At 46.0% G+C, this 70899-nt stretch overlaps 3 protein-coding genes across 3 annotated transcripts in view; 2 read left to right on the top strand and 1 right to left on the bottom strand.

Moving 5' to 3' along the window:
* TTLL12 (tubulin tyrosine ligase like 12) overlaps positions 1–28255 on the top strand; it is a 34627-nt gene extending 6372 nt beyond the window's left edge. The window contains exons 3-14 of the mRNA XM_055000353.1: positions 3521–3719; positions 7913–8072; positions 14367–14500; positions 16915–16991; positions 19497–19613; positions 19714–19908; positions 22587–22698; positions 24417–24568; positions 24663–24744; positions 25717–25785; positions 26635–26773; positions 27507–28255. Coding sequence (XP_054856328.1) covers positions 3521–3719; positions 7913–8072; positions 14367–14500; positions 16915–16991; positions 19497–19613; positions 19714–19908; positions 22587–22698; positions 24417–24568; positions 24663–24744; positions 25717–25785; positions 26635–26773; positions 27507–27658 — 1588 coding nt within the window. The 3' untranslated portion in view covers positions 27659–28255. The remainder of the gene's footprint in view (positions 1–3520; positions 3720–7912; positions 8073–14366; positions 14501–16914; positions 16992–19496; positions 19614–19713; positions 19909–22586; positions 22699–24416; positions 24569–24662; positions 24745–25716; positions 25786–26634; positions 26774–27506) is intronic.
* Positions 28256–31290: 3035 nt separating this feature from the next.
* TSPO (translocator protein) lies at positions 31291–49972 on the bottom strand. The gene is made up of 4 exons (XM_055000174.1): positions 49863–49972; positions 46385–46580; positions 35039–35177; positions 31291–31739 (listed from the first exon to the last, which is right to left on the bottom strand). Exons 2-4 carry the CDS (start codon positions 46570–46572, stop codon positions 31566–31568), a joined length of 501 nt encoding a protein of 166 aa, XP_054856149.1. The 5' UTR covers positions 46573–46580; positions 49863–49972; the 3' UTR covers positions 31291–31565.
* Positions 49973–63604: 13632 nt separating this feature from the next.
* Positions 63605–69528, top strand: MCAT (malonyl-CoA-acyl carrier protein transacylase). The gene is made up of 4 exons (XM_055000801.1): positions 63605–63934; positions 64620–64707; positions 68202–68419; positions 68764–69528. Exons 1-4 carry the CDS (start codon positions 63605–63607, stop codon positions 69184–69186), a joined length of 1059 nt encoding a protein of 352 aa, XP_054856776.1. The 3' UTR covers positions 69187–69528.
* Positions 69529–70899: the final 1371 nt, after the last annotated feature.

The following is a 70899-nucleotide window of genomic DNA, read 5'->3' as shown; positions in this document are numbered from 1 at the left end:
GACCATGTTCCCTCTAAGCAGTGCAGTGCTGTGAGCCAGAAATCCAGTTTGTGAGCAGCAACTTGCAAGTTGTGAGCGTGCCTTTTCCAAAACCAGAATCTATTTGATTAAAAGACTTTTGAATTAGATTGCCTGAGGCATTGGTATTGGGTGCCATCACCCACTTATTCAGATGTAATCTCCACATTGGGCCACCGCATGGTAACTGGCCAAGAGAGAGAGGGAAAACAAGGGGAAACTGAATCCAGACAAGGCAAAGGTGATGTTGGTTAGAGAGGTTGATATATTGGAGGAGCCTGCATTTACCCTGCACTGAATGGAGGTGGATCTGTTTTGACATACTCCATTAAATGTTTCAGAGTTTTATTAGCTTCTAGCCGTCGGATGAAAATGCATGTCTGTATGCATTTATCTGCATGTCAGATGAATTTCTCTGAATTTTGCCATATCTTTCAATGTGGCCATTTTTGCTGCAGTAGTCAAGCTTAACACCAATTTCATAGCTGAAGAGAAATATATATCTCTTTTAAACAAATCTAGTAGAATCACTTTTGGATCTAAAGGAATGCGACTTCCTGGCATCTTATTAATGAATTGAACCACGTACTACCGGAAATACAGACATGCATTGTTACCAGAAAGCCGGGATCTAATAGAAGTCACAAACGTTTAATGGAGTATGTCAAAACAGATCCACCCCCATTCAATGCAGGTAAATGCAGGCTCCTCCAATATATCAGCCTCTTTAACCATATATTAAAGACTGCATCTTTAATTTATGGAATTCACTGCTGCATGTTGTGGCAACTTCTAGAGGATATTGGGGACTTTAAAAATGATTTGAGAAATGTGTGGATGAAAGGTCTGTTCACAGTGTTTTCACGTAAGGGCCAACTGGATACTCCACTTTTAGGGGTCGTATACCACCTGAGCCCAGACCGGGAGAGCCTGATCGATCTTAGATCTCCGAAGCTGAGTAGGTGGGCCCTCCAGCGTCGCTTTGCAGAAGCAGGCAATAGCAAACCACCTCTGCCCATCTCTTGCCTTAAAAACCTTGCAGGGCTGCTATTTATTTTATTTTGTTTGGTGTGTTTATTTGTTTGCCTTTCTCACTGAGACTCCAGGCAGATTTCGCGGTGCGAGTCAATACAATCAACAGAATGGGGCAGTCAGTGAACAATGCAGTAGGGAATGGGCTGAAGAAATTTGAAGGCAACCAGCAGTTGGATGCAGGGCTGAAAGTGTTAAGAAACGAGACCCTAATTTCCCAAATATTTATACCAGGGTAACACTGTGGGGCAGACTTGATGCGGGGCCCAGGTTTGACCCCCAGCATCTCCAGTTAAAGGAGGTGAACCAAGGCGGGTCTGACATGGCAGGTTCGCATGCGAGTTCTCTGAGCAATGGGATTGAGGTCCTTTTCGTAACAGCAGTGTCCTTGTATACTCTAACCGATCGGTTATGGTGCCTGCAGGTTGTAGGTCAGGTGCAACCCATTTCTGTATGATCGGGGACTCCACCATAAGAACATTTTTTATGCTCCTCTAAACCTTGAAAGTTGCCCTGAAACATTATATGTACGTCAAAAGCAGCAGGGAAACTCATATTTCAGCACCAATACAAAAAATGAAGACAGAACACAGGTCAATCGCAATTCAAACACTGGGCACACAGCAAGGAGATCTCATTAAGAAAGGCAGAGACTAGGACAACCGTAGCTGTAGCAGGGATCCGCGACTGCCTGCCTGCACTCTACATTGGCAGCGAAATCCTATGGAAAGTTTCTCAAGTATAAGTTCATTGACTTTAATGGGCCTAGACTGGAGTAACTCTCCATAGGATTGCACTGTAAGTGACCCAAATAATTTTTATCTACTTGCCACCCCAGCGTCACTGCCAACATCACGGAAAGTACAATAAAAGTTTACCCAACAACGAGCAGCTCTAAAAAGGGCAACCTAAATCGTCATGATTTGGCACACCTTCCCTAGGTGGCAAGACCAAAACATCCAAGGCCTTTTCATGTCAAAATCAGCAATAGGGGCGAATCCCTAATCTGCCACAAAATTCTGCTGGGTGATCTTGGGTCAGTCAGTCACTCTTTCCCAGCCTGACCTACTTCACAGGGTTGTTGCGATTTACTTACTTCATTTAAGTAAGGCCACCACTGGTCTGGGCCAGTTTGGTGTAGTGTTAAGAGCAGCTGGACTCTAATCTGGAGAGCCGGGTGTGATTCCCCGCTCCTCCCCTTGAAGCTGGATCAGAGCCTGTATCTATTCAGGCCATTATTTCTATAAGGATATACGCTTCCCCTGCCACTAGGCCGCCTCCTGTCGTCTCTGGAGCAGAAACACTTAAAATTATTTTATTTATTTTATTTATTATATTACATTTCTAAACCACCCTCCCCGTCAGAGGTGCTCCCACACAAGCTCAAAAGAGAAAATTGGGTCCACTTATCAAACCATAGAAAGCGATGAGAACCCTGAATGTAAGATTTTTAAGTTCAGAGCGGGGGAGCAATAGACGAATTTCACCCCTGTATTTCACAATATCAATGATCTTCAAATACGCGAAAGCCACTCACCAAACATTGCATTAAAAAGTTTTAATTCAGTCTCAGCTTTTCAGTTTTAATTCAGTCTCCAGGAGCCGGAGGCAGCAGCGGCATGGTGTGGTTGGCCTTGGGGACTCTCCGCCACATGCGTGCAGCCCTGGGAGCCGCTCTGCCGCACCCCCGCAGCTCCAGGAGGCGGCGGCGGCGTGCAGTGTGCGGCCTCGAGGTCTTTCCGGCTCCCGGCGCTGTGGGCGTGCAGCAGAGAGGCCACCCATCCCACGACAACGCTACCTTCCCCTTCCTCTGTGCCATAGCTAGGGCCACACCAGGCCCTTCCGGTAGGAAACAGGGGTGCCAGGGGTGGGGCCAGGGCTGTACCAGGCACACCAGGCCAGGGCTGCACCAAGGCAGGGTGATACAAGCAGGCCCTCGGGGCAGGAAACAGGGAAGGTGGGGGCCAGGGCATCCCTCTGTGCGCTGGGCTTCTCAGTTGTGCGCTGGGGGGTAAAAATTAGTGTGCGATTACACACGAGCGCATGTTAGTGGGAACAGTGGTGCCCGAAGGTGAGAACTGCACTTGCAGCTGGAGATTTTCCCTGAGCATTTTGTGTCAGTGCTGCTCTCGGTGTTTAAAAAGGGAGTGTCTCTTCAAGCCCTGATAGTGTTTTGACAAAAAAGTCAGAGTTCTGTTTGTATACATATTAAATGATAATCTGTTGCCCTCTTGCAAACAGAATGATCAAAAATGCAAGGGAAAATAGAAAGGGAGGTACATTTGAAAATGAGCATCTCAACCTGTAACGGATGGGGGGAGAGGTGGGTGCGCGTGTTCCCTGCGGCTGCTGATGCCCCCAGTGCAGAGTTGCAGGACTTCACTCCGTATGTGGAAAGCACAATGGACGGCTGTGCATCACCTTCTGAACATTTTTACTTGAGTATCATATTTTGTTCTTGCCTTCAAAGCATTTTCCTTATCGACCATGCGTGGACATACCGAATTGAACATGCCAGCCAGCAGCTGCGGCAGATCCCGGGGCTGCTTCACAGAATGGCCAGTTTGATGGGCCTAGACTTCCACGGAGAAGTGCCAGAGGAGAGAGTTGTCGAACAGGTGTTGGAGGACATGTGGAAATACAACCAGACCTATCAGCTGTCTCATGGGGTAGGGGCATCATAGGAATGCTAAAATTGTTAACTGTTGTCTAAGAGTATTTTGTTCTTGTATAGTAATGACACTGACACCTTAGCAGAGGTTTCTCTGGGACTAGGATCTGGGTGATTCAGGTTCGATTCCCTGCTCTGCCGTGGAAGTTCGCTGCGTACCTTTGGGCCAATCACACCATCTCAGCCTAACTCACCTCACAGGGTTGTTGTGGGGGTAGATGGAGGAGAGGAGAGTGATGCAGGCCCCATTTTGGGTCCTCCTTGTGGAGGAAGGCAGGGTATAAACCAATTTTTTATACTTGTATATATATATATAGGTGTGAAGTGGAAAAGGCCCCGTGGGGTGGGGAAGGCAGGTATTCTCTCTGTCCGGAGGCTGGAGGGGAATCTGCCAGTACCCCTTAGTCAGGTCTAACGTGGGCAGGACCTCAGCTTGGGCTAGCCAGTCCAAGAGGTCATCTGCCTGGGGCATGGGCTGGCCATTGAATTTGGAGATGCTGTTTAGCTGGCAACAATCAAAATGGAACCACACAGACCCATCCGGCTTGGGGGGTTCTGCCAATGGACTCTGGGATTCCTCAGTAACTCCTAACCCCTTTATTTCCTCGACTTCCTGCCCTATGGCTTATTCTAGGCCACGGTCGGGCCACCCAGGGCCACGGACGGTGATCCACCCAGACCACTTCCCCCAGGATGGTCTCTCTTGAGTGCTGCACCCAGGCTGTGCGGATAGGACATGGGATCCTAGGGTTGGAAGGTACCTCTAAGGTCATCTAGTCCAACCCCCTGCACAATGCAGGAAATTCACAAATACCTCCCCCCCCCGCACGCACACACCCAATGACCCTTACTCCATGCCTGTCTCTAAAGGCCCTCTCTAAGTCCCTTACCTGCTCGCTCTGGGAAGGAGACAGAGCAGGGTCCAGCACCAGTGGTCCAGAGCTGGCATCCAAAAAACACTCATGCCCAAGGTACTTTTCCAGGCCTCCATTGCATCTTTGCTAATCATATCAGCCAGGCAACCCTCCCATTCTTGCCGGGCCTTTCAAAATATCCGTATCCTAGATGTGTAATGGGGCCGGCATGTTGGGCCGCTGGACCTCATAGTAGCTGATGGGGCCCACTCTGCAGGTGACCTCAGAGGATCCCTGCCATTGGGTGCGGAGCTGGGAGGCTTGACTTGGCGGCAGCACCAAGATCCGATCCCCAGGCTGAAATGCACAGGGCCGCTCGGTGCAGTTGTAGAGCTGCTTCCTGCCCTTCCTGGACCCTGCCCAGGTGCACCCTCACCCGCTGTGCCAGTCCCTCTGATGGCTGTCTTAATTGGAGCAGGGAGGGAACCACCCCCTTGGCCTGAGCCCCGGACTCTTCCCATTACTCTCTCACCAAGTCCAGGATGCCTCAGGGTGTCTTTCATAGAGGAACTTGGATGAGGAAAACCCTTCGGGGGACTGGGGAAGACATTAGGGGTCCCAAGCGCCACTGCCGGGCGTCCTCCTGCATGAACTTCCGTAGCATTCGCTTCAGGGTTCCACTGACCCGTCGGTCTGAGGGTGGTACACTGTCATTTGGATTGGGGTTATTGTCAGAACTGTCCGTAGCTTCTGTCTTTTATGGCCAGGCCAGGCTCGTGTCCTCGCCCGTGGCCTCTGCAGCCTAGCCCCGTCCCTGCCCGCCAGCTCTCCCGCGCTGCCCACGACAGCAGTGTTCCTGCCTTGCCGCCTTCTGCTTGTCTCCAGCCTCGGCACGGACGGGCTCTTCCGCCTGACCAGAGCACCTATCCCTGGCCTTGCCGCCTCGGCCCAAAACCCAGCACCCTTCAAACTATCTTTTTAAGTTATACCAAAAAAAGGAACAAAGAAAACTTTTCTTAGGTGTGGGCTGTGTGCTTAGGGTGCAACACACAACTTTACAAGATTGTTCAGCCTCCAGGGGAACAGGCTTAGCCTATATCATCTTAGTTTGGGGCTAGAAGCATAAACCATAAAATCCTGCCAGCTTTGCCTTAAGTTTCCAAAACAAGCCAAATGTAGTCGTGATAATAAACTAGAGACTCTGTTATGGGAGAAGGCTCTTACTTTAAACCAAATGGCTGCATCCCTTTTAGTAATCCAGTCTAAAATCAGAAAAATTGTGTGATTGGAGTGAGATTCCTTTATCACTATTATTGGTAATAGTAGTACTAGTATTTTTTGTTGTTGTTGTTAATGCGGGATCAGGCTTAAGGCTATGGCGAAAAGAGCTGTACCAGGAAAGCAAATGGCTGCATCCTTGACAACGCCAGCACTGACAACGTAAAATTGCAAAGTATCAATATCAAGCAGTCAGAAGTAATCAAAATACGGGGAGCCACATGCATTTGCCAACACTTCAGTGAATCCTCAGAAATCAGTGCCAATATAGGGCACAGAGGTTGTCATGCCAGTCCTGGAAGTCTTCCAAAGGGATTAGGGAATGAGCAGTCAGTTGCCAGAGAAGACATTAAGATTGCCAGTGGCGTCCCTTTCAGAGGGGCAGATTGAGGGTATGTCAGTAGATGTGCCTGCAGACTGGAATGCAAGACATCAGCCTCGGGGGGCTGGAAAAAGCCAAGTCCTGGTATCACAACCAATACCGTGACATACAGCAGGGCAGCAGCTGCACCTCTTTTTGGTGTTCGGAGTTCTCCCTGGTGAGAGGGTCTCTCAGTAAGGAGATCTCCACGATTGCAGTTGTCATGGCTTTGATAGGTCCAGTTCTTGCAGAGAGAGAGAGAGAGATGGAAGGTCTTCTAGATGTAGGAGCGAATCCCTCTGTCCTAATTGCCATGTTCATGACCCAGAATATTACTGTTCAAGGAGGAGATACAGAGGCTGCTATGATGTTGCAGTGAGTTGCATTCTTGGGATTGCGAGAGAAGGCATCCCGCTCGTTGGCCTTGAGAGGGCGACAGCTCTCGAGATCAAAAGCAGGATTTTTCTGGAGCATGACATGGACAGCGTAGTGTTTATGCTGCTTCTGAGACAAGGCAAAATAAAAATGTGGAAGTTTAACCACTGGAACAAACTTTCTGTCAGTCTACAGAACACCAGGACAGGTTACACTCTGTTGAACAAACTGACTGTGTACACGAAGGGAGAGGAGTCCTTAATTCTGACATACACCATCTTGACTCCCTGCCTGCTCTCAGAATTATCATCCTCGGAAGGCGAGCAAGATTTATCTTCAGATTCTGACTCATGTGGCAAAGCTTTTCTGATTCCTCACGTACTTTTCTGTTCTTACCTGCCAGATAGTACAAAAGCAAGGTGGGAAACGGGCTGTTTTTATAGTGGTACTGTGGGCTCTCCTCACCCCATCCAGACTCTTTCTTTCTGGCTGATGATACAAGGAAAGAGAGTGCTTCTGAGAAACAAAAGGCTCCACTGGATATTAAAAGTACACTTTTTATAAACAAAGTGCTATACAACTAAACAATTAAATACAGTCTTTCAGGCTACCCAGCAGACAAAAGCAGGAAAAAAAACAATAGGAAGAGAAAATTTGAGTTCCAGAGAGATTGAGAGCTTTTTATGTGGTCCTTTCCCCATTATCTTACAGTGACACAATCTTGGTCTCCTGTCCACACGTAGTAACTTTGAGGGTCCCAATATCCAGGGAGACGGAGATAGAAGTTGTTGTTTTTTTTTAATTTAAGTTCTTGGATGTTTGCTCTCAAGGTGGTGAGGAGTGCCCAGGGAGCATAGGACAAGAACAAGCCATGAGGTGTATCGTCTTGGAGCCCCTCGTCATATTCCACATGGCAATAACCAACGCAAGTTGCAGGCATTTTATCATAGCCAGAATGCTGGAACAGCGTGACTTTTCTTCTTCAGAGGTTTCTTGGAGCCTGCCCTGAGAGTTGGGCTGAGGATATCTATAACTCAGACCTTCCTAGAAAGAAAATATGTGCGGTTTGCGTACATCAAATGGGGCAGGTGGGAAATATACATCTGCTGAGTAAAAAAAAAAAAAGGTTGTTCAGAAAGGTCCTTAAAATGGCTGTAAAGGCTCTTTTTAGCATTCATGGTAACTTTGTTAAGAGAACCTATCCGAATAGCATCTTGATTGGCTGTGAGGAGGTCTTCCAAACCGTTCTCCCCCCTTTTTGATATTATGTGACGTAGCAGTTCTTTTTCTTTGTTTCCTTCTTTCTTTCTTTTTTTTGTACAGACTGCAGAAGAAAAGGTTCCTGTCTGGTACATTATGGATGAATTTGGATCCAGAATCCAGCATTCAGATGACCCCACTGTTGCAATGGCCCCTTTATTTTACATGCCACAGCAGATTGCTTATACCGTTCTCTGGCCCTTAAGAGACCTTGATACTGGTGGTAAGTGTGTCTGTGCATCAGATATGCACTTGGAAAAGGAGAGGCGGTGAACTGGGCTCAGGCTGGTAGTTGGTGCTGTCCAGGTTCATGATTCCCACACCCAGGTCAGTAGCCAGATTTTTCTTAAAGCCATTTGAAAAGTTGAGGGCCAAAACCCTTATTCCCATCCCCAGCACATATTGCTGGCAAGACCTGTCGCTATAGAGGCCAGTTGTTGGCCAGCCCTCTTTTGGGCCAAGATTGGCAGCCAGCAAGGCCAGGTTGGATTTGGTCCAGGGCTGTTAGCTATCACCCACTGCTCAAAAAAGATTTCAATAATGAAATAATGTTTAAAGTTAGAAAATGCCACTCAGTTTTTGAACGATGCTGAGTCATAGTAAAATCTTAGCACGTGTGTGATAGGACAGGATGTTGCTCGGGTTAGAAATAAGTCCTGCAGTACAGGCATAAAACTTACTAGCCTGCAGAAAATGGTACTATCTCCTGTGCCAGCACATGCCTTTGTTTATCATAGAAGGTTGGAAAGAGAACTGGTTCTCTCTCGTTGGGCAACTGCTTGGCTCGCAGAGGGCATTTATATTTCTGTAAGGCTCTGCTGGTTGAATCTCAGTAACTTCACTGCAAGAGTCCAGGACTGCACGAGTTAAAGATTTATTGATGATCCCCAGTTCAGCATCCCAAAACGTTCTTTGTTAGGAATAAAGTCTGGTTCCCAATACCCAGCATATATAGACATTTAAGAACAGTTCTGTTCCCCGCTTCTGTCTACAACGAATGGGAAGGAATCTAGCTACAGTAGATAGCTACAGGAATGCAAGCCAAGAGAATGTTTTTATAAATAATAATAATAACATTCGATTTATATACCGCCCTTCAGGACAACTTAATGCCCACTCAGAGCGGTTTACAAAGTGTTATTATTACCCCACAACAATCACCCTGTGAGGTGGGTGGGGCTAAGAGAGCTCAAGAGAACTGTGACTCGCCCAAGGTTACCCAGCTGGCTTTGTGGAGGAGTGGGGTCAAGGTTATGTCTCTGGTAACAGCTCTTTTCTTGCTAAAAGTTCAACATAGTCAGATAACATAGTCTCTCAGCTAACAGGATTCTTTACACACAAGATTTTACACAGCATGTCAACAAATATCAAACCCCAGCATAAGAGTTAACATTAAGTCCCTAAAGTGTGGCAGGGGCTGCTAGACCACAAAGCTTGTAAAGTATAGCTTATGGCAGGGACCATGACCCTGACATCCTGCCCCCTCCCCAAACTTCCCCCTGGCTTTTCCAGGTATTTCTTGTGAAATGCTTTAGCCAATTTATCAGCATTAAGATCAGTAGATTTGACCCATTCTGCTTGACTTTTATCAAAATGTTTCCATTAAATCACATGAATATGTGCATACAAAGTATACAACGGCAACTACTAGCTGCTGTCCCGCCAGGACAAGCCGTCCACCCAACAGGAGACCAGCAGCCCACCTTGCCTGCTTCCCCAGAAGGCAAGGAGGGCCCGCAGTTCCAATGGAGCCTGCTGTGAAGGGCACCAAACTTCAGATCACAGAGAAGCCGGTGCCACAAATGGTGAGACCACAAGTAGTTTTGTTTTTCATCCCTATCGCCTTAGTAAACCCAAAGAAGGGGACCCATATCAGTGTCCAGGCCTTAATAGCAGAGACTGGATTACTCCTTATCTAATAATACAGTGACACAATCTTGGGGAAAATAATGGGGTTGGGACTTAACCTGGTGAAGTTCAGAGCCTATTAGGTTTGAGCAGATGGTTGGAACCTTCATGAAGCCATTAAGTCAGCCCTGTTGATTTGGAGATGGTGGAACTGGACTTGCTAAACAACCTAAAGCATGTTCATCCGGTGTTTCATTTCAGCCTTCTGAAGAAGGACCCTGGACCTGACAAGTGGCATCAAGAACCAGTGGCTCCGCCGCCTATTATGGTTAGGGGCCAACCACCCCATGAGGTTGAGCAGATATGGGACTCTAAGTGGAAGAGACGCACATTGTTTTACCTGATTCAATGGAAACATTTTGATAGATACAATACATAGATACATAACCTTGACTTTATAAAAACATTCTCTTAGCTCGCATGCCTGTAGATATCATACTGTAGCTAGATTCCTTCCCATTCGCTGTAGATAGAAGTGGGGAACAGAGCTGTTCTTAAATGTCTATATATGCTGGGTATTGGGAACCAAACTTCATTCCTAACAAAGAACATTTTGGGATGCTGAACTGGGGATCATCAATAAATCTTTAACTCATGCAGTCTTGGACTCCTGCTGTGAAGTTATTCAGATTCAACTCTTTACAGATCTTTACAGATTGTTAGAAATCATTCTTCACCCCTGAGAGCTGGACCTGAGTAACCGCTGACTCCCATCACCCGGGCCAAGGCTGCAGGCGTAGAGGGTACCAATACTACAGTGCCAACGGGAAAACCTTGAGGACCCCACTGACAGGTGTGGGCCCAACACAAATGTGTTGGATGGAGGAACTGCAGAAGACCCCGCTGACGGGTGTGGGCCCAACATGAACGTGTTTGATAGAGGAACTGTGGAAGTCCCCACAGACGTCTGTGCGCCCAGTGCGGGTGCATTGGCTGCAGGAGGAGCACTGCCTCAGATTGGACTCTCCAGAAGAAATGCCAGTGACCTGGGGCTATTGGAACATACTTCACAGGGGTGGACTCCTCGCGTGGCGTTGGCCAGGAGGAGGATGGAACAACGGGACTGTCGGGGGTGGGGCCGACTGTTTGCACAGACTGATGATCGGGAAGAGGATATCCTCGAGGACTTAACAGAGGACAAACTTGAAGGCCCCGCAGAAGAGAGTGACCAGAATGATCAGGGGTCTGGAGGCCGAGCCCTACAAGGAAAGGCTGAGGGCCTTGGGAATGTTTAGTTTGGAGAAGAGGAGGTTGAGGGGGGACATGATTGCTCTCTTTAAATATTTGAAAGGCTGTCATTTGGAGGAGGGTAAGGAGCTGTTCCAGGTGGCAGCAGAGGATAGAACTCGAAGCAATGGGCTTAAATTACCTGCACAAAGGTACCGGCTGGATATTAGGAAGAACTTTTTCACGGTCAGAATAGTTCAGAAGTGGAATCAGCTGCCTAGGGAGGCAGTGAGCTCCCCTTCACTGGCAGTTTTCAAGAAGAGGCTGGAGGAATATTGGTCAGGGATGCTTTAGGCTCATCCTGCATTGAGCAGGGGGTTGAACTAGAAGGTCTGTTTGGCCCCTTCCAACTCTGTGATTCTGTGACCCCGCGGCATAGGCCCAACACAAGTGCGTTGGCTGAGGGAGGGGCGCTGCCCCAATTCATTCTCACATGAAGTGATCTTAGCCCCCAAGGAGCATCGGCCCCTCCAGTGGCATTGGCGGGGGTGGGGCGGGAATGGAACGAGACCATCGATGGGGTCAACTGTTTGAACTTCCATTAGATCGGAGAGAAGGTATCCTCGAGGGAGAGGAGGATCTGGTCCAGGGACCAGAGGTGGAGGAGTGGCTGGGAGCAACCTCCAGGGAAGCAATACTTCAGGCTGAGGTGAGAATACGGAGGAACAATGTGTACACGTTGATTGGAAGTCTCATTTGCATGAATATGTGCATACAAAGTATACAGCGGCAACTACTAGTTGCTGTCCCGCCAGGACAAGCAGTCCACCCACCAGAAGACCAGCAGCCCACCTTGCCTGCTTCCCCAGACAGGCAAGGAGGGCTTGCACTTCCAATGGGGCCAGGAGGCCCAGGGCCAGTACAGCCACTACTGCCACCTATTGCGCCCGTCGGAGGGCCACTGGGAGGAATTCCGCAGCCATTCCCGCTGCCTGGTATTCCCGGTGGAGGGCTGCCGAGAGGGTTTCCGCAGCTGTTGCTGCCGCCTGGTATTCCCGGTGGAGGGCCGCAGGGAGGTATCCTGGTCCAGCCACAGGGAGGGGTCCCTGTAGAGCCACCCAGAGGAACACTGCGACCACCGTTCCAACAGCCGTTAGAGCTACACAAACTGGAAGCTCACTTTGAAGAAGACCCTGAATAACTGGGGTACTCCTTAGTGCAAGTGGTAGAGTTCCTGAGAGAATGGAGCCACGCCTTCCAGGACGAAGCCAGTCAGGTGAGTTATCTAAGTTCCCAGTCGGGGGGAGCGGCAGCAAAATGGTATGTCATGCTCTACATGGCCAGAACTGCGGAGTGTGAGAGCTTTTCTGTGCGCACTTAAGGCGCAGTATGAAGACCCCCTTGAGGAGGAGCGGGCTAGGACTAAGCTGAAGGGCATGAGGCAAGGGAATCGGTCAGTGCAAGAGTTCACAGTGGATTTTAGAGCACATGCAGCCAAGGTGCAAGATTGGAATGAATTGGTGAAGGTGGAATTCTTCCGTGCCAGTTTGAACCCAGATTCAGTGGCTAAGGCCATGATCCAAGATGACCCATGTACCCTATTTTGGTGGATCCAGTTAGCGTGTGAGATTGAAAACCAAGAGCAAGTGGTGAAATTACTCCATCTCTGGCATCAGGCAGTACTAGGGCGAGGGGCAATGGACTACTGACGGAGGGAGGAACCACGTCCACGAGAACCAACATCCTTAACGTAAAAGGAGTGGAGGAGGAGGCAAGGATTGTGCCTGCGATGTGGGGCTGCTGGTCACTTTGCCAAGGAATGCCCCAGTGAGAAAAGAGCCCTTCCCGAGAAGGAACCGAGTTCCAAGCGAGAATCGTCAGGCCGCCTGAAGCCCAGAGGAGCAACAAAGCGACCCTGTGAGGAGGAGGACGGAGGGACCGATACGCCAATCAACCACTATGGGGAATGGGCACCGACGGTGGGAAACAATGGAGACCTACTGTGAAGGGCAGGATCCTGACAGTTTTCGACAGCTGGCTAGGCAAGTCGCTGTTCCTAAGGGGGCAGTGGCCGGAGAGAGGTCCCTGCTCTGCAGAGGGTGCTTACAGGCATCCCATCTGCTGTGCTGCTCTTCCTCTGCAATCCCATTTTCCTTTTCACCCAGCCAAGGTCTTCTTTCTTCCTCTCACGTTGGCAAGTAGTGCCCTTGCATACGTACAACAACAACATTCAATGTATATACCGCCCTTCAGGACAACTTAATGCCTCACTTAGAGCGGTTTACAAAGTGTGTTGTTATTATACCAACAACAACACTCACCCTGTGAGGTGGGTGGGACTGAGAGAGCTCTGAGAAAGCTGAGACTGACCCAAGATCACCCAGCTGGTTCAAGCGGAGGAGTCGGGGATCTGTCAGACAGGCCAGCCTGCCTGCCTGGCATACTTGTGAATGTATATCTACTGGGCGGGGATGAGTCGTAGTTTCTTCCTTCACTGTATCTTGGCTATGCTTCAGTTGGGCTGAATAGTGTTAGCAGTGCAACTGGACCATCTGGGAACCGACCTTGGGAAACTCAACTCTGCATCTCTTTCAGGACTTCTGCTGACTTCAGCTGACTCTTGTTGGAGAGGGGACTGGAGGTATAACCTCTCGGGGAAGACTGTGCTTTGGCATTCCAGGCAATTACTATGTACAAGTGCACTTCTAGGGAACAATACCTATTAAAGACCTTTAACTCATACAACTGTGTTTGATGAAGTGGAGAGTCTGAGGGAATCCCCTAGCCAGGCCTGACAGGATCAAACCCGGTTTTCCTGCCGCTTAGCGCCCTGCCGCTCTTAACCACTACCAAACTACATAAAAGCATCTCTTACGGTGTCATCCTGTGCAGACTTACAACCCCTAAGTCCATTGATGTCATTGGGCTCGGAAGGGCGTAACTCTCCTGAGGGCTGCATGGTTAGTTACGTTTCTGTTTGGTTTCCTGGACTGCATCTGCAGACGGATCTCTGCCTTTAGATGACAATCTCAGCTGCTGCTTGTCTTCTCTGTATGTCCTGGTAGTACCTTTATTTCATTAAGTATTTTATCTTCTCCTTTAAAGCAGAACTATTTGGGGTAGAGGAATTGGCGTGGACTAAGTGAAGAAATGCATGGAAGTGCCATTATTTTTCTTTTTATTTCATTATTTTTCATTGCAGCCATGTTGGTCTGCAGTAGAACAGGAGGATTTGAGTCCAGCTGCCCCTTAGAGACCCGCAAGATTTTCAGTGTATCAGTTTTCAAGAGTGACCTATCTTGGTCACTAAGGTACTGCTGGACTCAAATCTTGCCATTATTTTTAATAACTCTTGTTTGAATATATTCCTCATGTTTCTGTAAGTGACAGAGAATTGACAGGTGCACAGACGTTTCTATATGAACTCTTCATTTTATCTCAGAGGAAGTGACCCGTGACTTCGCCTACGGGGAAACCGATTATTTACATAGGAAATGCCGGCTTTTACCGTGGCTTCCAGGAGAGGTTCAAGATATTGACCATTTCATCAGAGAGCCATCAGATGACTATTACCAGGTACAATTCTACTTAAGCCAGTTTTTTTTAACAGTATAGAATTTCTGAACTGCCTGTTTGGCAGCTCAGTTAATTTTGGCACTCACCTTATATCCCTGACCCCTGGCCTCTACCTTCATAATACAAAATCCAGGAGGCAAAGAGGTAAAGAGGTGGTCTAACTACCAGAAGCTTGCTATGTACTGTATAGGATGTATCCATAAATTTTATGACCAAACAGGGCCTGTCTTTTTAAAAAATTTGCAGTAAAGCTTCCTGTTACAACCCCCTGTATTTCTCAGTTAGATTTTGCCTTTAACCCTCTTCTTACACCCTCTGGGTAAACTTCTGCCACCAGGAATTATATTCCAAAATAGTTGATTTAAATTTCCCCTTTAATAACGTGCCCAAGCGTCAGGCTCCTTCATGGGTCAATGTGGTCCTGAGGAAAGGAATGGAATATAGGAATAACATATACTCTGGGATGGAAAAAAAAACAAAATAAACTTTTATTTTTACAAGAAACATATTGGTTTCACGCTAGTACTTAAACTTGATGGTTTCAAAGATAGTTCTCAGTGTTTAAAGTTTCTTCTCATAGGCTCAGTCGCAAAGATATACCTAAACTTTCTCTGTCAGGTGTGCACACAGTTTGCCTGACTAAACTAGACTCAATATTTCTCTCAGAAATGCATAGACCGCCCCCCCTCTGCTCTGCCCAGATTCAATATTTCTCTCTCTGCTCAGTAGCTAAAAACTGCAGTTCACTCCATGCACACACTCAGTCATCCACCAATCATCTCACTCTCTCATCCGTCTCTTTCACCCCCACTCTTCATCTGTGCCACATCAAGCATTTAAAGACACACACACTTAAAATCATTAGACCCCCCAAACCCAATTTCATGGACATGGGCACATCCCAGATGGATTGGTGGAGGGGATCACTAGACAGATGTTGAACCACCTTCTGCCATAGTCTCCTGTAACTACTGGGGGCAGGCAGGAATTAATGGATTGTTTCCTCAATATAACACCTGCCCCATCTTCTCTGACCTCTGTTTGCTGTCAGCACTGTGTACTCTTTGGGGGCTGTGAGCAAAGACCCTAGGATCCTAAAGTACATGTTTATTGGTTAAATCTTCCTTTGGTGGGAGTTTTAACTGGCATCCTACTTTGTAATTGGTCCAAAAAGGGGAAACCCTGCACCCTGAGAGGTCTAGAAATGTGCTAAAGCTTGGCAGCAGGTCACAGTTTACCAAGCCCAGATCCATATTCCAAGGCAGGAAGATGCTCTGAGTTTTTGCGTTCCGTGTATAGGTAGTAAGCACAGCTGTGTTTTCTTTTGCTTCCTGTAATCTGTAGTTTTCACCTTTCCATAGATTTGTCCTGCTATCTGTTCAAATGCTCGCTTAGCAATAAAGCTGCAACTTGATCCTTGTACTGGGAGAGTCTTTGCGGCTTAGGCTTCTCACCAGACAGCTGCTCCGTAAGCAGAGCTGATCGCACGAGGTGGGGGTCTTGGCTTTTTATCGCAGGTTCACGCCTGCACACACACATTCGAGAGATTACTTGGGGCAGTCTGGCTTTGATATTTTTTAGATTTACCTCAGGTGGTGACAGAAGAACTACCGCAGATGTATCTCTGGTGAGCGTTAATCTGCAGTCCAGCATTACATCTGTACCAATTTTAAACAGAGTTAGATGCTGATTAATGTTCTTTTGTTAGTACTGGTAATGCTGCACCATAATTAACACTACCCAGAGAAGGGAAAGAGAAAAGGGAATATTTGTGGCGGTGAGGAGAGACCCCAATCCCACAGCATATTCCCAATCTCCTAATCAGGTTTAGGAGATTTAATTTGCCACCTGCAAATTAAATATTCAAGGTATTGAATAATAACTGGCTGACTTCCTTGGGGTCACAAAATAATTCTCACATAAGATTTTTCTCCGGAAATAATTCTTTCAAGGGTTCTCTTAAAATGTCTTGAAATGACAACGTGCAAAAAAATTTAAACTGTGAAACAAAATATATTGTGAGTGTAGAGGCTTTGTACAGCTTGACAACGTCGGAAGAAGATGAATTGAGGGGGGAGATTCAGAATAGCTGACTCGAGTCTATAGTAAACTGTGCGTCACATTCAGCTCCTTGTCAGAGGACGTGTTCATCTGCCATCTCTGTCTGCAGCCTGTGTGACTTTGCCTCTTGAGAGGGCAGCCTGTTGTACTGAGCGGAGTGCCCCTCAGAGTAAGCACGTAGGATCTGGTGGCAAGTCAGTCTTACCACGTTTCACCACTGTGTGCGAGTGAACTCTTTGTGAGTGAACCCACTTTGATAATACTTGCAGGGGGAGGAGGTGTTTTGCATGTTAAGATTGCAACAGTCTTTGGCTATTAGCAATAAATAAATTTTACTTTTTTGTTTGTTTTAGACAATTCTAAAGGAAAATAAAGAAAAACTACCAGTTTCAATAAAGCCTCCTGTGTATGCCAAGAATAAAGTCTTCAAGTATGTATTTCCAAATGGATGGCTGTGCAATAAACATAAATCTTCTGTGGTTTTAAAAATCCACTGAGCAAGGTCAGCAATAGGACATTGGAGAGGTGGTTAATTCATAAGATTGCCAGAAGGCAGAAGCAACTTGATGGCATACAGCACACACAGTGGACAGCTTGCTGAAGATGTCAGCTAAGTGTGCAGCAGTGGTAAAAAGGCAGACTTCATGCTGGGATTTTTCAGGGAAAGGACTGAAAAACAAAACGGCCCATGTCGTAATGCCCTTGCTGTGGTGCATCTTTATTTGGGACTACTATGTACAGTTCTGGTGTCCCCATCACCAAAAAGACATAGCACGAGTTGTAAAAAGTCTGGAAGGGAACAACCAGGATGATGTATGTATTTATTTATTTTATTAGATTTTTAGTCCGCCCTCCCCACCGAGCGGGCTCAGGGCAGAGCACATCATTTTAATTTACATAAAAACACGCAAAAGCAGATAAAAACATTACAATAAAATTTAAAACACTACATACAATAAAAACTCCTCCTCCTCCTGATTAAGAGGTTGGAGCGCCTTTCCTGTGAGGAAAGTCTTAGTGCGTCTGGGGTTGGAAATCAGTGGGCTTAGACTGGAGTAGCTGCTTAGGATTCCATGGTAAAAGGTGCCCATGAGAAAATCGCATAAGGCTTAGTGCACAGTACAGCAGACCCCCGCAAGCTCCGCCTTCTGTCATGGAGGATGTGGAGTTTACTGAGCCAGGCCAAGCCACAAGCCACTGGATCTCAATGTGACGTTCATCTCTCCAGCTTTGTTCCCCTGCACCCCAAGCACGTACAGGACTGCTCACCACAGGTTGGAAATTTTAGGGAAATTTATCTGGCAACTTGTGCCCTAGACCCTCTGTTTCTCCACTTTAAGATTTGTCCTTATACTCCAGACCACGATGGATGTAGGGGAAGGAAACCTGGGAAGTCTCACTTGGCATTCAGAACTGCCTTCTGTGGAATCAGACTCTTGGCCCCTCAAGGCCCGTGGCTCTCCAGGACCCCAGGCAGAGGCCTGTCCGTACCGCTTGGCCCTTTTATCTGGAGGCGCTGGGGACTGAGCCTGGGGCTTTCTGCCTGCCAAGCAGAGGCTCTTCCGCCGAGCCACGGCCCCTGGAGGGAGCGATGCCGGGGCGCAGCCGCCCACCTTCTCGTGGTGTCTCTGCTGGGCAGCCCCCTCCCTGCCTCGTCTCTCGGTGAGCAGAAGACATAAGTGGGTGCAGAAACTAACCACATGACTACATAACTCTGATGTCAAGAAAAGAAAATGCAACTTCACAGTTCTAACTTCTTCATTTATCTGACCGTGTGCTCTGATCTGACCCTCTCAAAAAAGGACGGAGGTTCTTGATGCAATCTGTGAAGCCCCTTCCCTGCCTCCTCAGAGGAAATGACCAGCCAGACCTTAACAGGATTCCTGCTATCTTCCTTGAATTAGAGAGGTGAAATTTCCAGAAACGTTGATGCCATGGGGGAAAAAACCCTTTTGGAAAAATGAAATGTGTGCAGTATTTTCCTGTCAAACCTAAATTACCTCAGTTGATGCATAGCGTACAACTTAGCATGTAAAATTTTGGGGGCATATTTATGAAATTTAAAGTATAAATATCTCAAAGAAAAATTGCAAATTTATCCACTACTTGAGAAAGACTCGCAAACCGCTGCAACCATGTTACCGTAGAACGTGTCTTTAATTTTTGCTATCTAAAAGGTAGGAAAAAGTAAACATTGAAGGTAGAAAACAAATTCTGTAGTAAACAAAAGAAAGCTATCTATCAAAAGAAATAATTTCGATTGAGACTCTCTTAAGGAGTTGCCAGCATGTTTTGATATTAGGCTGATCTTTATAACATTGGAAATACTGAACTCTAATAGTGCATGATCATTAAACATCTTATAGCATATTAATTATTGCCAGAATTATTAGCCCAAAATTCTTTAAAATGTTGTATATGTCTACGGTGGTGGTGGTGGAGAGTGCCCTCAGGTCATAGCTGACTTATGGTGACCCCCCCCCCCGGCCGGGTTTTTCACAGCAAGAGGCTAACAGAGGTGGTTTGCCACTGCCTGCCTCTGCAACCCTGGTCTTCCTGGGAGGTCTCCCATCCAGTCACTAACCAAGGCCCACCCTGCTTAGCTTCTGAGATCTGACGAGATCAGGCTCACCTGGGCTACCCAGGTCAGAGTATATGGCTACGGTGTAAGAGTGTTTTTTCAGCACCCCCCTGGAAAAGGAATCTGTCCTTTTCCACTGAAAATTGAGGAAGTCCTCAGACTTCCATTAGGGATGTGTAAAATGCTTTATAAGATAAAGTTTTTCTGTCTAATAGACAAAAAATACTTTGTGGAAAGTGTTTTGGCGTTTTAATGTCCTCCTCCACACTTCCTAACATCAAAGAAACATTTCTCGGGCGTCTTGCTGACAGAAGGGTCTCTCACTCACTGCGTCTTTTTTTTCCCTCTTCCCAGAGTTTATACAGACGTTCAGCAGGTCCTTCAAAATCTGACTCATCCCCGGTTTGAATTTACTGACTCGGATCAAGATGCAGATCTCCTCTACAGCTTTTCTCACTTCAAAGATTACAGGTTACAGCCATTTCCCTGCAAGTAACAACTTTTCTTACCTGTCCAATATGCACATACTTGGCCTTTGAGCGCTCTGTGTTTACTCATCTTTCTTTTCTAGGAAACTAAGTGAAGAAAGGCCTCATGTGATGTTGAATCAGTTTCCATGTGAGAACCTTCTGACTGTGAAGGATTGTCTGGCTTGCGTCTCGAGGCGTGTGGGAGGCTCAGAGGGGCCAAAATGGCTGCCTCGCACTTTCAACCTGCTTACAGAATTGCCACAGTTCATCAGTTATTTTCAGCAACGTGAAAGGAGGTGAGCAAGTTGGTGTAGGTCAGTGCAAATAATCATTCAAGTCCACATATGAGATATGCTTTTTCTGTTGAAATAAAATGTGCTAAGGTACTGGAGCTCTGCTCCCTCATTTGGGATTGACAGTTACAGCATCACAGAAGAAAAGCTCACGTATATATGCCCTGGCCAGTGAGCTCTCTGGAGCAGCACAGCAGGGGGCAGGAAGGGCGGCCACTAGAAAGCAGTGTGGCCCCTTTCCCCACATGTGCTCAAAATCATTCCTGCTTGCCCAGCCTAATGATGGAATGAGGCGGCGACTTGGAGGGGCAAGTGTGCCCAGCACCCTCTGCACCCATCTGGCTGGCAGTGGCGGGGGGAGGCTTGGAGGAGAAATCCCATTATGTACACTTTCTGCCGTAAGCCTGCCGTGCTGCTGCCAGCCAGCTAATAGTAGGGAGGCTGCGCTGGAAGCAGGAAACCTGCCCAGCACGCTTGGCGCTCCACACCCAGGGCTTCCATCTCTTGGCTTGTGATGACTGGAGGAAGGAGGCTTGGAGCAGAAGACACATCCTGTGTGCTTTCCACCCTGCGTCACTGTGAGAGACTATATTTGTGGCCTCTCTAACGTGAAACTGCAGGATTAAATGCCACAGGATTTTTGTGTGTGCCTGGAGAATTCTGAAGCCGTTTTGCGCATACCAGGCGTTCCCCTCCCCCCTTGAGCTTCTTTCCCACCATTTTGATGAGAGGAGTGGGGCGGAACTCCCCAACTCATAGTTCTCTCTCTAACATCATAGAGAGGTCCAGTGTCTCATTTCTCTGAGAAAGAGTATTGACAACAACCATGCCCTTATATACTGCTGTTCTTGACAACACCACTCAAAGTGGAGAACAGTGTTGTAATCCCCACAATTCAGCCAGGGAGCTGGGGCTGAGAGGAGTGGCTTACCCAAGGCTACCTGCTGAACTCATGGCAGTAGTGCGATTTGAACCAGCAGAGTGCTCATTCACAACCCAACCACTATGCTACTATTGGGTTAATACTGCTTTTTTGAAATTTCATGTCTTGCTCAAGCACAAGGGAAGAGGGAGAAATTTCTACTGACCATTCTGTGTCTTTAATTTGTCTTGGACAAGTACGCAATGCCTCCAGATGCCCTGTCTGCCACCAGTTTTCTCTGAAAGCCTGCCATAATAAGGGCTTCTCAAATGAAAGCAGCTTTGTGGAGAAAAGTCCTCTCTGGCTCCTTTTCAGTCTGGTTTTAGGCCAGGCTGTGGGACCGAGGTGACTCTAGTTGATGACCTCCAGCTGAATGTAGACAAAGGCCATGCTTTATTGTTGTATCAAGGGATGTGCTTTTGAGTAGTTTGTTGTTCCTTATGGGACGGACTCAAAGGATTGCTATTGGAGACCAGCTGTCCTCAGAGTGGGAATTATCTAGTGTGGTTCCACAAGGCACAATCTTGTCTCCTATGTTACAGACATAGGGTTGGAAGGGACATCTAGGGTCATCTAGTCCAACCCCCTGCACAATGCAGGAACTTCACAACTATCCCCCCCCCAACTGCCCCAATGACCCCTGCTCCATGTTGTTCAACCTCTATATAAAGCCTTTCGGAGAAACCATTCATAGCTATGGAACTGGATGTCATCAATATGCAGATGACACCCAACTCTGTATCTTGCTGTCCAAATCCCCCGATGATGCCATGGGGGTACTAAGTTGCTTCTTGACAGCTGTGGTCAAATAACTTAAAACAAACAAATCGAAACTGAACCCAGACAAGATGGAAGTAATACTGGTGGGAAAATCAGAGATCTTGAAGGATATTGTGCTTCTGACCTTTGAGGGGGTCCAGTTGACGCTCGCTGACTCAGTTAAAGGCCTAGAGGTTATACTGAACTCAGCACTGCTGCTAGAGAAGCAAGTAAATGTGCAGCAGCAAAAAGAGGCCTTCTCCCAACTTAGACTAGCCTGGAAGATGGCCCCCTATCTCAACATGACTGATCCGGCTGCCTGGATTCATGCCATGGTAACATCAGGACTAGACTACTGTAATTATAGGTCTCCCTTCAAAGACAAATCAGAGACTCCAGTTGGTGCAAAATGCTGCAGCTCATTTCCTTTCAGGAGCTAGACTGAGCGTACATATCGCTTGCATTCTGCAGTCACTCCCATCAGTTACTCGGCTGTAATCAAGGCCAGGACTCTCACACTCGGAGCCATGGCCTGGGCCCCTCCTCATAGGTGTGAAACCGCTTCTCTCCTTATGTTCCGCCGTGGCAGCTTTGCTCATCTGAACTGGGCCTTTTAGTGTTGTTGTGACCCGCCCTGAGCCTGGTTGCAGGGAGGGCGCGGGATAAACACCTGAGAAATGGAATGAATGAGAAGTTGGAAAGGCATTCCCACAAAGTTCTGTTCAGCTGGGAGCAGCACTCCTGCTGTGAGCTTTCTAGCTTTTCCCCAGTCTTCCTGATTTGTGGCTGCAGCCTTGAGGAACTGAGGGATGGTCACAGCCACCCTTCTTACTGAAAGGATGGGAAATGGGTGTGAGACACGCGCACTTTCCAGAGAGCTTCAGAGTTATCCACAGTATCCAAGCCAGGGATTGTTTGTCAGCTCATGTGAAGCATCCTAGGGAACGCTTTTATTTATACATAAATGAACAAATCTCTCCCCCTTCGGCTTTCATTTTAGAGGAGAAGACAACCATTGGATATGCAAGCCCTGGAACCTGGCCCGAAGCCTTGACACTCACGTCACCAAGAGCCTGCACAGTATCATCCGGCAGAGAGAGAGCGGCCCCAAGGTGAGGGGGGACCGGGCAGTGCAGGCGGGGCGGGGCGTTGGATTCGCCCCAAATGCTTAAGTATCTGTAGCCTCATGAACTCATTCTTAAACACACTCTAAACAGATCTCTCATGCATGCACTAAACAAACTGGCATAGCCAGTCAATATGATGGAAGGAAGAAACCGTTCTTCTCTTTCCGAGAGCAGCGTGTCTGGGTGTGCTGTGCGCCGCTAGGTCCCTTATCAGCACGCAGTCTGCAGAGAAAGGCATGCCTGTGGAAGTACATGAGGTCGCCTGGAGAAAAAGGGAAACCGTTGCCTTGCTCTCCGTCTGGAGTGAGGAGGCTCTTCAGCCGCTTCTCGGCACCCATGCTCCCCATCCTGCCCAGAGAAAACGGATGCCCTCCAGCAGTGGCCCTGCGCAAGACTGGTCTATTCAAAAGTTCACAATTAACGATTCACGAATCAGAATGCAGTTACAGAAGTATTTCTTGGCATTATTGATGATTTAGTGGTTGTTAGGTGATCCTGAAGCAGAATTTGTCAGTATTGACCATGACTCTTCCCACACACAAAGTAGGGTCACCCCTCCGGGTAGTTTGAAGTTCTGAAGTTGTTCCACCAGTTGTTGCTTCTTAAACAGACTGAAGTAGTGGCAGGAGTGCCTGTTCTTCGTTGGGAAGATCAAGGGCCATCATATACATAGCAGATGTAACAGCAGCAGCACATGTTAACAAGCTCAGGGGCACAAAGTCTCAAATTGTGGAGAAATGGAATTTGCTTCTCAAGAATAAACACATGTCAACACCATGTTGTCTGCAAAAACAGGGTCCCTCAGTGTTTAGGCAGGTGGTTCGATGGCAGAAGTTTTTTAGAATGCAGACCAACCAGGTCTCTGGCAGGATGATTAAACAAGAACTGCTAAGCCCTTGACAAAGTAACCCACTCTTAACCTTTTACATCTCCAGGGGCAAATGGCACTGACCCTAGTCCCACAAGAAACCGCAGGAGCTGGAAAAATTCCACCTTGGAAGGAAGGGGAAGAGGAAAAAAAGAGTTAAAAACCAAGGAGAATCGGCTAGCCATCATGAGCATGAAATCAAAATGGATTATAAATTTTAAATTTATAACCTATCCAAGCTGGCTTGTTTTGCACTCATTGTCAGTCCTGTGACTCCTTGGGTAGCTGTTGCCATTTAATACACTTCACAAAATGGAGCACTAATCCTGTTTTCTTGTGTTGTACTACTTCATGTTGCGGGGAATGGAAGAATATTCTTGCATGTAGATCAAAGATCAAAAGAGTTTATTGTCTATAGGCCGTCACGATTCACCAAACATTGACTAATAAACAATTAAGTCCCTTATCACAGTTTATAAAAGTTACTAAAATTAATTAAAACAATACAGTATGCCAAACTATCCCAGGGATCACGAAGCAGCCTCATTCAGTACCACCTTAGATCTTATCTTTTTGGCTGCGAGTGTGAACTGAGAGACTCTATAGGACACATGATAATCAGTGTCAGATAACAAAAACACAATCTTCTCGATGTACTGTTTATATAACATTTAGTATTGACCTTTATAATATCTTTTCTTGAATGGAGAAAATTCGTAGTGTCAGAGAAGAAACGAGCTGTAAATTTGTTCTAGTAGATGGCAACTTGTCATTTACTGTTGAACTTTAAAGATTTAATCAAATTATGCATGTTCTTGTCCTTGTTTTGTTTCAGGTGGTGTCAAAGTATATTGAGAATCCAGTATTGTTTCATATGGAAGATATTGGACTGGTTAAATTTGACATTCGTTACATTGTGCTACTGCGATCGGTTAAACCACTTAAGGTGTATGTTTATGATGTGTTTTGGCTACGATTCTCAAACCGGTAAGAACTAACTCTTTGTGTAAAGATACATTAATGCATTTTTGAATTCTGTCAAGAACTTGAACTAACTTACGTCTTTTTATATATATAAAAGAGCTTTTTCACTCGATGATTTGGATGACTATGAGAAGCATTTTACCGTCATGAACTATGCTCCAGGGGTACCATTAAAACAAGTGAGTAAATGATACAGAGAAAGAACAAACTTATCCCCCAATGGAAATTAAGAGCATGGATGTTAAAAGTGGGTAGTACTAGTTTGAATTAGATTGATTGTGACACACTCACGCCCACTGCCTGGTTTAACCAGGGCCGTGGTCTTGAAGGCACGGGCTGCGGCAGCTGGGCGGAAGATTACCAGGAATGTGTTTGGTCAGCAGGGTGTTTAGGAGGTGTTTGAGGTTTGGATGGGAGGCCTCCTTGAGGCTCCTGGAAGAAAGGAAGGGTAGAGATAAATTGCCACCAGATAAATTGCCACCAGAATCCAACTAAAAGTGTTGTGAGGCCTGACTCTGACAAAGCAGAGGCACAGCACCGGCTGAAAGGAGTTTCCCAGGAGGTCTTTGTACCATATGATATACAGGGGGAATAACCAGGGGGGAGCTCTTCAGAAGTGGAAACATTCTTGAAAGTACTATATGCTTTTATTGTTCCCAGGTCACACAGATGGTAAATGTCTTTTTGTTAGAAGTTGCACGTGGTATTAGCTGAACCTTACAGGGTAGAAGAGGAATAGATTACTGGCTGATGATCTAATGCAAGTGGGGGAAGGGGTTAGGAAGTGGTACCTTGCAGAGGTCTTTAGCTGTACAAAAGGTGGGTGCTGTAGGAGAGGTTCAAGACCTGCCCAGTCTCTCTGTGTCCTGGTGCTGAGTAATTTATTCTGCTCGTACTGCATATAACTTTGGCTTGGGAAGCACAATTCATATACTTTGGGTTTGTGCTTCTGGAGTTTTCTGGAATACCCAATACTCTTGTTTAAAGTCTAATTGTACATTTGAACAAAACCTCTAGCAATCTTTTAGGAAAAGAGAGAAGTGTAACAATCCAGATTGTTGGATTCTTGTAAGACTGAGTGAGATGAGAACTGTAAAATATTCCTGTGCTTAAAGGGATACATGAATAATCAGTTGGCTTGTTGTTTTTAGATTCACTGCAATGAATTTATTCCTCTCTTTGAGAAGCAATATCCTGAGTGTTCTTGGCAAACCATTGAAGTAAGTCAATATCCGTTAAGTGGTGTAATTGTTCATCTTTTGTCAAATTTCCGGGAGCAGTGATACTTTGTCAAAGAGAGGGGAAATGGACAGAGCCTTTGCCCCTTTCTTCTAAAACTACGCTTCCCAGCTAACAGGGTCTCCCTTCACTTGAGTGACCTCACGTAAGAGGTCTTGTGTAGAGAGACTCGGCGTTTACAGGAAAATAAGATTTCTGTTGACTTTAATTGTTACATTGAGATGTTCAGAATATTTAAGAGGTTTTATCTTTTATGCAAAGGTGGGGCAGCAGTAGACAATGGCTCAAGGGATCTCCATTCCTACTTGTGTCTGAAGAAGGGAGCGCTGACTCGCCAAAGGGTTACACTCTGAAAATCTTGTTGCGTTCTAAGGTGCCACTGAACAAAAATCCTCTTGTTCTACTGCAGATCATCACAGCTGCCCCCCTAAACTGTTTAACAGATGGGTCTCCACCTTTTGCTAAACGCAACAGAGGAGAGCAGTTAACCCAGTGGACGCTCCGATCTTAGACGATACCTGATCTTGATTTTAGCTTCACAACTGTAGAAATAAAACTTTCTGCTCCAAATATCACAAATTTATATCCAACAGCTGCTAACGGTGCTTGATTATGTCTGATCTGAGTTAAGGTAAAATAGACAAAAAAAAAGCTTCCTGCAGTCCATCAGATATTTAGCGCGCAACACATTTCTCTCAGTCTATTCCTGTCAGAAGGTGCCTCCGGACCATTCTCGACTCTCCATATATTCCAGCTTTTATAAGGATAAGCAGTGTCCAAGTTAATGTATGCGTCAGCATCAGTTTTAAATGTTACTTCTTTGTCATTAGGAGGAGATCTTTAAGGCCTTTCGTGAATTATTCCAAGCAGCTTGTGCAAAACCGGCCCCTCTTGGCATTTGCGATTATCCGTCCTCACGAGCTGCCTACGCCATTGACCTGATGCTGAAGTGGGATACCAGCCGTGATGGTAATTTCTTCTGTTGCCTTTTGAGAGCTCACCTGAACATTCCAATGAGGTTTTAATTACTTTTAAGGACCCATTGCTGTAGAAATACTTTAGGTGCATGCACAAGGATGTTAGGATACGAGCTGTTGTCAGAAAAGCTTCACACGCACAACTTTTTCATCTCTGGAAAAAAAGCTCTTACTTGGTTGAGAGAGGAGCACAAATGGAACTGGTGTCAGAACATTTCACCACAGCGTTTCCTGTGGAAGTGACCTGTCTCTTCAACATATTTAAAGAGGAGCATGGCCCTATAAAGGAGCTACTGTATGAAAAGTTCTTTTGCTGCCAATGCTTTGTGTCAATAGAAAGAGGAGTCTCTTGGCCATCATCAGGTAGTAGGACTGTGTGCACTCCTTGTCCCCTTTGTTTGCTGGGCTCACCACTACTGTGATCGTCCGAGCTCCACACTCGCAGATGGAGCGAGGTGGCCGAGAGGCCCGGGACTAAATCTGGCCTTGGTCGCCAACTCCCCAGAGGGCTTTTGTCAGACTACTGTTTCTTAGCTTTGCCGTCCTCCAGCGATAAGAGGACAAGAGTGTGACTTCCTTTAGTGGAATGTCATAAGGACTGGAGACATAGTATACGTGAAACACTGAACAGTCTTAAGCACTAGATAAACACTCAGTAATAATATTGTTGGGAGACGTGTTGTGCCATCTGTGTTAAAAAGAGGATTACATTATCTATCTTCCAGGGAAACCATTTATGCAGCCCCAGATTCTGGAAGTGAATTTCAACCCTGACTGCGATAGAGCTTGCAAATACCACCCCTCCTTCTTCAATGACGTCTTCAGCGCCCTTTTCCTGGATGACCCCCACAGTTGCCCCGTGACTTCCATTGTCTAGCTCCGCATGGCTTGACCCAGTGAACGCCTCCAGTGTCAGGTGAAGAGGCACCGAATGTATTCCGAAGCGGAGCTCTGCTTTTTTCTTTCCTGTCAGCTCACAGACAGATGTTATCATTGGCTTTTGTCTTCAAATGTGTAATTAATATTGTATACCAAAGATCATAGAAGTTCAAGAGCAAATCAGTTGCAGCTGCGCTTCTTGGCTGCTTCCACACACGTTGGATAATCCACTTTCAATACACTTTAGTGAACATTTGGAACTGCTTTTCCATGTGTGGAACAAAAAATCCACTTCCAAAGGATTGCGAAAGTGCATTGAAAGTGCATTATTCAACGTGTGTGTGGAAATGGCCCTTGATAGTATGTTTTACTTGCTTACTGGAATGATCCATATAATATATTTACCTATATATAGTCTTTTTGCCTGCTTTACCGATTTTTGCATCAGGTAATGGAGGGCATTCATTCCTCTTCCTCCTGTCTCTTTTTTTATACAAATGAATATGAAACATTTATTTTCAGGTAGCAGCTAGGTGATGTGACCAAACAGCTTTCAACTTCGAATTCTAATAAACAGCGTCACAGTAAAACATCAGCAGTTGTTCTTTGATTGTAAACCAGGGACTTGATGTAGTTCTAGCAGGATCTTGAGATGAAGATGGGCTTAGTATAAAATGAGATGTCACAATGATACTCTCACTCAGATGGTAAACTTGTAACGCCGGCATTACAGACATGCACCCCAGCTAACTCTGGTCCAGCTGTCCCGCCCTGCCCTTCCTGTCTCCTGCCTTCACAACACACACGTTTACTTGTTCCGCCTCTGTGTGTGTGTGTGTGTGCGCGCGCGCGCACGGGTGTGGGAGAGGGAGAGGGAGAGAGAGGAGCCTCTAAACATCCCAGCAAGAAGTGCCAGTTCTAGGAATCTGGGGCGGGAGAGATGCTGGTCGATCTTCCTCAGTCAGTGTCCACCTCTTTGAAAACTTACACATCCAGTTTTTTCAGCTGTATGCTTCAAAGCAAAGGTAAACCTGTGTCACCAAGTAGGGAATTGCCTCTACCACTCGTAAGGCCAAATTACAGGTTACGTTTTTCTGAGGTCCACCACGAGGACTTTTGCTGTGAGTTCCGTTCCGAGAACACAATTCCTAGGCAAAGACCTTGTTCAGACTGGGATTGTGACATGCAGGAAGAGCCGGCTTAACCCTTTCCCCCAGGGCCATTTTCCACACCTGAAGCAGCCCGATTGGGGAAGTTTTAGTGTACTAATAGCTGCAAATAAGTCTCTGTAAAGAAGCAAGTAGTTCCCTAAGGCCATTTTAGATTGGGAGATTGGTGTGGGGGAAAAGAATAAGCTGGCTGTCTGCACGCGCTCGTGGTGGTACCCTAGCAGAGCAGCGAACTGAGTTCCGGGCACAGAACCTGCAGCACTCGTCTGACTGAAAATCCTCGCGGCAGTCACCCCCCCTCCCCCCCCCCCGGGCAGGGCACAAGGGAAATGCAACACATGGCTGGGGCCTCCGTGGTTGGCTTATAGCGCTTCACCTTCTGAAGCCTGGGAGAGAAAATGTTTTAGGACAGAGCAGTTTCTCCTTTATTTCTCCTTTCACGGTGTTTCTGTTATATTCATGAAGTTTGGGGCAAGTTCTGTAAACTTCTTTTGTAGCAGATGTTCACCTTTTAAAATTTTTAGATGATAGTTTCAGGGTGTGGTCTTATGCAACTGAATTTCCTACCATTAAAGTTTTTGTTTCAATATGTACTTTCATGAATCACAACTCACTGCTTCAGATAGATACATGAACATAAAATTATCCTGGGAAATGTTATGGGGAAGGTTACGTTGGTGGAGAACCCGAGGTGTCAGTCCTTGGCAGGTAGATCCCCCAAGTTCTCCACAGCAAACACGCAGGTGTATTGATTGAAGTAACTTTATTAGAGATTCATCAAGTTCAAGGTGCTCAGACAGCTGAATTGGCAGAAGTGACATGGATGGGGTTGGTAGTGTTAGTTATAAGGAAAGTTCCCGCCATCAGGATAGGGACCGTTGAAGTTTGGGCGCGAAGGAGCCGGGGGCGGGGGGTGAGAAGGAGAAGCTAGGTTGAGGCTAGACAGAATAAAGAATGAAATCATCTCAGTTCCCAAGAAGGATACATTTTGAGCAGGCCGCAGCCAGGCTTCAAGGACACTTGCTGGAGGCAGCGGGGAAAGAGAAAGTAAATACTTGTGAGATAACCGACTGCCTTAACATCAATAAGAAACTTCTCGTGCCCTCAGAGGACTAGCACATAACACAGCATACATTCATGGCAGATATGCAGGCAGGCATATACGACACAAGGCTTGGTGTGAATTACACCATGAGTCTTTCTGAGGCCTGTTCCATGACAATGAGCACTGTCCAAGGCACAGGGCTACATTCTTCATACGTACTCAGGCAAACGGGGGCAAACAGTCGATGTATGCCTGACCACATGGAAGTAACCTGATAGTATGCAATGACTGTCTTGTAAAGTTGTTTGAGTTTGAACCACAGGTGTCCTAAATCTGCAACAAGATCTTCTCATTCAAACAACCTCTTGTTGCAGTTCCGTTCTGCCCCGCCCCCCATTGTGCTGCATCCCACAGCAATGTCTGAGAGCCCCTCCCCCCCCCCAGTTCCTGTCACTGAAAAAGCCAGAGGGGAGGAGAAGCAGCCAGCCATATGACTGCTTCCCTGAGCACCATTTGTTTAATATATTATTATTGCTATCGACTGCTTTGGGAGCCAAGCAGGGCAAAAATAAATAAAAATTTATATCCTTTATTATCCACAAAACAGCTCCATTTGGGCTCAGTTTTCCTTCAGGCCATATACCTCAAGCCTCTCACAAATGGTACCATTTATCATTTGTTTTGCTCTCTGGCCACTACCAGCAGTAGTGTACGATGCCAGCCACCCAATAAATTTATATTGAGTCATGTCCTAAACGAGACTGATTCAGTAGAGACCGGACTGAGTTTGCATAGCGGAGGATTCAAGTCCCAGCGTGGCCCTGGACAAGATTTATTGCAAGGCTGGGTTAGAGGTTAATAAGGGATTTGGCACTCTCAACAGCAACTTTCAAAACGCTTTCTGTTTAATCCGTCCGGGCTTTCTGCCTGCTGCGGTGCTATTCGATCTCTGCATATGGGCCCCCTCTTGCTTAGCCGGGTTGACTGGCACCCTTCTGCTGCCTCCAGTGGGGGCAGATCCATTTATTACATTGGAATCAAGCCCCCTCCCTTTGTGCTTTCTTGTTTAGACATGGAAATGTGTTGTTTGAAGTAGGCAGATAAATTGTGGGAGACTTGCGCATATTTTTCTTAACCTATATGCACATTTAAGATAGTTAAAAGTCTTTTGTTAGTTAGGAAAATCCCAGCAAGAGAACTGAGGGCGATTCACCGAAGCCTGTGATTTTAGAGGTTCACACATGCGCAGGCAGTGTTATGAAGACTACATTACCACCCCAAACAATGTTTTCCCAATAGAATTCATTAATAAATCCAAAGTTGATGGGCAAGTGACTGAAAGGGGGTTTATCTCCTTGCCCAGATCGAAGGCCTGGTTGTGCCACTCAAAGAACACACAAGCATATTGCTAAGAAGCACATTTCTCGAATCCTTCCATTTTATTGTGGTTTTATCTAGAAAATGTATATTTGCATGTTAACATGGACATTACATTTCACAATGGTCTAGATTATGGAATCATAGTTAGATGTTTGATGTTTTTTAAATACTGTTTTATCACAACTCCCTTTAGAAGATAGATCAAGGTGAGTAGCCGTCTTTGTCTGTAGCAGTGGAAAAGAGCAAAAGTCCAGGAGCACCTCTAAGACTAACAAAATTACTCTTGCTCTTTTCCACCCCTTTAGAAGATGTTATGGGTGCTTCTTGTCACGGTTGCCCTTCCACAAACGGTAGTTTAGCACTGAAGCAAAAGTCAGCCAGGCTAAATAAGGGTACATCAAATAGGCTGCTGTTTTGTTGACATGATACCAGACTGTAGTTGTAGCTGTTGCTGCTCCTGTGGTAAGTAGCAAAGTGACCAGCCCCTAAAACAAAATGAGATTAGAATGAGATTTTCATATAAGGTCAAAAGAGTACAAAGATTTCAAAAGATCAGTTACTTTGATACATAGATGTCATAAAAAATGGTCTTTCTGCCTGTTAAGTTTCATTCCCCCAGTATGCCAACCCCTTTACTACAGACACAACAAATGCATGCCAGTTCCTGAGTGCCCACCCATCCTTCATGTAGTTACTGCTCTAGATAATTTCTTGGTTTGGCTGAATGGTTTGAGCTTCCACCGTGCCCCACTCCCCGCCCCCAAGCCCTCCTCATATGCAAGAGAACATCCTGTACTGGGGCTTGGACGATGTTTTTTTACTAAGGAAGTTCTCTCCCCTACTAGCTGAGTTAATCTGTGGAAATCTGTAGATAAACATCCTTAAACTGTTGCTTTATTCAGAATAATGATTGCTCATCTATGAGAGGAGCAGACCAACCCAGTGTGGCCTCTAGACAGAGACGTGAATGGTTGCCATCTGGGTCTGGAAGGTTCTAGATCTCTGCAGTAGTTGCGGGGAGGGTGAAATGGTTGTAATTATTTGAATTTCTTTCTGCTGGGAAATCAGAAGAGCCTTTCTATTAGCATTGTTAAGAGGAATGGTATTTCTTTTTCCAAAAATCTCTTGTTCAGATACAGCCATTGATGCTTTTTTCCCTCTTACAAATGAGGAATTTCTGTTCCACTGTGGTTTGATTTCTCTTTGTAGTTTTCTGTTAGACTACATATGTAAATTTGGCCCTTGCAGGGTTTTTTTTTTTTGCTGTTACACACTACAGGGTAGTGCTCTAACAGGGAGGTAAGGAGGTTTGGGAAGGCATTGCCCACCTCTGACCACCTGCAGAGTATAATTCTGAAATTCTGTGGAAACCCCGTTCCTGCCCTTCCTCTGAATTCTCGTATGATCCAGAAGGAATTGATTCAAACCAGGCTCAAAATTATTGAAAAGAAATGGATTGTTGGACTTCAGGGAGAAATTTGGTTAAAATGATAATTTCTCTTAACAATATGCTACCTGCTATGTTTTGTTTTCCTGGCTCTGCCTTAGGAGGCTCTCCAAATACTCTGGTGGCCACCAGAGAGATGCTCAGTAAGCTTGTCTGTAGTCCTGGTGTCAGTCCCTGGCAGTGAGGTCCCTTCAAGCCCTCCACAGTTAACACACAGGCGTTCCAGTTGAAGCAACTTTATTAGAGATCCATGCAGTTCCAGGTGTTCACACAAAGATAGCAATTGGCAGAAGTGACTATTCAAAAATGGACACTACTAATTATAGGGAAATTTCCCACCCTTTGCATCCATTGACATTCTGGCGCGAAAACCCCAAAAAGTTACATGGGAACTGATTAGTTTAGGCTAGACAGAGTACAGAATGAAATCATTCTGACAAAAGATACATCACTCACTGCCCGCAGCTTGCATCCAAGGACACTTGCCATAGAAGTGAAAGTAAATACTTTCAAGAGATTACAGTCAACCGCCACTGGCTCAGTACATTACATGTTAGCAGTTAACACACTCTCAGATGATTTATACAGAATACAACTGTAGCAAACAGTTATGATCAGCACAAGATACATAATACGACACCTGGGGTGACAGCCCAGTGTCATAGCCAGGTGTTTCTCCTGGAGCCATGGATAGAGAGCATTTAGCCACGAGTCAGCCGTCAGCCCAGCACTAGCCCGTCTTTCACTGGTTTAGGAAGGTCCTTGTGCCGCAAGTAGCCTGTCCAGGCAAAAACTGAACTTATAAAAGACACTCTAAGGGAAGTTGCTGTTCTGTCAAGAGTTTTTGTTCAGTGCTGTTACTACTTGCCTGTCACATCCTTTGGTCTGCCATTGCATTGAGATCACAGGTGTGCGTGAAACAGCCACCAATGGATCATCTCTTGGAGGTGAACTGAAATGCTCTGCTACTTGAGATTTGTCCATTTTGCCTTGATGATCCTATCAAATGACTAGGGACTCACAGGCACCTAAGGAAATGCCTCCTTTGCTCTTCCGGGCAGAAAAGCTGTGGCCTCTCACCTACATGTTGTTGCTCAAGACATTTGTCAAGATACACGGGGGAAAGACTCTATTGGGAAAAGGCAGCCATTGGGAGTCTCACTGCGGTCCACTTCCTCCTCCTACAGCTCCCTTGGTCTCTGATCACATCAAGGGAAACTTCCAGTTTGTCTGGGAAAACAGTGAGAAGGGCCAGCTCCTCCTTCCCCTACATCGGGGTCAACTGGACTGTTGCGTTTCTGGAGGGGCTTTGTCATGTCTGTACCCCTACACCCATGTCATTATTAGGTGGTGAACCATTGTTAATGCTGCACCTTCATTTCATTTTGCAAATGCTCTAACTTTCATTTCTCAAGCGGCCTGAGAACACAGCTGTCTTATCTCTTTCCTTTGAAGCTCACAGAAGTGACCTTGCAGTGTCTGAAATGTTACAGTTTACTCTTACGCCTTTTGTCCTGTCTAGGCTGATGTATAAACCCTGGAAGACATTCCCAGACCCTTTCCTGCACAAACCTGTGGTCTAGGTGAGAGGGGGAAAATGAGTGGGTATTTAGAGCTGTACTTTCTTCAAGTTTCTATTCCTGTCAAGGAAGCGTGTACTGCTGAGATGCTTTTTTGCCTCTGAGTAATTCTATGGTCATATATATGGAAATGATTGGATTTCTGAATAAAACCATTTAACCAAGAGCTTGGACTTCTTGTGGCAAAGGTACAGAGACCTGTCTACCATATCCTGTCATCCATAGCCTAACAGGCTTCAAGTCTCCCTGCGGCCTCCACAGTGACCTTTGCATTTCTGATCTCATGGAAGCATTTGGAATAGCCTGAAGTTGTGCAGTAGCTACTAGAACTGCAGCTCAAGCTTCCTTTCATATGGGGGATTTTGTATTTGTGCTTTCTGATGTATTTTCTATGCAATGGCTTGGATTGATACATTAACTTGAGCTAGTGTGATATAACAATGGTTAGAAGGTTGGACCTAGGGCTGGGGAAACCTGGGTTCAAATCCTCATTCAGCCATAGGTCACTCGAGGACTTAGAGCGTGTGTGTGTACTTTGTGTACTTTTGTACCTCCCTTCCTCACAATGTGGTGGGAGTCAAATGGGGAGGGCAGAAGCTCCCCTAAGCTCCTTGGAGGAACAGCAGGGTAAAAATGATGGGAAAGTGATCTGTTGTGGAAAAGATTCCCTCCCTTTTTTGAAACCACTGCTTTAACCTCCAAGGCCAGAAGCCGTTGCTTTAACTTCTAAGGCCAAGCAACACATCTGTATACTTACCCATCCTATTTTGTGATTTCCAAAGAATATGGGAGTCCACGACCAGTTCAGTGCTAGCTGTCCAGCATAAAGTCCAAGTGGAACCATAGACTTGTCATTGAAGCCTCCCAGTTCCCTCCATACCAGGTACGAGCCATATCTAAGGGGGGGGGGAAGAACATCACAGGGAATGAGCAACATGCCTGATACTGAAATTCTGAGTGCTGATAACTGAAACCACGTGATACTTTAAGCAACGGGCATTTCATCCCTGCATCTTGACTGTGTCTCATAAGGACAGCCATCTGGGCTCTGAGAAGGAAAGGGACCTGCAGCTAGAAGAGCACTCTTGGAACGTACGTGGAAGGTGATGATGTCGACAGAAGGCCCCTTTCCAGTCACCTGCATGGAGTGTGCCATGTTTGTTTTCCTCCCGGAAGGGAAGACGGACTTCACCTGTCAGAAGTGTAAGCTGGTCAGGCTTTTGGAGGAGAAGATTCAGAGCCTGGAGGAGAGGATCACCACCCTTCAGGAAATCAAGGAAAGGGAGGATTTCATTGAGAAGAGCCCCCCGGGGCTCTGCACAAGCATCAAGAAATAAGTCCAAGAGAAGAAGAAAGAGTTGATCTCCCTTCTGAGCCTCCTCTCAGTTCTGCGGTACAAACCAGAAGACATGGACTAAGGCAACGCTCTGTTCCACTGAAGCTCAAGAATCGTTTTGAGGTGCTTGAGATGGTGATGGAGATGAGAGTGGAAGGAGAACCACAAAAACCTGGAGGAGGGAGTGAAGAGGGCATGGGGCCACATGGAAGTGGAAGAAAATGGAAGGTGGTGGTCATCGGGGACTCTCTGCTCAGGGGTATGGAGCGTCATGTGTCCAGGCCACATCCCCTACTCTGAGAGATGTGTTGATGGCCGGGAGCCAGAATTCAGGATATTACAGAATGACTGCCAAAACTGATCAGACCTAATGATCAGTACCCATTTGTGCTGGTTCATGTGGGAACTAATGACATGGCTGCGAATACCATTGCAAGAATTAAAGAGGACTACGAAGCTCTTGGAAGGCAGTTGAAGACAGTGGGGGCACAAGTGGTATTCTTTTCTATCCTTCCTGTCAAAGGAAGAGGAATGCAAAGGGACCAGACCATACTCAACATGAATTGTTGGCTGAAGTGGGGGTGCCGGCAGGGACCACAGGATAAGTTTCCGTAGATAAGGCCTTCTAGCACATGATGGAAGAAAGCCATGGAAGAAAATGTTTGGAAAGAACCTGGAACGTTTCATCAGGAGAACTTTAAACTGATTCCACAAGGGGAAGGGGATGATCAACATGGGGATTTCAATGAAGAAATGATAACAGCGGGGGCCCACCTGGGTAGGACAGAGTGAACAAAGATACAAGGCTACAAGTGCCTATATACCAATGCCCAAAGTATGGGTAATAAGAAGGAAGAGCTTGAGCTTCTCTTGCAAAAAGAGGGCTACGATATAGTAGGAATTACTGAGACTTAGTGGGATGATTCCCATGACTGGAATGTGGTAGTGGATGGGTACAAGTTGTTCAAGAAAAACCGGAAGGGTAGAAGAGGAGGCGGAGTGGCATTGTATGTGAGGAGAGGGCTTGATTGTCAGCAAGTTCTGGAGAATGTGGTTGACAGCCCAGTGGAAAGTATGTGGGTGGAAATAAGGGGAGGAAAGACAAAGGGTATTGTTGTTGGAGTCTGCTACAGACTGCCTGACCAGGGAGAGAAAATGTTTAAAGAATTTTTATTGGATGAGTCAATATATATAAATTACCATACATACTTTTTAACCACCATCACATTATATTATTCCCACCCATTCCCCCCCTTTTCAGTTGACTTCCAACAGTTTTCCATTCCCTTCATTTATACTAAATCACTATCTCCTACTATATAAATGTAAGTATTTCTACATTATAATATATACTATATAACATAACATAACCTCTAATATAATATAACCATAATATACTCATCTCTATCATATTCCAGATATATCTCTAACATTTATTTCAATATTACTATATTCTTCTTATCATATACTATCGTTTTTCCATCACTAATTGCAAACCAGTAAAGATCTATTCTCCCCTTCTAGCGATTATCCAAAGACCACATTTTTCCTTTCATGTCCCACTTTTTTTCCACATAATTCTTAAATTTCTCCCAATTTGTAACATAGTCCAAAGTATCTTGTTCTTTTAACTTCCTTGTTAACTTGTCCATTTCTGCCATATTCATTACTTTCAAAATCCAGTCTTCCACTGATGGTATTTCTTGAATCTTCCAAAGTTGTGCATAACACATTCTAGCCGCAGTAATCATATAAAACACCACTATTCTGTCCATTTTATCAAATTCTTCTAGGTTCATACACAATAGCATCAGTTCTGGGGATTTATTGACCAGGGAGAGAAAATGGATGCTGCCCTCCTTGAACATATTGGTAGAGTATTCAGATATCAGAACCTTATAATTATGGGTGACTTCAATTTCCCCAATGTGTGGTGGGAGACAAGCTCAGCAAAGCGACAAGAATCATGCAACATCCTGACCTGCCTGACCAATAACTTCCTTTTTAAAATGGTGGAGGAAGCTACAAGGGGCTCCGCCGTACTAGACTTCATATTACCCAACTGGGAAGAATTGGTAGATGAGATGAAAGTGGTGGGGACCTTAGGGGGAAGTGACCATGTCCTCTGTGAATTCCAGTTGCTGTGGGGGGCCAAGAAGGTTCATAGCCAACCTCATAGGTTAGATTTTCGTAGGGCTGACTTCAATGAACTCAGAGGCTTGATGAGAGCCATTCCGTGGGGGAGTGTGCTGGAAGGGAAAGGAGCGAGTGAAGGGTGAGCTCTTCTCAAACAGGAGCTTTTGCAAGCTCAAGCCCTCACTATCCCAGCAAGACGGAAACGTTGTAAGGGCTCCAAGAAACTGATGTGGATGAACAGAGAGCTCCAGAATAAGCTAAGGGAGAAAAAGGAAATGTTCAGGAAATGGAGAGAAAGACAAACCTCTAAAGAAGAATATATGATGATTACTAGGTACTGCAGATCAGCCATCAGAGAAGCCAAAGCTCAGTACGAGCTGGGTCTGGCCAGGGGGGCTTGCTACAAAAAGAAAAACTTCTACAGATGTGTGAGAAGCAAACACAAGATAAAAGAGGCAATTGGACCGCTGTCAGGAGTGGAAGAGGAACTGGGGGGTTGTTGGCTGCACCCCAAAGCCCATAACACCACAACAGGAAACACACTGGAGCATGATGTTCATGTCAGTTCAATGCTCAGAGTATGGAAAATAAGATGGGATTTGAACGCCAAGCAATAGCATATGACTCACTAGGTACTACTGAGATTTGGTGGCATAACTTTGATACTTGGAAGATACTGATTGAAGGATATAACTTGTTCAAAGAGAACAGATGCAGCAGAAAGGGAGAGAAAGCACTTAAAATATTCGTACTAATGGAAGTTCTCAAGTAGTCTTCCAAGGCAGCATTGTAGTAATCTCATAGAATCATAGAAACATTGGAAGGGATCCCAAGGCTCATCTAGTCCACCCCCCTGCACAATTCAGGAAATTCACAGCCACCTCCCCCCTCACTCCCCTCAGTGACTGCCGCTCTATGCCCAGAGGAAGGCAAAAACCCCTCCAGGCCAATTTGACCTGGAGGAAAATTCCTTCCTAACCCCAAGGTGGTGACCAGCATTTTCCTGGGCACATAAGAAGAGGTCCTGAGAACGTTTCTTCTACTCTGTATTGGATTCTTGCTAATGCTGTGTCTTTTAAAACTTGTATCTATTTACCCTTGATACTGATTGTACTAGTCTCACACTATGTAATCCGCCTTGAATCTCAGAAAGAAAGGCGGACTATAGATGACATACATACATACATACATACATACATACATACATACATACATACATACATACATAAAGTTACAGTATCATGCCAAATCCAGCAGGGGGTGCCATTTCTGAGCTAGATGTAATTGAAGGAAAGCATTCCTAGCAAGAAAACGGACCCACTTCTCCACCCACAAGGCTCGCTCAAGGACCACCCCGGGACTCTTAACTGAATCCCCCAAAGCCAGACCTTCACTACCCAGTGGTGGCAAATTTACCCTTCTCAGAATATGGACCTCTTCAACTATCATCACTGATGGGGCAGTAGATGTTGCTGGAGATGAGCCGTCTGTATTAGGTAGAGAGTGAACAACGGAATGTCTAAGAAGAGTATTTTAGTGTTCAGATACCTGATTCTAAAGCTTGTCTGCTTTTTGCTACTGTGCTACTGTGAAAGCTGCTTTTTGCTACTGTGCTGCTGTAGTGTCCAATATACCCTAAACATAATTTTTTGCTGAGTAAGTCGCAACTTAAGATCCATACAAGTGGCAGGCATGTGGCGTAAGGCCTTATCCCATTGCTTTAGCAAAATTAGATGCTCCAGATCATTATTCCATTAATCTCTAAGGCTCCGTATATCATATTTATTAACCAATCTCAAATATTTATATACAAATATTGCAGTTGTCACTTTCCCTATTGATTCAATAAGAATCTCCAAAAGTGGGGGAGATTCTGAAGCACTCAAAGCTGTCTCCAAAAAGCCCATGATGGATGTGCCACTTGAGGGGAGGGAGCCTGTAATTTGTACACACTAACAAATATGCCTGATGGTAAGCACTAAGGTTCAGAAGACCATATCCTCATTTATTGAAAGTTACATCCTCTTTAAAGGTGGTGCGTGCCAGGCAGGCCTTGCCACGGCCCTGCCATGCCCGGGGGGGCTCGCCCAGCAGGCCAGCATGGCATGTGTCATCGTGGCGCTGCGGCCTGGTCGGGCCTGGCCTGGCTCGGCAGGCCTTGCCACAGCCCTGCTCCACCTGGGTTCACCTGGTGGGGCACATGCAGCCTGATCCGGCCTGGGGGACGAACCCAACCCCGGGCTTGGCAGGGTTGGCCCGGGGGGGCATTGGTAGAGAGCCCCCAGACTTGACCAGGGCTGCAGAGACAGGGAAGGGCCCAGCATCTCTGGGAGCCCCCGGGGGCTCACATGGCATGGCAGTCAGTGGCTGCGGTGGGTAGGGCGCCCTTGTGGTGGGTAGGGCGGTGGGTAGGGCGCCCACTGGCAACGGGCCATGTCCTCCAGTTTGCAAGATCTGGGCAAGTGTGTCAATTAATTAATTAATTAATTTTGTTTGACTTATATCCCACCCTCCCCACGAATGGGCTCAGGGCGGCTCACACCATCATTAAAACACAATACATTAATAGTCAACTTTAAAAACAGATTAAAAAACTTATATTAAAATACTCCAGTGCCATTATACATAGGCTACTTTGGATACTAATAAAAGACATGCATAAGTCATAGCTGTGGGTAAAACACATAGCCGAGGGCAGTCATAGAAGAGGTAGCAATCTTAGATAAGATAAAAGGGGACACCCGCTGGTCCTCAACGAAAGGCCTGGCAGAACATCTCCATTTTACAGGCCCTGTGGAACTGTAATGGGGCCCGCAGGGCCCGGATCTCCAGCGGGAGAGCGTTCCACCAGGCCGGGGCCAGGGCAGAAAAAGCCCAGCCCTGGCTGAGGCCAGATGGATGTCCCTCGGGCCGGGGACCACCAGGAGTTGTTTATCTGCAGAGCGTAGCGCCCTGCAAGGGACATAATGGGAGAGGCAGTCCTGCAGGTATGCTGGTCCCAGTCCGTAGAGGGCTTTAAACACCAAAGTTAGCACCTTGAACTGGATCCGGAACTCCACTGGAAGCCAGTGCAGCTGGCACAGCACAGGATGGATATGTGCTCGAACAGGCGTTCCTGTAAGAATGCGTGCCGCTGCGTTCTGGACCAGCTGCAACTTCTGGGTCAGGCCCAAGGGCAGCCCAGCGTAGAGTGAGTTGCAGTAATCTAGCCTGGAGGTGACCGTTGCATGGATTACTGTGGCCAGATCCTGGGATGAGAGAGAGGGTGCTTGTTGTCTGGCCTGTTGAAGGTGAAAAAAGGCAGACCTGGCAACGGCCGTGACCTGGGCCTCCACTGAAAGTGTGGCGTCCAAAGTCACACCCAGGCTTCTCACCGTCAACAAGGCTTCAGTTGTAACCCTGCTGAGGGCTGGGATCTAGGTCCCCAACCCCATCGCTCCACAACCCAAACACAGAACCTCCGTTTTCAGAGGATTCAATATCAGGTGACTCTGACGTTACCATACCGTCACAGCCTCAAGACCCTTGGCCAAGGAATCCAGAGCACAGTCAGACTGGTCGTCTATCAACAGATAGAGCTGGGTGTCATCCGCATACTGGTGACAACCCAGCCCAAAATTGCAGACTCCCTGGGCGAGGGGGCACATATAGATGTTAAATAGCATCGGGGAAAGAATTGTCCCCTGAGGGATGCCACACACCAAGGAATGGCAGCCAGCCATTGAAGGACTGTCCCACAAATCCCCACATCGGCAAGGTGGTGGGTCAAGAGATCATGATCAACCGTGTCGAATGCTGCTGTAAGATCTAAAAGTGTAAGCAGTGCCGCCCTGGCCCGTTCCAGGTGCCGCTGCAGATCATCTGTGAGGGCGACCAGAGCCGTCTCCGTACCATGGCTGGGCCTGAAGTTGGACTTCAATGGGTCCAAGATAGAGGCATCGTCCAAGTATACCTGTAACTGTTCAGCTACTGCCCTCTAAATTACCCAGGAATGGAAGATTTGAAACTGGGCAGTAATTGGCTGGATCAACAGGATCCAGTGATGGTTTCTTTAATAAGGGCCATACCACTGCCTCCTTCAATGAGTCTGGGAAAACCCCAGAACTCAGGGAAAGACTAATGATGTCAGCTAGCGGGACCCAAATCCCAGCACTGCCAGTTTTCACCAGCCATGATGGGCACGGGTCCAGTGGACATGTGGTAGGTTTCACAGCATGCAGGACCCTGCCTACCTCTTCCTGGGAGAGTGGTCTGATCTAATGTCAACCCTGAAGATGGCCAAGGGGCCTCCAGTTCACATACTGCATCAGCTGTGGTGGGCAGGTCCCGGAGGAGTGACAGGATCTTATCTGCAAAATAGTCTCCAAAAGCCTCACAGTTTATTGTCGAATTCACATTTTTTGTCCTATGTGTGAGGGACGTTAAAGCCCGAATCACTCTGGAAAGTTGTGCTGGGCGAGAACTAGCAGACGCAACGGAGGCTGCATAATAATCTCTCTTTGAAGCTTTCACTGCCACCTCATAGGTCTTCATAGACATCCTATAAGATGCTCTTGTCACTTTGTCACAGAATCATCACCACACTCGCTCTAGCCGTCTCAGCTCCCGTTTCATCTGTCGTAGCTCCTCAGTATACCAGGGAGATATTCTAGTTCGGGGGCGGAGAGGGTGACGGGGAGCGATCTCATCGATGGCATCAGAGAGACGGGCATTCCAGTCCTCTATCAGCTCATCCAACAAGCAGCCAGGGGGCATCGGATCCTGCAGAGCGTTCTGGAATCCAATTGGATCCATTTGATTCCGCGGGTGAGCATAAATCAGCTCGTCACCCAAAGGGGGGGGGGTGTTATGGTGCCCAGACGAGCCCTCAGGATGAGGTGGTCTGACCATGGCACTACTATAGGTTCATTCAGGTCCACCTGTATCCCCACCCCAAAGATCAGGTCCAGCATGTGTCCTGCTCTGTGTGTGGGTGCTGATATAAACTGGGAGAGTCCTAACGCCACCATGGAAGCTATCAGGTCCATGGCCCGTGAGGAGGCAGCATCATCGGTATGGACATTGAAGTCTCCCAGGACCAAAAGCCAGGGATACTCCAAGGCCCAGCCAGCCACTGCCTCCAACAGGCCAGGCAAGGCATCTGCAAGTGCGCTGGGCGATCGGCACACCAGACAGATGGCTATACTCTCCTCGGCATCAGGCCTACACAGTCAATGCCGGCACTCTTTGGTGTAGGGAGCGGCCTGATGGAGAAAGACTCTTGCATGAGCATCGACCCCCCCCCCATCCACTGTCCTGTGACTGATGAAGGACCGAGAAACCCGGGGGGGGGGGGTTAGCTCTTTCAGGGTGACAATTTCACCTTCTCATACCCAGGTCTCGGTCACGCACACCAGGTCCACTTCTTCCATTGCAAAATATTGCTGGAGGGTTGCGGTCTTATTATTGATGGACCTGGCGTTGCACAACAGCAGTGATGGGAGAGGGCATTGAATCCTAGCCCCACTATCAGCATCCATCAGGATGGGGCAAAGGTTGGAAGGGACTCGAGCGTAGCAATATCTCTGGCTCCTTCCCTTATAATGCCTAGCCCCACCGCCATACCTCCACCGTCCCATAACCACTGGGATCCCCGACCCCATATCCACCACCACCTCAAATAACTTCTGCCCCCGGCTACTAACCCCACAGAGCCTATTGCACTGTTACTCAGGTTCGCCTACCCAATAAGTTCCGTGAATACCATCCAAATTAATAATTAAGTTCCAAATTTCCCATCCCCCTTTAAATTATTAATTTCCCAACTTTTCTAACTAACTAACTAACTAACTAACTAACTAACTAACTAACTAACTAACTAACTAACTAACTAACTAACTAACTAACTAACTAACTAACTAACTAACTAACTAACTAATTACCAGAGTAGGTTTAATTTTAACAGTCCAGCAAAGGGCTACACCTAGCGCAGTCTGTCATTCAGACATGCAATACATACGGAATTCCCCCTACCCAAACCACCCTCCCCAGTAATAACAACAGTTATAGAGAAGGTAATACAACAACCAGGGCGAGATAGAGAATTTAATTTAATTTATTGGATTTATACTCCACCCTCCCCACATCAGCAGGCTCAGGGCGGAGAAGATAAGATCGATCTCCCTCAGGAACTGGTCTATATTATAACAAGCCTAATTCCGGCTTCAATCTAACAGTTCGAGTCCTTGAGGGTCTGCTGAGCAACAATTTCAGGGATTGTTAATAAGAGGACATTGGGGTGGTCTTTTATTCATTGGGTTGCACATAACACACACACATACTGCTTTTAAGTTGTGCTATTTTTACTCTGTGTGAATGTGCCGGTGGATTCTTTGATAATGATGTTAATGAGTTATTGTTATACTGTTTTTACTCTGTGCTGTCAGGAGCAGGTCTCTAGAGAGGCCGCCCAGGCAGAACTGCTAGTTTTGTAAACGCTTCCAGTACCATTTGGGATATTTGCAATTAGCTTACTTCACTAAATATTTTTACATTCTTTTCCCCTGAGTAATTCCGAAGGATGTGGATCTGGATATTTCCAGTCCAGATATGTATCCAAAAGATGCCTTATCAGTATTTTCCAGATACATTCAGGCAATACAATATATGTATTTTGCAGAGTACCAATAACCAGGTTCTGAAAAATGCCAGAAATATCCAGAAATATTTGAGGCTGCAATTTTAAGGCTCCCACAGACTCATTTTTCTTCCATTCTGCAATGCCCTTTGCTCCAATTGGTTTGGCTTGGATTATCTAGGTTGACATTGGTTTTGTTGGGTTGGCCATGGTTCTGCTGGGATTCTCTGGTCTGACGTTTGTTCTGTTGGGCTTGTTTATTCCATTTGCATTTGGAGGCTTTTAGCCAGTGGTTATTGGCTGCTTTGCCATGGAGAAAGCATGCAGTTTTTCCCCACAGGAAAGAATGGAGACAGGTAGGATGCACCTTGTTCAGGGGTACGTAGAACTGAATCCTGTGATCCACTTCACTTGAAGCCTCAGGGTCTTTAGCGGAGAGGCTCTTCCATGTTGGTGTAATTTACTTGAAAAACAGCCATTCCATGCCTCAGAAAGACTCCCCTATAGGAAGCGATGGACCTGAAAAATATTGGACTTCTGGAAAATATCTGCAATGGCATTGGCGATCCAGATAATCCAGAATACTGGTACAGAAACCCTTCCTAAAATCCAAATCAGAAAAATTCCAAAGATTTTTCATCCATAGTATTACCTAAACAGACACAACCTCTTGATATTGGTAGAAACAATCTGCAGAAACAAAGCAGAACCATCCCCTTCAAATGTCCGCTCCTCTCTTTCCTGCTGTGGAAGAAGAGTCAAGTCCAATACCGTGTTCCAGACCTCTGCTTTTAGTGGGTTTGCTTGGCTAGAAGACTGTGCTAAGGCAGAGTTCCCTCCCTGCTTGCGCAGGCACCTTGGAGCAAGTCCCCACCTGCCGTGTGGCTTGCAGCTGTAGCTCTAAAGTTAGGAATTATTATGAAAAGAAACACAGTTTGATTGAACTATGACAATAAAAGTAAGGATATGCAGATTTCTGGTGTTTTCAACTGCTTGAAAGAGAGGAGAAGTTAATCAGCTCTGAATACTTCACAAGCAGGCTAAGAAGTCGTAGGTTTGCTGTGTGCAGGGTGGGTTATCTTTAAAAAATGTGATTTTTGTATACATGTATGTAAAGATCGTTATTCTAGACTGCGTTGTTATTTGTTGCACAACTACTTGTGAAATACGACTCTGATGAAGGGATTGAAAAGCAAGGCAATACCAGCTGTGTGTAGGTCATGTTTTTATCCACACAAGGATTGCAGATTGATACTGTGGAGAGAATATCTTCTGCATATTTTGTATCATTTTGCTTGTGGTCATTTATCTGCCTGTACATTTATATTTATGTATCAGACATCCAAGCACTGTTACAAGTAAACTTTGTGTTGTGTTACATAAATCCTTAGAATGGTGTTACCAGGGCTTTTTTTCTGGGAAAAGAGGTGGTGGAACTCAGTGGGTTGCCCTAGGAGAAAATGGTCACATGGGCTGGTGGCCCCGCCCCCTGATCTCCAGACAAAGGGGAGTTTAAATTGCCTTCCGCGCCATGTGGCACGGAGGGCAATCTAAACTCCCCTCTGTCTGGAGATCAGGGGGCGGAGCCACCAGCCCACGTGACCATTTTCAAGAGGTTCCGGAACTCCGTTCCACCGCGTTCCATCTGAAAGAAAGCCCTGGGTGTTACCTTGTATTTCTAATGCCCGCACCATGGTCCTGTTTTATTTAACCGTAGCTCTAAAGTGGACTGCTGCTTACACCCCTTCTCTCTCTTGGCCCCACAAGCCAACTGCTCCCAACCCCAAGCCAGGGGAGCTGTGCGCATTCTGAAATATCATGCAGGTGCAGCACCCTGAGAATCTCAGCTGACTCTTAAAGCAAAGTCTAGCTACAGTGGTAACGCATATGAATAGCACTGCAGGTGGGGGCCAAAACAGAGGAGGCTTTTCACTAAGCAAATGCAACTTACTAGTACAGAATACTTGGATTTTAAAAAATGAAAAGTAACCAAAAGTTGAAGGCCACCAACGTACCCCATTGATGAATATAAACTTCCCCAGATAGGTGCGAAAGTCCAGTTAGGTGGATGCCACGATGGCTTCTCGAGGGATTCGTACCAGGTAGGCAATTCCTTCTTGGTAATGCGAGCTCCCCACATGCTTCCTGCATGGGGCAAGAGCACGAAACCAACAAGTGGGGCCCAGGACTGTGCCTCTTCCATTGCTGATGCTGTGACAAACACAAAACATGGTTGAAGGCTGGCTTTGCAAAATGTCACTAAACACTTTTATACCGAATCAGACCCTTGGGCCATCAAGGTCAGCACTGTCCAATCCGACCGGCAGCTGCTCTCCGGGGTCTCCGGTCCAGGCCTCCCACATCACCTGCTCTCAGGTACTTCTGGCAGGGATTGAACCAGGAAACTTCTGCACGCGAAGCAGAAGCCCAACACAGCTGTGGCCACACCCATGCGAGTTTCACTAGTTACAGGAATGCATTTTTCACTAGAAAAGACTTAAAATATTGTAAAATGTCATTACAGGGGCTTTAATCCACTAGTAATTTCTGTGCACAGAAGGGATTCCCATCCACATAGCACAGCGGTACTCACAATTACTGGACCAAAACTGTCACAGCCACTGTCTTCCCTTGTACCTCCCCACCAAACACACACAAACAATATTACACATTCAATATTAACCATACACTGTTTAATTATAAAAGCGTAGTTTGTGTCTCTGGAGGACGGGGAAGGGCTTCCCTCTGTTCCTTCTCTCGGTCTCCTCAGCCTGAGGCCCAGCAGCTCAGGTGAGGGAGCCAGGTCGGCAGGGTGCCCAGAGGGGGGTCAGCTGCCCATGGAGAAAGGGGAGGAAAACGACTTCCACTCCGCTGTGGCCAGCTAGCAGTTCTCCAGGGGGGGCTGCCATGGTGTCAGTGGCGGTTTTACTCTTTCCTCTGTCGCCCGCTTGCTCTTCCCTGGCAGCTGCCTGGGTGTTGGGATGGGAGTTCAGAGGCTGAGGGGGGTGGGGGGAGATGACAAGCCCTTGACTTCCATCGCTGGCACAAGGCCTGCAGCTCAAGGAGGCTCACAGCTTGCCCATTATTATTGTTGTTGTTGTTGTTTGTTTATAGTTTGCCTTCCCTCTGGCAGTGGCTGTTTCAAGGTGCTAACCCCCTGCCAACCACAAGCCCTCCCAAGCAATGCCCTGATGCAATTTCCTGGAACATGGGGGTGGGTTCCACATTGGGCAACGACACTCTAAAAAGCCACATGTGGCATGCCCAAGACTCACACGTGGCTCCCAACCCACTGAGTACCACTGCCATAGGACTAGGAAAGGTCCCTTGTGCACAAAGGTCCCTGCACTAATTGGCAGCCACGTGACTGACAAGCGATGGTCAAAAGGGGAGTGCCATTTTTACTTCCATGCAACAGAGAACTAGGAAAAGTAACAACAACTAATCTCTGCTTAGATGCGCATTTTCTAAACATTTAACCTTCTGGGTTCTCTGTGGTCCTGCTCTTCAAACCTGTCTTGAATGTCTATCAGGCAACAATGAAGTATTTTAGTTGCTGCATCTCTCTTGTGTGTGTGTCTCTCTCTCACTATATCAGTTCTTGTGCCCAGCATGAGCCAGAGCCATTCCATCGGCCGAAGCGCTTTTCCTTGGCTACATCTGTGCCCTTAACAGCAGCCCAACCTGTAGAGACATAGCAGATCACAGGATTTCCCCCATCATGTTAGTGTCCTGCTTGAAGGCACAGAGGAAGATGGGGAGAGACGGCGTCCCTACAAACAACTCCCCCCGGAAGAGTTTCCCAAAGGACAGTAGCACAAGTCGTCACCCAGTTCCCAGAGGGAGCCACATTCATTTACTGCAACCCAAACCTTGAAGATGTTCAATGGAATTGCCAAAGCTTTAATGAACAAGGGCTCACAAAAGCTTCTGCAACAATAAATGTGTCATGAGATCGGCAAGGCATTTAAACCAGTATGTATGAATTTAAGCTGTCTTAAACTTCACAGTTTCCAGTGCAAATCCTCTGTTAAAGATCCTTGCTATGTGTCCTACCAAAGTGCTTCAGCCCAAAGTGGGAGTTTCCACAAACACACTGTTCCTGTTTCTCAAAGAAGCTCAGGATGTCAAAATCATCCCTTGTTGGCACAAGTCAGATTCCTTCTGGCTCTTCAGAAATAACGATCAGAGGGCAGATAAAAGAACTGCACACACCCTCCATTCTTTTTTCCCACTAGTGACACTCACAAGTAAGGGAATCCAAAAGAGAGCTCACTTCCCACACAGACATGAACGTCAGCTTAACAGCAAACAGTAGTTTGTGCAGCCTACTTATAAATTCAGCTCTACGAATCCTACTCTTCCCGTTCCCCTCTTCACTGTAGCCCCCACCCTACACGGCATTTGTCCACACCGGTCCCACCATCCCCGGCCTCTTCTCTCTCTTTTGGCAGGGAAAAAGCTGGGGAGACACAGCTCAGTGATAACTTACAGCCCTCTATGTGCTATGTGCTAGATTTAGTGGCTCTAGTATTGATACTGAACTATTGTTACTCTGTTGCTCTAAGTGATAGAAAAAGTTATATGTATGGTCTCTCCTTTGCTAAATTACTTTATAACCTTTGTGAATCTCCTACAGAACAGAGTAGGACATTATATACCAGAATAATCTAGTGAAGGAGTCACAGTCAAGGTGTCATGGTGGTTAAGAATCCCCTGTCTCCCTGGTCGGTTGCCTACTTGCCTTATACACGGTAAGCTGCCCTTGGTCCATCAAAGGCAGTATTGTCTACTCTGACTGGAAGCAGCTCTCCAGGGTCTCAGGCAGCGGTCTGCCACATCACCTACTGGAGCTGCCGAGCATTGACCTTCTGTACGCAATGTTAATGCTCTTCCACTGAGCCATGGCCCTTCTTCTTTCCACCAAGAGAAAAAAGTAGCCCAGCACAGCAATTCACCACCCTTAAAAGTGGTTTTACCGGGGTGGTTTACACAGACACCATGTCCTCTGCCTCTGCTTTCTCCTAAACTGGCAACTCTTAAGCCTGGATTGAGGCTAGGGGGCCTTGGCCACTGCTAATCCCTGCATTCTCTGATGGCACACATCTCAAAGGGCTGCAAGATGCTGGCTGGCTGCTTGATAGCATGCAGGCTCCTTACTAGTAGGCTATGAAGCAGGCACGGGAACATTGCACCCTGGAAACAGCCCCGCTGGCCGCAGCGACGTCCCTGGCACATGTTATAGACTGAAAGGTACTTTCCTTCTGCTCCCAGACCAGCCACTGATCAGGAGGTGGGCAGGGGGGGGGGAGAAGCTGCTCTCTTCTTGGTGCAGCATTTAACTGCCACTGCCCTATTTTAGTAAAAATCAACCCATTTCTTCCACTCTTATTTGTCCTAAGATGAAGACTTTTTTTAAAAAAATGTGACATCTCCTGAGTGGAGAGGAAATCCTACGACATAAGATATTGTGAAGAAGTCCGCGAGGATTACCTGCTGCCGCTGCCTGAAGTCCTCTCAAGAAGAAAGGAAGAAGAGCGAACTAGTGAGAAGCCAGGTGGGTGTGGATCAGGCGCCGCCACCCCTGAGAGCTGCAGCTGCTGCCGCCCAGGGCAGCCTCTCGGCAAGTTCAGCTGTTCTGAGCCTTGCCCTTAAAGGTGCAACAAATTTCGGTCTCCTCAGATTGCACAACCTGTTGAGAGCAAAGGGGAGGTACGTCTTTTGTTATGCTTGCATGGGATGAGAGGCTGCAATCTCTGCTCTGGATTTAAACTTGACCTGCTTTCTAAGGCAGCATCTCCCTCCGGTCTGTGTCAAAAGGAGGCAGCAGTTTTATGAGGTCACTGGCTGAACTGTGTACAGTTGATGATAAATTGGTGGGAAAGGAGGTTTTAAGAATCCGAAGACTGCCTTGGGTTAAAAGGATGTGAATGTTCCCAGTAGAACCAACAGAACAAACTGGTCCGGCTTGTTTTGCTCTGGGGCCAGTGCCAGGAGAACAAGAGCAGGGTCTCTGCTCAGCCGATTCCGACGCAGCCACGTGAGGACGTTAATGGAAACATCACACAGGCACTGATGTGCAACATGCACGGAAAATCTTTTGTTTTGCACATTGATCGTTCGATTTTTGGGATGGTGTGAAAAGCTTCCTTACATACTCCCATTAATGTGGGGACTTTAATTTTCTGCTCCTTCTCTCACAGACATCCATACACAATGGGTTTTCCCTGTTTAGCTTCATTCTCCATTCCTTTTTCTAAAAGGAAGAACAACTGAGGTCATGTCAAACCAAAACAAAAAAAGTTACATACAAAAGTACAATTCAACATGTACTGAAGTGGAATCTATTTGAATCCTTCCTTCAACATCTGGAAAAGACACCTATAATGAGCCCCTGGTGGTATGCAAATTTATTTAAATTTAATCATCTATCTGTTAACTAATCCACTAAAAACTGAAATAATCTGGCAATTCTAATTTACATACGCACACAGTTTAAATGTGGTTTTATGCAGGTAAACTCAGGACTTGCTCCTGAGAAAATGTGCAAAGCACTCTTGCACTAAAAATTGACTGAAGAAAATAAAACCAGTTGGGCTGGTTTAAAACTAGCCCTAGGTGACCTAAACATTTCATCTGTTTAATGTTTCAATATTCAGTTACCTGCAAGAGGTACTAGACTGTCTTAATTACATTTTCTTTATAGGAACCAGGCCTTATAACTATTGGGTGAGCAATTCCCACCCCCCCCCGGCCCCCCGCCAGCACTTGGGAAAATCCATGTCTGGAACAGGTTGGCACCTTTTTCTTATTTGCTTCATTTATCATATGCTTTCCTTGCTGAGACTGACGGTAGAATACAGAATTATTAAAAAATGTAACATAGGATAGTATGAGAAATACAATAAACAGTGTGATAAAACTGAAATACATAATTAGAGGGAAACGAAATAAAGACATTATAGTATATCCAATGAATAATGCAGTATGAAAAGGAAAGGAGAAAAGAAAAAAATGTCTATGATTTTTACAATTAAAAACTACAGCCCTGTCCCCAATACTAAAAATATATCCTGCACAATTCCATTTTACCACATCCTTTTCCCTTCTGTAAAAATGCTTTTCTGAACAGTTTTATGCATTCTGGAAAACAATAGAAATGTGGAACCGTTCCTGACCTTGTCACGTAGGCGATTCCACCAGCTGGGAGCAACGACAGAGAAACTTTGCATAATGTTTTGCCATATAAATAATTTGTGTATTCTGTTTCTGCTGGTTAATACTTGGGTTGTGCATGTTAGTTACTGTTGTTAAAAATGCAGGCCTCTGGGGAAAGGGAGGGTCTGGAAAGATGAGTGCTGTGATTGGATGGTAGCTGTACCTGGGAGGCGGAGTGAACTGCAATTTTTGCCAGAGTGGATCTGAGGGAAAGGTCCGGGAAGTCCGCCGTAGACGGCGTTCAGAGAGTCCGTCAGGTTCAGTCAGTCCATGTGGGTGAAATGAGTGTTTATTCTGTTAGCAAAGAACTGATGGAATTAATATGTTTTTGTGACTGAGTCTGTTCATTATTTCTAACCTAAGTGGCAACTGTGTGGAAAATGTCTTTGTGGCTTGGTCACTGAATATACATTTAAGGATCAATGCCTAATCTGAAACCACCAAGCTTAAGAACCTATTTTAAAATGCAAGCTTATGCCTCAATAAAGTTGGTTATTCTTAAAGGTGCTACTGAACTTTTTACTATTTTGCAATTACAGACTAACACAGCTAACTCCTCTGAATCTATTCTGAAATGAATATGCTTATCAATACTCTGCAACCATTACGCATATGTACTTACTAGCTTGATGTCCGTGCTTCGCTACGGTATTTAACTACTTTAATTCCAGTATGGTCTAGCTGTTTTGCTGCTACAAACTAACACGGCAAACTCCTTTGAAGCCTCACACAAGCCCACTGATCTCCACGCCAACAGGAAATGTTTACATTTACTAGCAAAGGAATGTTTTGGTTGCACCCTCCCTCTCCCCCCCAACTGCATCTTCTCTCTCCTCCCCTCCTCCCCCCCCTCTTCTATATTTGACCAGTTTCTGTAGCATGCATCTGACGAGGAGAACTTGATTCTCGAAAGCTTATGCTACAATAAAATTGGTTAGTCTTAAAGGTGCTACTGGACTCTTTTTGATTTTGCTACCACAGACTAACACGGCTAACTCCTCTGCATCTAATTCCAGTTATAATATTTATGGGTATGTAACATTTTTTGGTTTGTGGGGTGTGGGTGTGTTGAGTTGGTTTTGTAGTATAATAGCATAGTACCCGAGCTTCACAAAAGTATTTTAATAAAGCGAAGTGTGTCGATGCCAAAAACTGATGAAGTGAAATTCAAAATGTAACAGTTATTTAAGAGATTTTTTAAAGGAAAAGATGGTAGTGTGAGAAATAAAGTGAAAAATACGTGCAACCATTTTTTTTCTACTGAAGGACCTCTTTGTAGACCACATTCGTGGTTTCCCCCTCAGGTGCTAGGATCACCAGGCTGCTGGGTGAGCTCACTCTGGAGCAGGCCACATAGAACTGCCCATGCGAGAAGCAGTCCTCCCTCAAGTCAATTCCTGCCACCTTCAGTGTCTGCCCCTGGGACTTGGTGATCGTCATATCAGAGCAGGCCTTGAGGGGGAACTACAGTCTCTTAAATTCAAAGGGGTTCTCTGATGGTATGAATGGTATGGGTGGTATGAACACCGACTCCCCCCAAGCACTGCCGGTGAACCATGTGGCCTCGATGACGTTCCTGTGGAGGGCTTTCACTCGTAGTCTGGTGCCATCGCAGAGTTCAGGTGGGTTGAGGTTCCGGAGCAGCATCACTGGAGCCCCCACTTTGAGGAGAAGCTTGTGGTCTGGGAAGCCAGGAGGGTTGAGCGTGTTGAGGAACTCCACGGGGTAGTGGACCATATATGTAAAATATGATTTAAAGTGGTGTTTGTGTATTGTGTTTAGTTGGTGTTACTGGGATTGTATTATTTTTTTTTGCAGGGCTATAATTCCCAACAAGAAGACAGAAGCCTGGGGAACAGTTGCTTCAAATGGATGAGAGAGGACTCATCACTTCTTGAATGTCGATGGCTGTTAGGTCTGCCGGGGTCATCACTACTGTGCCCAGGCCTGCAGGGATGGTCACCTTTCCCTTGGACTGTCACCTATTTTTAGTAGGAGTTCAGAGAATTCACCAGTGGGCACCTCGCCTCTCAAGTGGACCCTCATGTTCTTTCTTAGTGAGAGTTTCCTGATGAGAGGCCACAAATACGATGCCTGGACACACACAATAACCTCATCAGCTCGAGTCCCCCTTGGGACTACTGGCAGAGTCTGCCAGAAGTCTCCAGCCAGCAGCCCGGTGACACCCCCCATCACTCTCTCATTGCCCCTGACATCTTTGAGGGTTAGGCTCAGTGCCCCACAACACTTCCTCCTTTTAGCATGGTGTATCTTGCAGGACATCTACCAGGGGGCTTCTTGGGGGCAGTAAAAGGTGATGGCTGCCAGAGGTGTGAGGTGGAGTTGGACTGAGGGGAGGGGTGGTGTGCTGGACGCTTCAGCAGGTTTATGTGAGAGGTTCACATTGAAATGATCCCTAGAAAGGTCATGTACCATCTCCCCATGAACATTTAAAAGCTCAGTTGCCACACTGACTTTTATATAAAATCCCTATTCAGGAGTCTTGTACTGTCCTTCTTCAACTGTCTGCAGTTTCCTTGAGGTGATTTTTACCTCAGAACACAGAGTTCCACCAATCAGGCCGCATATGCAAATGACCCCAGGGCGGAGTGGCTGAGTTGGCAGTTGGCAGGGGGAGGGGGATGAGCAGCCTGCCAGCCACACAGGGAAGCTGGATCCCTATGGGAAAACACTTTTTGCCCCTTTTTACCCCCTTCGGGGGCGAATTTCTTAAAATCCCTTCTTAGTGAGCCTCTACATCATGAAAGGAACGTCCTGACCAAATTTCACGTTTTTAGGTCCAGGGGTTTGGGCTGGGCGTTGATGAGTCAGTCAGGACACTTGTCTTTATATATATATAGATAGATAGATAAATTCTATTCTTTATTAAGCAAATTACCTGTTTCATCTGGAATATGGGATCTCTTTTTTTTTTAACCTCACAACCACCCCATGCACTGACCATTCTGTCAGTGAATGAAACAGATCATGAGAGTGAGGGCAGAAAGTGATAAGCCAGAGCTCATCTCTTGTGGCCCCATTGTTGCCAAGTAGGCCCCCTCTCCTGCTTTAAGGCCTGCCATGAACTGTGTTAAAGTTTCCTGCATTGCTGTTTTATTGCTACACAAAGATTGCTTTGCACGTGTGTGCTCTGATACACGTGTCAGTTTCCTGCCTGCGTGTCAATTGCCTTACTGCTGCTATGGACTGTGTAGTTTACTGACTTCATGTTTGGTTAACTGCACAAAGGACTCTCTTTCTGGGCAGCCCTGCCTTGACCTGTATCTGGACTTCCCAGTGTGTGTTTGGAGTTTATTACAAGTGTGCCCTGTGCCTGCATTGCCCTCTGCCACGGACCGTGCCTGTTCCCTGCTTTGGACTGTGTTTTGTGTGCTGTTTCCCCTGCCTCCATGGAAGCCTGCCTCATATGGGCCCAAGCCGCTGCTAGCAGCCGGGCGCCTGCCGGGGAAACCTCCAGCGAGCCTGGCTAGGCGCTCCCTGGTCAGTTCCCGCCTGGAGCCTCCCGCGAGCCAGTCGCCGAGCTTGCCCTCGCTACCGGGCAGCCTGCAAACCAGCCCCAGCTATGCCCAGCCCGCATCCATGTTCTCAGGCAGCCAGAAGACCCAGGGAAGAAGCCTGCTTTGGGAAGCCATTTCGGCGAAGCGGGCACACCACGTCTGCAGCGAGAGTACCTTGCCCCGCTCTGCATATCTTAGGAGCCGCCCCGGAGAAGAACTAAGTGCCGACCATCCCAAGCACTTAGAGAATGCATCTCAAAGAAACCTCCGCATTCCAGAGCTGATGACATCAGGACAAGCCCTGTCCGCTGGAACATCCTTTCAGCCCACTCGGATTTCCCCCTCCCTCTTTTGTCCCCTCTTCCTGAGGTGTCACTTATCACAATCGGATTACCAAAGTGGCCCATCCAAGCCATTCAGTAACCCATTAGAACCTTTGTTTTAATCTGTGAGAACCACCAAGTACAGCACCAGCCCCAGGGTACGTTTTGGGGTATTTAAGCTGGTCTCTCAGACCACACGGTGCTTAGGCCATTCCTGTCCAGAACCCCTTGCTGTCTGTCCGTGGTCCCATTGCTGGCATTGGGCCACCCTCGCTGTTGTGTCTCTGCTTCGCTTCAGGATAAGTGAGTATTCCCCACCATCATTGGGAACCAGCTAATGCGAAAGTCTCTGCATTTCCTACTCTGTATTTCTTAGACCTTGTGTGTTCTCTTGTATGCTTGTGCAAGTTTAGGCTTACGCCACACTAAATACACGTGTTTGGAACTTATTTGTAGTCTGCCTCTTTTTCACTAGAGTGTCTGGAATCAGGACCTCCGTAAACATAGGTTAAGATCCGCGCTAATTTTAAGTTACAGACTGCTAAAGCTAATTTCCCCTTATAATAAAGAGCAGTTCTGGTAACACCTTCTTATGTGTCCAGGGTAATAACGATTGCCACTTTGGGCTCAGGAAGAAATTTTCCTCCAGGCCAGATTGGCCAGGGATCCTGGAGGTTTTTGCCTTCCTCTGGACTCTGAGGAGGGGTCACTGGGGGAGTAGGAGTAGGGGAGTGTAGCTGTGTAGTTCTGGCATTATCAGGTGGTTGGTCTACATGTCCCTTGGAGTTCCTTCCAGCTCTATGATTCTATCTAAGTCACAGTGAATGCAACTGGTTTTGCTTGCCAGTGTTGTATAGTGTCAGGTCTTGCCAGGTATTTCCCAAAACACTTCACTGCATCACTGATGTGTATGAGTTAAAGTTGTTTTTATTAAAGAAAAATACCAATATCAAGATGCTAGGACAGGAGTATTGGCTGGAATGGCCCAAGGTAGCAAAGCAAAGTTAATTATAGGTCACAGTCCTCGCCCCTCCCAGTGGGAAAGAAAGTCCGTTAGGATTTTGGCACGCAGAGCCAGGGAAGAGGGGAGGACAGAAGGGATGAGCTCTGCTCAGTCTCTTAGGAGCTTGGTGCAGTCTCTGCTGTAACTTCAAGGCCGAGTTCCCAGGCCTGCCGGGAAGTTATAACCAAAACACCTGCAAGATAAGCAGCTAGCAACCATTCAGCAAGACAGGTTTACTCTGCATGTTCTCAGAGACAAGAAACTCATAACACATGACAGATATGCTGGAACATTTAACCCATGGCAGATATGCTGGAGGCTTATCTGACACGTAGTGGTTAGAGTGATGGATGAGGATCTTGAGCCAAATCATATACTCTCAGCTTAACCTACCTCACAGGGTCATTGTGAAGATAAAATGGAGAAGAAGAGAACAATGTAAGCCACTTTGGGTCCCCACTGTGGAGAAAGATGGGGTATGAATAATAAAAACAAAACGCATCACAAAAGAATCAGAGGGCCTGTGTGCAGGAACAGAGTTGCAAGCCTTGTTCCTTCAGGTTCCAGGGGGTTGGAAAAATCCCATAGCTGTCCCAAGGCTCTGCTTGGTGATGCCGCCCTTTCCCCTTTCTCCCAGTGGATTATCAACCACTCACAGGCTAGTAAGCACTGCCACCAGGACATCTGACAGTAGCTTCCGCTGGATGGTTCTGCACGTCTAAAACTCTGGATCTGCTTTGTCATTTAAATGCTCTGCCTATTTGCTGTATCTCCTACTTTGCTCAGCCTAGCCAGTATGGGATGCTCTAGCTCACCATGAGCACTGCGAGCTCTTATGCTCAAGGGGTTTGATGCTCATCCACTGCTTTTCTCCTTTGCCACACTTGGGATAGTAAGACCAAACATGTGTAGTGTATTTACTGACAACAGACTTAGAGCTTTCAAAATCCAAGAAAGTTTAATAAAAAAATAAGCATACACTTGGTCTGTTCAAGCATCAGGCTGAGCCAAAGGTGAACACAAGCAATGCTCTGAACCCAAGGCTGTAAACAGCGTTCAGTTAGGAAGTTGCACGATTGAAAAGTCCTTTGTTCTCAGAGTTGGGACTTCTCCCCATCGGCCCTTGAAACACGGTCAGGATGGAGTCCCTGGGTAAAAGTTTAGTCCTTTATGGCTTGTGCCCGTCCAAGGAGGATGGACAAGGAGAAGAGAGCGTCCTGCAAACTTGCAGTCATTGTGAGTCTGTCTCCCTTGGGGACATTCTTGTATTCCTTGCCTCGGGGAGAAATTACTCTCTAGCTTTTTGGCCGTCCAAGTCTCTGCCCTTTTAGGGGTGACCTTACAGCAAGGTGTGAGATGTTAAGCCCTTTGTGCCACAGCCATTAGCATAACTAGGAGTAAGAGAGCTCTGTGCTTGGGGGAGAGAGAGGACACACGCCCAGTAGCATTCCTTTTACCAGTCTTTTACTAGCACTGTAGCCTCTGGGGCATGGGTAGAGAGTAGAGTAGCCTCAATTAATAGAATACCAAGATGGATCCTAGGGTGGAGGGCATTTCTCCACAGCCTGGAATAAACCCTCCTTGTACCTTGAAAAAGCTATGCTAAGTTGCAGAGTGGATGGCATGGTGGCAGAGAAGGGCCGTCATCGCTTTGCTGTCATCACTACCACGGTGTAGATACAGTAACGTGCTCTCCATCATCTTCCGTAACATCCACTTAGAGCTTTCTTTCATTTTTTAACCATCTGTCCAACCATTCCATCATCATCAAGCTCCTGTAGTGGTTAGAGTGGTCAACTAGGACCTGAGAAGCCCAGGTTCAAGCCCCCACCCTGCCAGGCACGCACAGCCTAACCTACCTCACAGGTATCCAACTCCCCCTTTCTGGCTCAGAGTCTGGAGCTGCAGCCCCATCCCAAGTCGCCTTGTTCAGCTGTCACCGGCTGGCCTCAGAAAAGGGGGGTTCCAACGCCACTCTTTTCCTTGCCACTGTTCTGCCTCCCTTCACCTGCGAGGGTGCGGCTGAGGTGTTTCTCCCTGGCACCTGCTATTTAAGGGTTCCCCTCACTGGGGGTGGTCCGATGACAGGCTCAGCCAACCACCAGGGAAGTTCCCCCAGGGAAGTTACAAGCCCCTGGGCTGATGGGCCCAACCCCCTAAGGTCTCCCTCCCCTCCCTGCCTCTCCCCATAGGGCGGAGGCAGAGTTCCTGTGGGGTTGTTGTGAGGATAAAATGGAGAATGACGTAACCTGCTTTGGGCCCACTGGAAGAAAGGGGGTGTATAAATAAAATAACATAAAAGAGGGTGCATAAAAGAGTTTTCTAGAACTCTTCATCAAGCTAGCTGTTTTTTAAAAAGTGGGGAGAAGAAAAAGTGATGTTTCAGCAGGCCTTATTTATAGCCTGTGTCAACAGAGTAATATTACTGGGTATTGGGGGAGGGAACTATAGAAGTACACTCCACTCCCAGTTTCTTTTACTTCTCTATTAACTGGACCTTTGTCTACTGAGGAAATTGAGCATAGCACACTTATGTGGAAGTAAGTTCGATTGAAGTAAGCTGGACTTACTTAAGCATTTTTGATAGCCTCTTATTTGCTATTTGTCCTATGTGTGAATTTTTCTAATGCAATTTTTGCTAATATTGAATGGAAAGTAGAAGAAACCCATTAAAAATCAGACTAATTTCTAGCTTTATATACCAAAGTGATTTAATAGAAATCCAAATATGTAAAGACTCGAATGGGAGGGCGGGGGGAGAGAGCTGGAAGTGGAGGGCTGCTTCCCTGTCTCTGGATCCTGCCGTCCTAATGAAGACTTGCTTCCTTCACCATGTACTAAACCATTATGATGTGTCCGAAAATGGCAAGCAAGCCCCTGTCCCCAAGTAACTGTAGATGACACCGACCACTAAAGAATTCTCCTCTCAAAACATATACATCAGGACCAATCCGGCTTTATACCTAACAGAGACCTCACAAAAAAATTATACAAAACCTTAAATTTAGCAGATTATTGTCAGAAAACTCAACTTCAATCTTTGCTTCTTTCCCTGGATATTGAGAAGGCCTTTGATTCCACAGAAATTCAGTATCTCAAAACAACATTACATTATATGGGATCTGGACAAAAGTTTCTTAGAATAATAGATACTGTTTATTCCCAGGCATATGCACAAATCAAGATTAATGGACATGTCTCAAATAAGATACTAATCCAGAGGGGGACTAGGCAAGGCTGTCCATTATCCCCGATGATGGCTGATTCCGCACACGTTGGACAATGCATTTTCAATGCACTTTATCAATCATTCGAGGTGGATTTTTTGTTCCGCACACAACAAAATCTGTTCCAAATGATCTATAAAGAGGATTGGAAGTGGATTATCCAATGTGTGTGGAATCACTCACTGTTCAAAACAGTGATTGAGCCCCTTAGCAACAGCCATCAGGGAAGACAAAAATATATGTGGCATTGAATTGGGTATTAATATTTTTAAATTAAATCTTTTTGCAGATGATATATTACTTTATATCACTGACCCACTAAAGTCACTTAAGTCGCTACAAGAGAAATTACTCAATTTCATCTCAATTTCAGGGCTTACAATCAATCAGACAAAATCTCAATTATTACCAATGAATATCCATTCTGACACTGCAGCACAAATCAAACAAAAAAACAAGTATCAATGGGCATCTAGCTATTTATTATATCTCGGTATAATTATACCTGCAGATCTGAAACAGACTTTTAATTTGAATTATAATGATACTTTCAATAAAATTAAGATAAGCTTAGCAAAGTGGAACAAATTGAAACCTATTTGGTATGAGGTTTAACATAATAAAATCTTTTATACTGCCAAAATTCCTTTTCTTAATGAGGACATTACCATTAAAAATCTCTAAAACAACCTTTAGAAACTGGTAAAGAACTCTTAATAAATTTCTTTGGGCAAATAAATGTCCTAGAATTGCATTTAATACATTAAGATTAAAAAGAATAAAAGGAGGTCTTAATTACCCTGACCTTGAACTCTATCATGCCTCAGCTAGGTTGTTAAATGTTACAAATATTAAAATACTCAAATTCATTAGACTGGATAAAGATATTGCAATTAACACAAAAAAATCCAATCTCAACCCTAATTTGGAACAATAAAAAAGAATGCACGCAAAAAATTGAAAGTAATTCTTTTTTAGAAGTCATTCTGGACGTTTGGGACCTCTTCAGATACAAAATTACTCCAAAAATATCTAGATTGTCTTCTCTTTTAGACCAAGTTTGATTCCTGCCAGGACAATCTAAATCTTATATAAAAGTATGGCAAAAAATGAACCTGACACGTTTAATAGACATAACAAATAAGAAGGGCTTTATAAGTAAATTAGAATTAGAACAAAAAACACAGCAGACAATACAATGGTTTACCTATTTACAACTTACTAGTATGATGAACCAAACTAATATCAAATGTATTCAAGTTCAAGTTAGCCTTTATTGGCATATAGCAGCAATTCAAGTTATCCACTTACAAAAAAGAGAGAACAAAGTTAAAAGAATACTGCATTACAAATACACAAATACATTTAGAGCTTATTTCCATGATATCCTTTGACACAACTTCAAAGCAGAATGGAGAAACTTGGCCATCGTTCAACAGTCTATAGACTGCGAGTCAGAGCAATCCATCATACTAGCTAAAACAGATTTTAAGTATGTTTGACATATACCAGTGTACAAATGCAGTGCAAAAGAACATGTGTAATTGACTCGACACATTTTTGTTCGCATAAACAGCATCTAGCTGAATAGTCTATCCTGTTAAATCTGCCAAGTAGAATGGCTGAAGGCATAACATTGCACCTGGCCAAAGAAAATGCTCTACGAAGTTGTGGCATCTGCAGGGAAGATAAATATGGAGCCATCCTTCCTACAGTGAGAGGGACTTCAAAGCTCAGGGGAAAGCAGGTTTTAGTAGCCAAGCTATATAACTTCTGGCGCTCGATATCTAGCAACCTACTCTTAATTTGATGAAATGCAGCATTTGATGTTAACACAGACAGCGAGTCTGCAGATATACCCATGCCTTTCATTTTTTCCACGATATACGCTGACCAGTTTGACACATTGGACTCTGAAAGCATTTGATATGTAAAGCTCCCAGGGTCAGAATTATAATGTAACCGTAGCCAGTATTTAAATGTCATAAGCCATGCCCTCGTTTCCACTAAAATTAAACCAGTTTCTAAGAAAATAACTGCATATGGAACACACTTTGGTAGGCCCAGGATTTTTCGCAGAAATTTAGATTGGACACGTTCAATGACCCAGTCAAAGGCCTTAATCCAGATCGGAATACCATACAATAGTTGTGAAATCACTTTGGACTTAAAAATTTTGGAAGCAGATGGTACAAATTGATTACCTCTGGAATAAAAAAAAACGTGCTATAGCTGAAGTACTAATGTCAGCTGTCTTCACTGCATACTTGCGATGGGTGGACCAAGTCGCATTATATTGGAAATAGATACCTAGGTATTTGTAATATTTAACTTGTTCTATCTCCTTCCCGTCCATGGCCCATTTGTATGGTCTCCAAGATTTAGAAAAGACTATGACTTTTGACTTGTCATAGTTCAGCTATTCTATACATGCCCATGACTGAATTTGAACATCTAAGTAGGACAGAATCAACACTAAAAAGGACTAATATCAAAACTATATGATATAGTTATCTACAATCCCAATCAAAATATTAAAATATCAAAAAAACTGGCGTCAAGATGGTAAATTAAACTATACAGAACAATGGGAAAAAGTTTGTACCTCTAACGTATTTAACACCAGAACATTATCTACTAAGTTGCAATCCAAAATACTCCACGGATGGTATTTAATGCCTAAAAAGCTATCATTAATCTCATCTAACAGTTTGCCACTGTGCTAGAAAGGCTGTGGCACTCCACTGCTGGTGGGAAAGCCCACAACTTCAAAATTTTTGGATTGAAATACTAAAACACATCAAGGACATAACTGGTTATATGATCCCCCTTGACCCAGAACTTCTATTTTTAGACCAGTGGAATGCCATTGAAATACTTAAAATCAGAAAAAAACTAATCTGTACATTTTTAGTAGTGGCTAAATCATTAATAGCTAAAAACTGGAAATCAGTGAAAATGCCGACAGCTGGATGACCAGAATTTGGGAACATGATTTACAAAAAAAAATTTATAAGATCTTTTGAGCAGAGCACTTCCCACGCGAAACTGATTTTATAACAAAATGGGGTTCCATTTTTTGAATACATATCTGAAAACAATTTACAACCACCAAAAAACGTAACAACCTATGTTATCACATTATAAAGAGTAATTTAATTTTGACTATGCAAACAAAACATCAAAATTATGATCTCTTATGGAAGAAAGAGAAGCATGCTATATTTTTTTTGATTAACCTTAGAAAGTTTCTACATATTATGATTCCTTATGTATATCTGTTTATATGCTTGTAATTACATATCGTGCACATCACTGTTTATTATATGTAGAACATTTTATACATGTTGTGTAAACAGCTTATTTTGATTTTAATAAAGTGAAAAATTATTTTTTTAAAAAAAGAATTCTACTCCATTTGCCCATCTGGAGGTCTTTCATTCATAGATAGGGTCGCCATAGGTCGGAAACGACTCCAGGGCACGTAACCCACACGCACGCGCCACTTGCCCAATATCCCTCCCCAACGGATGCGCGGCAGAGACCCAGAACTCCGGCGAAGGGGGGGCAAGGCCATTCGCGGCACCCCCCCCCCCATTGCTACGGAGGGACGTGGACACGGGGGGGGGGGCGAAGGGGGCGGCCGGGGGTCCCTTGGCCACGCGGCGCCGGGGAGAGGCGCGCGGACCCCGCGGGCAGCCGGGAAGACCAAGGCGCGGCGTCTCGAGCCGAGCCGAGCCAGCCCGAGCGCTCCAGCAGCCGGAGGCCGCCCTGCTCCGGCCGCCTCACGGGCAGAGTCCCTCGCGCGGGGCCAAGGCGGAGGCGGCCGGGACTCTCGGGCGCCCCCGTCCCCGCGGTGGCCGGAAGTCAGCGGCGCGCTCGGCGGAGGCGCGGCCCGAGCCGGCCGGGCCGGGCCGCCTTCCGGTTCCGTGGCCGGGCGGGCGCGATGCTGGCGCGGCGGGGGCTGGCGGCGGCGGCGGCGGCGGCGGCGGGGCGGGGGGCGCGCGGGGCGGCCTCCCCCTCCCCCTCCCCCCGCCCCTCGGTGCTGCTCTTCCCCGGGCAGGGCGGGCAGCGCGTGGGCATGGGGCGGGGGCTGCCGGGCTGCCCGGGCGCGCGCCGGCTCTTCCGCGCGGCCGAGCGCGTGCTGGGCTACGACCTGCTGGGCCTCTGCCTGGGCGGGCCGCGCGCCGAGCTCGACCGCACCGCCCGCTGCCAGCCCGCCCTCTTCGTCTGCTCGCTGGCCGCCGCCGAGGCGCTGCGCCACCGGCAACCCGCGGTGAGGCCTGGGCGGCGGGGAGCAGGCGGGGGCGGGGGCGGGGGAGATGATCCCGGCAGATCCCCGGGTCCCAGGGACCGCTTCCTCCGGAGGGCGGGCGGGCTGCACGGAACCCGATCCGCGCCGAGCTTCCTCCTGCCCCCAGATCTGCAGGCACGTGGAGCTGGAAGGGGGGCCCTTTTCTCCGAGGCTGAACTGGCAAGGCGCCGTTGCACGGGCCCTGCGGGGTGTGTGTGTGTGTGTGTGGGGGGGGTCCTGTCCCTAATTCCCCCCCCCCCCCGCTTTCTCACCGTCAACTCTGACTTGAGGGCTCTCTCCACCACCAAAGGGACGGGACATTTTCCTCCAAGACACCCCTGGCACCCCGATTCACAGCTGAGTAATGACAGCTCTTCATCCAAAATCTGGATGTAGGAAGGGCAGCTTCCAAACGAAAGCTTGTAGCTTTTGAACAAAAGTGAGCCCTGACTCTTCAAATGTTAGAAATTAAGCACCCAGTCTAGGAATAGGACTGAATGCTCACCAAAGAGAAATTTCCCAGTGTGAGATGGGTCTTTGAAAGTGGCCAGAAGAGTCTGGGGTTCAACATACACAAAGTTTCCAGTTTGACCGTGTGTCTCTAGAAATGCCAGCCTTAAGTTTTATGTTTCTTGCATTCTGAAGTTTCTTTATCTGGTTTCCTCAGGCGGTTGAAAACTGTGTTGCAGCTGCTGGATTCAGCCTTGGAGAGTACGCAGCTCTTGTTTTCGCAGGAGCCATAGAGTATGCAGAAGGTATTCAGAAAACACACACAAGCACATTAAATGCTTGCCTTTAGGTAACACCACAGTGTTAGTATGAGTATCACATTGGTTTGTCAGGAGACTGGTTCGCTGGTTACTGCTTTAGGATTAAATTAATACTATTGAGAATCAAGGTTTTTTAAAATTTATTTCAAATTTCTATTCTGCCCTCCCCGCAAGCAGGCTCAGGGCGGATAACAACATATTAAAATACAATTAAAATACAGTTAAAATTCATATTCATTAAAAACAACACATTTAAAACAAGATGGTGGACAGCCTTCACAGGGAGGGTTTTATACACCCCTTTTTTCCAGGCCGGCGGAGGCCCAGCCTCGGCCATATGCCTGGCTGAACAACTCTGTCTTGCAGGTCTGGTGAAAAGATAGTAGGTCCTGCCAGGCCCTGATTTCACCAGGTGGGAGCCAGGACCGAAAAGGCCCTGGCTGTAGTTGACGCTAGGCGGGCCTCCTTGGGGCCAGGGACCACCAACAGCTCTTTGTCCCCTGATCGGAGTGTCCTCTTGGGAATATATGGGGAGAGACAGTCCTGTAGATACGCTGGTCCCAGTCCGCACAGGGCCTTATAGGTCAATACCAGAACCTTGAATCTGATCCGGTACTCCACTGGCAACCAATGCAGCTTGTGTAAAAATGGTGTTATATGCGCCTTATTTGGCACTCTCGTAATAACACGTGCCTCTGCATTTTGTACCAGCTGTAATCTCCGGGTCAGGCTCAAGGGCAGCCCCACGTAGAGTGAGTTACAGTAATTGCTCCATCTCATATAGCTCATCTTTGTTTGGGGTGTGTAAAATGTGCCTCCATTTTCAGGGAGGCATCCAAGTTGTTCCAGGCAGCGGCAAAAAATGCTTTCTACAGCCTCACTCTAGCCTGGAAGATGGCTTCTTACCTTGACATTGCTGACTTGGCCACTTGGATCCATGCTATGGTAACATCAAGGCTTGACCATTGTAATGCTCTATACATTGGCCTCCCATCTAAGTTAACTAGGAGGCTCCAATTGGTGCAAAATGCTGCGGCTGGACTATTATCAGGAGCGAGCAGGAGCTTGAGCATCACTCCCATCCTACAGTCACTCCACTGGCTACCCGTCAGCTACCGTGCTCAGTTCAAGGTCATGGTTATGACATACAAAGCCCTTCACGGCTTTGGTCCGGCATACCTACGGGACCGCCTCCCTCCCTGTGTCCCTCCACGGCAGCTTTGCTCATCTGAACAGGGTCTCCTGCAGGTGCCAGGCTGCACACAGATGAAGTCAGCAGCATCCCATACAAGGGCTTTGTCTGTGGTGGCCCCTGTCCTGTGGAATGACCTGCCTGAGGAAGTCAGGAGAGCCCCCACTCTCCTGGCTTTCCATAAACAATGCAAAACTGAACTATTCAAAAAGGCTTTTTACTCAAATGGGAGGGCTGCATTGTAGGGATGGGGTCTCAGATGCTTCACTAACAAGTTGGGGATCATAGACTTCATCACCATTTTTGCCTCATATATTATCTGCTGCTTTAAATATGTACTCCTATGTACAACCATCACTTCATGCTGTCTAATGTTAGTCCTAGAACTGATTATGTTTTGCTTCAGTATCTCTACTATGTCTTGGATCCTTGCTAATGCTATGTCTTTAAACTTGTATCTGTTTCCCTTACAGTATTGTATTGAAATGTACGTACTTGGTACTGATTGTATTAACCTCATACTGTGTAATCCGCCTTGAGTCTCAGTGAGAAAGGCGGACTATAAATGACAAATAAATAAATCTAAAGTTGATTATTTGCACTTCTTTTACCTGCATTCTGAAAATACATTCAGAATTATCTTAACTGTATAAGGAAATGACTTATACCTTGATACTGAGATACTTCCTTGGCTGCTAGACTGTATGCTATACTAACTCCAGAAATGAAAGGTTGGTTTTTGAAAATTCCCTTTTCAGAACGTAGATGTTTCTGTAACCCGGGGAAGATGGGCACCTTGGCTCACCTGGTAATTGAATGTCCAGATTTCAGTGAGGAGAGACAGAGATGGATCACCTTGATTCTTGAGAAGAATGAGCTCACAAATATTAATCAGAGCCTTTTGTTCTTTTACAAGATAAGAACCCATACATTACCAGGCCACTGGCATCCTACCTTTTAGTAATCCCGCCTAATATTAGAAAACTTTTGTGATTGGAGTGAGATTCTTTTATCACCTTTATTGGCAATAGTAGTTTTAGTTTTCTGGTCTTTGTGTGTTAATGCAGGATCAGGCTTAAGGCTGTGGCCAAATAGCCGTACCAGGAAAGGAAATGTCTTAAGAGATAAACAAATGCTGCTTCCAGACAGACTGTAGCTCAATTCATTTACGTGCCAAACCATAATTAATAGGGAGTTTGTGGTTTGCAAGCTCACTTCAGATCATAACTCTTCTGTTTCTGGCTTGTGAGCTGATCACAAAACATGATTTGAGTTTGCCAGTTCAGATGCTAAACTGTAGCTATCCTTCCTTGCAGTGGTTTGGCTGATGTCTGAACTGAGCCAATGAATGTGACAATCAGAGTGAAGACATGGAAAAAACGCTTATGCTTTTTTAAGTCCAAGTGGCAGGAGCCCAGATTGCCAGCTTTTCGTGCTTTATTTCCCATCCTCTGGCCACCTTCACTCTATATCCGGAGAGCCTTCCAGCCAGCCTCTTGCTGGGCATTAGAACATCTGCCCCCCCCCCGCCCCCATGAGTTACAGCTTAAACTGAATGGCCCGTTCCCCTCCTTCTCCCACCCCTCCATGTGTTAGTGGCAGGTGTGGGTTGCAAGGTTGCTGTCGGGGGGTGCTGTTTTATGGGAATTCTACGTGTTTTACTGCTGTAACCTGCCCAGAGCCCACTCGCAGGGAGGGCAGGATAGAAGCCAAATAAATAAATAAATAAAAAACATCACTGGTGATGAATTTTGGGGTCCTTTACAGTGAAGGAAGTGGGGGACAAGCATCTCTGAAAGGTCGCTTTACCTGCAGTGTACAGCCACCAGAGTATGTTGGGGGTGTTCAGGGGGACGTTTTCAATTCAAAGGAGGCGACATTAAGGTCCTGCTGGCCTTGCCATTGCTCCATGGGAACTAACTGTACGTCCTAGATGATTAGATGACATTGGTCAGGGATGCTTTAGGCTCATCCTGCACTGGGCAGGGGGTTGGACTAGAAGGTCTGTATGGCCCCTTCCAACTCTGTGATTCTGCGATTATAGGGCCCATTCTACTACACAGAAGTTCTGTAGCAGACTGGTTGATTTAGGTATGGGTTTCCAGGCAGCAGAAAGTTTGAAAGTCATCATGGAGTACAATACTGTGACATTTTTTCCTATATGCAGGCAACTATTAGAGTTTGCAGGTTGCTGCAGTTTTTCTTTGCAACACTGATTTTCATATATGACATGAACAAATTTTTCTTTGAGGTTTGTTAAGCTTAGGTTTTCTTTTTTTGTTTTTAGCTTTATACGTAGTAAAAGTACGTGCTGAAGCCATGCAAGAGGCGTCAGAAGCTGTTCCAAGTGGAATGTTGTCCGTTATTGGCCGGCATCATTCAGATTATGTGGCTGCCTGCAGAGATGCTTGTGAGCATTGCAAATCAGTGGGCATAGAAGATCCTGTATGTGAAATTTCAAACTACCTGTTTCCTGATGGTAGAGTCATTGCAGGACACTTGCAGGTATTATTTTACAATAATATTTCTCATTATTTTAGAAATAACTGAATTTTCATTGACTTTAGTGACAATGACAAATGCCAAGAGACCACAACAAAGCAGTGATTTGTTTCTGCAGTCTATTTTATGTGATCTGAAGAGAAACCGGAGCGTAATACTGATACTACTGTCTGTTTTATCGACAGTTCTGTTTTTTAGGTTAAAAGTTTGCTTGTTTGTTTGCATGTTTTGTATTTTTATCCTGTCTTTTTGCATGCAGTCAGCTCCCAGAGTGACTAACAGACATAACATCATGTAAACTTTTCATAAAATGTTTAAGAATGAATAACACTTCCTCCATCTTACAGGCACTGGAGTTTTTACAACAAAATGCCAAAAAATACTCATTTGCACGTGTGAAAATGCTGCCAGTCAGTGGAGCTTTTCATACTCGACTTATGGAACCAGCAGTGGAACCTTTATCTGAAGCCCTTGGATTGATTAACATTCAAAAGCCACTCATCCCTGTCTATTCAAATGTGGACTGCCAGAGATACACAGAACCAAAACAGATCAAGCATTTGTTAGTGAAACAGCTAATTTCGCCCGTGAAATGGGAACAGACAATGCATATAATGTATGATAGGAAAAAAGGAGTAGAGCTTCCTTGTACGTATGAAGTTGGGCCTGGAGGACAGCTTGGAGCCATGCTCAAAAACTGCAACATGAAGGCCTGGAGATTCTATACAAATACCGATTCTTTAGAAGATGAGGAAAAAGAAGAAACATAGCGGTGTTTGCAAGAAAAGACTTCATGGTGGAAGCCCCCCCATTTGATGGTAAGGGGGGGACTTAAGCAGGCCCATCCGTGGTCTGTCAACAGAGAGATGTACACAGCTGATGTGAGGGTGTCCCATCTCTAGGCAGCAGCCGCATGCAGAAATCGTGTCGATAAGCTGCATGTTACCCCACGAAGACAAAGACCATCAAATGACATTTTGGGTCCTGGTCCATCATGCTGACGGACTTGCCCTCTAATTTAATGGTTCCAGTGGCAGACCATCAGATATCTTGTACTTAGAAATGTAGCTGTCCTAATTGACCATTTTAAATAAACCAAAGGATTGTGATGACTTCTGTTTACTATCTTGTTTTGGTACTCAAGAGTCTGTGAGATTACAAACATTTTTAATTGGTTTTACATGCCATTGGGATGTGTATGTTACGCCGTTACAGACAAATGGGTTGTATCCAGCCAGATGTTTCACTTAATCTCACCCCAATCCCGTTTATTCGAGCCTCCTTCTCATACGGATGTTGTCCATGCAGGTCCTGTAACCCCCCCGCCTAGCATTCTTAGGTGGTCAGAGGGGACTCCACACTTTTTTTACCAGTGAAGAAAAGTCTGTCTCCAGCACAATAATTTCTATATTTATTTTTGGTTTTTTATATTGTTAACTCTGGGTGAAGCTCTTCCTCTTAAAAGATTTTGGATAATGCAGTTGCACAGAGCCTGTATGGATAATAGTGACTTTCTAGCCCCTTTTGGGTCTTTCAGTATTCATCGCTCAATTTAGCCTTTGAAAATTCCCATCTTACAAAGTCAGTTTTCCATCTATACAGGGATAAAGTTATACATCAGTGGCCACTGTCTTGAGGCAGAAAAAGATCTTTATCATACTATTCCTGCCAAATCAGTCTTGGGTTGAATTCAAAGATTGTTTGATTGGCCTTTGTCTGTATTCAGATGGCATTATCAACTAAAGCCACTAGCATCAGCTCCATCCCATAGCCTGGTCTAAAAACAGATCAAAAAGGGCCTTCCTTCTTGAGCAGAGAGACCTAGAGCTGGTATGCCACTGTGCTCTCTCAATCCCTTTGCTTAGAAAGGTCAGTTTAGAGATTGGGTCATAATTGGCGACATCATTTTTGTGTCTGGTTGGTTTTTTAAGTAGTGGATGGATAACCATGTATTTTAACAATATATTCTGTTGGAAGCTGTCCTGAGCTCACTTGTGGGAAGGACGGGGTATAAGTCGAATTAAATAAATAATAAATAAATAAACAAACCTCTTTGAGTGGCTGAGGGAAGGTGCCCTGAGTTAGTGACTGATTTATGATAGTCATTAAGGGCTTATTAATGTGGTCCTTACATGATTTTAGTAGCCAGAATAGGAAAGGGTCCAGTGCACAATTGGTGGCTTTCTCAGATCCCAGGATCCTGTTAGTATCAATCACAACAACTGGGTTAAAATGATCCATAAGCATACCAGATGATGTATGAAGCATTTCTTCTTCCTGGCCTATATTACAACCAGCATCCAGGTCAGAGTATATTTTTCAATCAAACCTAATTCACCAATATGTGCTTTCAGATCTCATCAAAGAATATTTTTAACATCTGCCTGCCAATTTCTAAGAAGAAAAAATACAAATTTTGCCACAAAGTAACGTGCCTCTCTTTACTAGCCAAAAGATACAGCAAACAGAAATCATGTGAATAG

The sequence above is a fragment of the Eublepharis macularius genome, chromosome 16 (genome assembly GCF_028583425.1).
Source record: "Eublepharis macularius isolate TG4126 chromosome 16, MPM_Emac_v1.0, whole genome shotgun sequence".
Classification (NCBI taxonomy): domain Eukaryota; kingdom Metazoa; phylum Chordata; class Lepidosauria; order Squamata; family Eublepharidae; genus Eublepharis; species Eublepharis macularius.
Note: the sequence above shows the minus strand (reverse complement) of the source record. Positions and strands in the feature narration are given on the sequence as shown.

Bases quoted from the DNA above. Each gene is read 5' to 3' on its own strand.
- MCAT (XM_055000801.1), top strand. From the start codon at position 63,605: ATGCTGGCGCGGCGGGGGCTGGCGGCGGCGGCGGCGGCGGCGGCGGGG. The intron at 64,708-68,201 runs GTATTCAGAAAA...TTTTGTTTTTAG, and splicing joins AGCCATAGAGTATGCAGAAG to CTTTATACGTAGTAAAAGTA. The intron at 68,420-68,763 runs GTATTATTTTAC...TCCATCTTACAG, and splicing joins TCATTGCAGGACACTTGCAG to GCACTGGAGTTTTTACAACA.
- TSPO (XM_055000174.1), bottom strand. From the start codon at position 46,572: ATGGAAGAGGCACAGTCCTGGGCCCCACTTGTTGGTTTCGTGCTCTTG. The intron at 35,178-46,384 runs GTACGTTGGTGG...CCCCCCCCTTAG, and splicing joins AGTTTATATTCATCAATGGG to ATATGGCTCGTACCTGGTAT. The intron at 31,740-35,038 runs GTAAGTATACAG...ATTTTGTTTTAG, and splicing joins GAAATCACAAAATAGGATGG to GGGCTGGTCACTTTGCTACT.